This window comes from Bidens hawaiensis, unplaced genomic scaffold, assembly GCF_021521415.1.
Source record: "Bidens hawaiensis isolate Kalapana, Puna unplaced genomic scaffold, B.hawaiensis_p1.1 tig00024430_1, whole genome shotgun sequence".
Lineage (NCBI taxonomy): Eukaryota > Viridiplantae > Streptophyta > Magnoliopsida > Asterales > Asteraceae > Bidens > Bidens hawaiensis.
The window spans coordinates 56,316-128,404 of NW_027493850.1; the positions used below are offsets into that span (position 1 = coordinate 56,316).

General features: G+C 40.2%; 2 protein-coding genes across 2 annotated transcripts; both read right to left on the minus strand.

Annotated features, from left to right (window-relative positions):
• Positions 1–37,602: 37,602 nt before the first annotated feature.
• Positions 37,603–47,718, minus strand: LOC143569240 (transcription factor bHLH95-like). Its single transcript, XM_077055207.1, has 3 exons — positions 47,374–47,718; positions 37,862–38,245; positions 37,603–37,695 (listed from the first exon to the last, which is right to left on the minus strand). The coding sequence occupies exons 1-3, from the start codon at positions 47,701–47,703 to the stop codon at positions 37,603–37,605; spliced, it is 807 nt and encodes a 268-aa protein (XP_076911322.1). The 5' UTR covers positions 47,704–47,718.
• A 12,288-nt stretch (positions 47,719–60,006) lies between these two features.
• On the minus strand, positions 60,007–60,399 carry LOC143569242 (uncharacterized). The gene has a single exon (XM_077055209.1). The coding sequence runs from the start codon at positions 60,397–60,399 to the stop codon at positions 60,007–60,009; it is 393 nt and encodes a 130-aa protein (XP_076911324.1).
• Positions 60,400–72,089: the final 11,690 nt, after the last annotated feature.

Consider the following 72,089-nt stretch of genomic DNA (forward strand, 5'->3'; position numbering starts at 1 on the left):
TCTAGCAGTTTTATACTTTCGGAAGGTGTGGAGTATCTCTTGTGGAAGAGCCATTGTAATTGCTGCATGAGCTTTGCTTTCTGCCTCATACATTTTCTTCTCCTCTTCTTCCATCTCTTTGTATTTCTTGATTTGATCACGACCCTCATACTCAGCAGTAGGTGGAATGTAACCATCTTGTATGCACACCCACATCTTGGCATCTTGATACTTGACATATTGTTCAAAACGATCTTTCCACGCTACATAATCAGTTTTCTTAAGCATCTTAGGTGCCTTTGTAGCCGAACCTGCTTCTACTTCCATCTTTACTAGTTCAGTAATGTTTATCGAAGACATCTTTCTCAAAACTCAAAGAAATCCGAAAATCAAAAATTTTATTTTCAAACAGCTCTGTAGGCAAAGTTGTGGATAACTTCGCTTAAAACTTTACTTCGCGTAAATTTGAAACTTCGCTCACTTTCTTAAATTCGCCTGATTGGCGAACTTGAGAATAACTTCGCTTAAGTTGAGCGAACTTGGGAGGTAGGCGAAGTTGTGGGTAACTTCGCTTGAGGTAAGCGAACTTGAAGAGGTAGGCGAAGTTGTGGATAACTTCGCTTAACCTTATATCTTCGCCGAAACCCTACTAACAGTGACGGCAACTTCGCCTGATGAACACGAACTTTCTGCAGATTAGATTTCTGGGTTTTTCGAGGTTTGTGAAGGTGTTATGGGTTGTTTAAGATTGTAGGAGGAGAGTATAGCACAAAAGCTCAGAAAACTCGTCCCGCGAATAGTCGAACGGAGCGATTTCTATACCCGCGTGATAATCCCGAACCACACAATCGAGCAAAAGCTCTGATACCAATTGTAGGTTCCCAGCCGGATCTACACGAGATATCGCGTACTACGCAGGTGCGGAATCCCTACGTAAGACGTTACGAGTATAGAAAACAATACGAGCTAACACACGATACGATAACCAAACACACGTTGTATTCCAACCGTAAACACGTGATACAATGATCACCGGAAACAAAACTCTCTGACTCGAATACACAAACTGTTAATCTTTTTTCTATCTAAGCCGTAACCTAGTATATATAATCACGACAACTTCGCCTGGCATGTTCAGGCGAAGTTGTCACTAACTTCGCTTGTCTAACAAGTTCGCCTATATCAGCGAACTTGTTAGCAACTTCGCTTACATACAAACTCAAAACCAAACGACACGATTACAGACACTCGACACTGAACTACTGACATCATGCACCAACACACTTAAAATTAATAATAATTATTATTTTTACAAAGCATAAAAAAGCTTAACTTAAATGAATTTCTTGATGTACACTTCTTCCCAAAGGTTATGTGTTAAATCTAACCTATCATTCAAGTCTAAATACAAGCTTTGTTAGTTTAGCTTAACATAATTTAAATATATTAGCTCTGCCCAAAGGTGATTTGTTACATTTATATCAATCAAAAATAAGTTGTGCATAATTAAAATGGTTATCCAACTTCTGCCCAAAGGTGATGAGTTACAATTGTTTGCGCGTATATTTAAATAAATTTTAATTCTGCCTAAAGGTGATTTAAATTTGTAAGTGAAACTATTAATTAAGGTAGTCTATTAGTTTGATATTAATAATAGACATATCACATCTACCTATATTATTAAAGCAACACAATCTTTCCACATGTCATTCAACTGGACCATTCACATAGACTGCCAAGTGTATAAGTTTTTATTTTTACAATTTCCACTTTATGAATGATAAAATGAAAAATATGTTGTTGGTGGAATTGAACTCATTACCTTGCTTTTAAAATGTTTGTGGCTTACCAACTCAAACACTTTTTCTTAATTGGTAAAGATTCACAACCTTTCATTTTTTTTCTAATACAAATACAAATTATTCTTACTAATCCATGTATTTTAGAAAATTATTTATATCTTATGAATTCATAAGGTATGCTATTATACATATTCTTCGGTTTAACTTTTTTGTTATATTTTTTTAACCACCCGTGTATCACACGGGCTATATCCTAGTTTTCAATAAAATATAATAATTCTCACATTAATGATCCTTCACTAATTACGAACATATATTTGCCTTACTTTAATTTTCTTCCTCGAAATTACTATCCCATTCAAATGATCCACTCTAACCTCAAACCCAATATGTTTTTGCTTCATAAAGAGTTTCATTAACTTTTAGCTCTTTTTTTTAATTATACCTAAGACATGACTATCTTACTGTTCTTTCTAATAACAATTATTCTATTGAAAACTAGAGCATAACATATGGAATGAGTCAAACATAATGTCTCTTATGGTAATCAAGAACTTATTTAAATAAACGCTATCATAAAATTTATTCCAGATTAAGTCTTTTCTAAGACTAATCTATTTTCTGTGAAATAATCAAAATAACTTCTAAGATACATACACTCCTTAAAATTCTACCTATAAGGTAAAATAGCAATACTGAATACATCATAATTTACAGTATCATGATCCATAAAATTAAGGGCTCACACATAAAAATAAGTACAATTTTCCAGTATATTGCATACTAAATGTTTTCAATAGTACAATTTTATGCCTTAAGAATCAACTATAACACTCAGAACTACCAAAGGAAGATGAGTGTGTTGATTAGCAACATATGTACAGGAAAATAAATCTCTGGTACTAGAAAATAAGATGTTTCACTACCATTAAATAAAACCTAGAGGATAATTTTAAGGTTCATGGACAAAATACAAATATTACTTTCAGCTTTAAGTTCTCTAAGGAGAAGCCTCACTTCAAATAAATGCCATTATACTACGCATAAGCAATGAGGCTATCCATAATTTAAACGAACAACTGGCTGAAACAGGTAGTCACATATTCTTGATATTTAAGTCAGCTAATTCTAATATTCCAATTAACACATGATAGGTTGATTTTAGTTCTGCATATTTTTCGTTACCAAAAGTCAACGAATAACTAACATGAGTGTTAGTAACAAAATTAAATGTTCAGCTTTGTCACACCCTAACCTACGGCGGAATGCCAGGACGCGACATATCATAGCTCAAAAGAAACTAAAGTAAATACACGTGTCATTATCTAAATTATCCATTTCATATTATTCAAGTACGCAAAAACACAAACATTGTCTCATGAAAATAAACATTACAATTAAATAAAAAGAAATAATGTAAGGCCCCGAACCCCGGGAACCCCACAGTTGGTAATCATTCAAACACTTGTAAAATTAAATAAACTCAAAAACCATTTCTTCCATTAAAACAAGCGTATCAGAGTGTAAATTTTGCGGAAAACATGAAAAATGAAATAAGTTCCCGAAACCCGGGAATTTTGCCCAAGAACCAAAATAAGTATAACTGTTATAAGTTTCCTTGAAATAAAATATTCATAAACAATTCTTCCTTCCAGTATGCCCTTCACCATCTAAGTAGCTCCGTGCACGTCCAAGCGATAAGGCATCCTCTTCCAAACCTGAAACTTACACTAACATGCACAAAAAGTCAGCTTGAGCTGAGTGAGTTCAAGTTTTAAGTAAAAAATATCAGTAGTAAAATCATGATAGCCATACCAAAGGTCTTAAAAGTAAAAGGGTACATCCATCTAATCATCGTTATCGAACTTAAACATCCTAATACATACATATACAAAGGTATATGTAAACATCCATTCAATAACATCCCTATATACATAACAGTATATATATATAACATCCACGTATAACATCAGGGTCGAGCAAACGTACAACCCAAACACGTAACATTAGTGCATGCAAACACGAAGTAGGCATACACAACATCAGTAGTCGAAACGACTACAACATCGCCAAATAGAGGCCAAGAAATAATGTATATACACATATATATATATTTAACATCCCAAGGCTTACCATAAACTAGCAAGCCTATATAAAATCATTTTAAAAACATTTCATCAAGTAAGAAAACATTTAGGTGCGCATGCTAGCCCAAAAGTAAAATGAGTAAAAAGGACATCATGAACTCACCTGAGATCGATCGAATACTTGCAACGAGCTAGGAAGTTCTTAAGGGCAAAATCACAAGCAAGGGCCTGTAGATTATACATAACGCGTTACTAAACTAGACTGTATGAACACTCTAGCCTAATAGGCTGTACAAGCCCAACACTTTGGCCCAAGGCCCAACACTTTGGCCCAAGGCCCAACAACTTGGCCCAAGGCCCAACACTTGGCCCAAGGCCGAAAACTTGGCCTAAGGCCCAACACTTGGCCCAAGGCCCAACAACTTGGCCCAAGGCCCAACACTTGGCCCAAGGCCCAACAACTTGGCCCAAGGCCCAACACTTGGCCCAAGGCCCAACAATTTGGCCCAAGGCCCAAAGATAGTCAAATCGGGTCGAATGCGCGTGAAATAATTCTTAAAACCATTTGTTAACCGAATCAGCCCCGAATGGACCAAATTCCGTCTTAACTCTTTTCATTCATCATAATTATGTCACCCGAGTTGATAGGGTTGACGGTTCCTTTTTACAACTCTTACTTTTACGTTTAAACGAAAATTCGCGTATCGCCGACTCGATTGACGAAACACTAACCACAACAACCCCGAGCATCAAAAAAGTAATTTTCCCACAGCCCTTAGACTCCCCTAGGGCCATGCAAACTGATTCGGTGGTCATCCAACCGATTAACGCATCAAACTCAACAATTCTAGACAACCGAACATAACAATCAAACTACAACTAGTTGATCAACTTAACGAACACCTAAGAACATGATCTTTGAGTATGATATACGGGACATACCTAGGAAGATTTTGGTGCAAAAACTCACTTCAAACAGCCCCGACATGAACACAATTGAACATCCACCGGTTAAGCTTAAAACGAACTTATCGATCAATAACGAGTAAAACGTGTAGATTTTAGCATGCGAAGATGCATTTAATTACATAGGATAACCTTTGAAATAAATTATTAAATTTTTACCAGACTTTAATAAATGTATTAGATTTATAAAAATATTTTTATTATATTTTTATATTGGACACAAAAGTCATAATAATTCCTCCAACACAGAAAGGTATGTGCAGCTATTTCAGCGCGCAACAAAATGGTTTTATTTTTATAAAATTCATTACCAAACCAAATTAAACGATTCCAATTGGGTTTGGTTCCTAACTCAAAATACAAACTTCCAGAAGTGGAACCAACCAATTTGGACCTGTCGAAAAAAGGTTATGACGTCGGGAAGACAGACCAGAATCCGTCATCCCGCATCAGCTTTGACACTCGATTTTATAAATTCATAAAAACCATTCAAATCTCGTCCAAAAATTACGTATTATACCTTTCTGGAAACTAGACTCAAAGTAGAACATCATGGAATCAACAATCGATCAAAAACAGTGGATTAACATCGCGTTACGGACCCTACAATAAAGGTATACTAATCTGTCAGCAAGCTGTTATCATCAAAACTCAATCTTAACGACCAATAAACGCGTTAATATGATCAATTAAGGTGTAAAAGACATGGGGAATCATAAAACCGACCTTGAATTGAAGTTTTCACGGCTGAAACATGGCGGGGCAGAAGAAAAACGAGCAGGGGGGGGGGGGTTCTTAGCTGCGATCGGCTGCACCTAGGGTTATGAGTTAGGGTTTTTCATTCTTTTATGATATAAAATAAGAAGTTTCATTCTAGCCCCTCAAGTATAAAGTGTGTAGCAACTTGGGTGGAAAGTTACATAATTTTAACGTACCGGGATGACGTAAAGCCTCCGAGGAAAGTCGGATAAATCCCGAGAGATGTACATACTTTACATGCTTTAAATCACTTATCTGAAATTAACGGGCGTTACAAATAAATAAGTTTTAATTCATCATGCAACCTAAGGTCAGCTATTCCTTAGCTTGTTTCTTCATCCCAAAAAGCTAGGTGCGCCATGCGTGAAAATACATAGTTTGTCAACATAAAGTTGAGCAAGTAATCACGGTTTTTGAATACATATAATATTAAAAATGAAAATTCCTTACAATAATATGAAATACTACAACTAGCATAACAATAATATAACAATAACATAAAAGTTGTCTTTTCACTCGAATCCCATTGATTACGAGCTACTCCGATGGCGTATGGTCATACTAATGAGGATGAGGATGAGGATGAGATACCAACCACCAAAGCATAAAATAAACATATGGTCACATTTACACGTATAACTAATTGAGGAATATCATATAACGCAAATAGTGGAATTGTAGTGAAAAATGATTAACGCATAACGCCCCCAAAATATAAAACGGTAAAAAGGGGGATGTGAATTACTTACATTATAGGTTGTTTACTAACGATGGGATAATAATAAAAAGTGAGGATGAACAAGTTCAAGCCTTCGAGATACGTCAACAAAGATGTCCTAATTGTTAACGATAGCGTTAATTAATTATAATGAACTAATTATAATGATAATATAATTAATAAATGAGGAAAAAAATTAGTAAGACATAACGATTTGAGTTTGATGGGATATTATTAGTCTCAACATCATTATTGTGATTTAATCGGTTTGAAAGATTTGGGGTCTTTTAAGGTTTTAAATTATTATTATAATTGTTAGTTATTATTTAATATTATCATTACAATTATTATAATTAATATTATTATTATTATCATATTTATTATTATTATTATTATCTATTATTATTAATAATAAATTTTAGTGGAATATTGATAAATGACAAATATAGCGAACCTATATATAAAAAAAATATATAGTTGGTTTAGAAGGAATCATATTTTGTTATATATATTGTGAACTCATATATAATCATATATACATATATTATATATATGCACATATGTTATCAATAAATCAATAAATGAAGGTTCACAAAAAGAAACATGTGACTTTGAGGTTCGGTTTCGTTAAAATAATGTTTATTTATTGTTATACATAGCAAATATTGATTTATAGGCTTCATATAATAAACTAAAAAGAAATCGGGTCCAGGGGGTTCGAACACGATCCCTGGACCGTTCAAAGCCTTATGTACTTATGCACCAGCCATCAGTCTGGTGCTTCAATTTGCGATTAAGAGTAGATCAAAAGAAATAAATACAGAATCATAATACCATCCCCAAAGCAACCATAGACCCTAGATCTTGAATTCGATTATTTGTTTTTGGTTTGATTAAATCAAGTTAGGGTAATTGATTAGCAGAGAAAGACGAAATAGATACACATTTCAATTACCGTTTGGGTGTCGAATTAAGGAAAACGGTGGCTAGGCTTTCGGTTCTGAACTCGGTCGCGAACAGGCTTTAGGTGGCTGGATATGCTACAATTAATTTAGGGTTTGTTGGTGCATTTTGTGACCGTCGCTATGCAATTCTGACCAGCGGAACGCCACAGGCGAAGTTAGCACAACTTCGCCTTAGGCGAAGTTAGAACAACTTCGCCATAGGCGAAGTTAGCACAACTTCGCCTACTGAAGCCCAGGCCCGAGAATGTTTTATATATATATACGTGTGTCTTGTTTAGGTTTAGTTTGATCCAGAGAAATTAGAGTGTGTTTTGAGCAGTTTGTTTGTTTAGAGAGAGTAAGAGACAAGGAGAGTCGTGTGAGACGACCCGAGGTAGAGCTCACCTCGGGTCAGTCGTGTTTTCTGTTTGGTTACGGTATGTAACGTGTTTTGATTATTATATAAGAATCTGCAGATTTGATTATCCCGTTCTTGTATTTTGTTCGTGTATTTGTTCGTGTACGTGTTTGTGTTATTCGTCTTCTACACCATAAACGAGTCTAGGAGGATTCCGCACTCCTAGACCTCGTGCGGATCTCGTATCGATCGGCGACGCCCCCGGGGGACTTACAGGGTTTATGGTCGGAATATTGGGAGGATTGTGTGTGCAAGTTTAATTGTAAATTGGTCATGCATTTATACTGTTTCAATACCTAGGTCAGCCGCAGGTTTATAATTGCAATTAGCTGTGATTTTGATTTGTTTTCCACAATTAAAACGTCAGTGTGAGGCGATTTTTGGTAATTAACGATTCTATGAGATCAATTTCTTGATTACGACCGAAAATTGAGGTCCAAGAAATGGTTTTGAGTGTAGGCCGAAAGAGAAGGAGGGAAGAAGAAGAAATAGATTTTTTTATTATTATAATTTTTGAATAATATTTGCAGATTGGTCCTTGAGCTTTAGAGATGGGTGCAAAAGGGGATTAAAGTTAGTTTAGGTGTTGTTTTTGCAATTCTTTGATAGTTTAATAATAAATATATAAAAAGAAATAATTATTTAAAAGTAATAATTTATTGATAATTCACCCGAACATGAATCGAGTCGGGTACAAAACATGAAATACAAAACCCAAAAATGTTATAGCATTCCCTACTTTTGGAAATTTCGTCCCGAAATTAGAAATTAAGCCGTAACGAAGAGGTGTGAGTACTTGGCTTCTATTTGGTCTTCTCGTTCCCAAGTGAACTCGGAACCACGCTTGGATTCCCAACGAACTTTGACAAGTGGAATGCGGCTACGCTTAGTTTCTTTGTGCATACAATCCCTGATCTCAACAGGTTTCTCGATTGCACGCATAGATTCATCAACTTGTACTTCATCGAGGGGTATGTGGAGGTTCCCCTCGGCCAAGCACTTCTTGAGATTGGAAACGTGAAAAGTCGGATGAACATTGGAGAGCTCTTCGGGGAGATCGAGACGATAAGCAACTCGACCAACCCTTTCAACGATTTCAAATGGGCTAACAAAACGAGGAGATAACTTGTTTTTTTTACCAAAACGAACTACTCCCTTCCAAGGAGATACTTTGAGGAGAACCCGATCACCAACATTAAACTCGAGGGGTTTACGACGCTTATCGGCGTAGCTCTTTTGACGACTACAAGCGGCAATAAGATAAGAGCAATCCGGTCGGAAGTTTCATGAACAAGCTCGGGACCTGTGATTTGCGATTCACCAATCTCGTTCCAACAAATCGGGGAACGGCATTTTCGACCATAGAGAGCTTCAAAGGGTGCCACGCCAATACTAGTGCAAAAACTATTATTGTAGGAAAACTCTACGAGTGGTAAGTGAGTATCCCAATTTCCACCGAAGTCTAGCACACAAGAGCGGAGCATATCTTCGAGCGTTTGAATTGTTCGCTCGGATTGACCATCGTTTTGTGGGTGATAAGCGGTGCTTAGATCAATACCGGTACCCAAGGCGGTTTGCAACGAATTCCAAAAATGAGAGGTAAACCGACCATCACGATCAGAGATAATGGTTAACGGTGTTCCATGGCGACAAATGATGTTCTTGACATAGAGTTGAGCTAGTTGACTCACGGAGAACTTTTCTCGAATAGGTATGAAATGTGCCGACTTGGTCAATCGATCAATAGTTACCCAAATACTATCATTGCGGCTATGATTAGTGGGGAGTTTTGTGACAAAATCCATGGTTATGTCCTCCCATTTCCAAACGGGGATCAGTGGTTTCTCGAGCAAGACAGACGGCTTTTGATGCTCGGCTTTGACCTTAGAACAAGTGAGGCATTTAGATACATATACCGCGATATCTTTCTTCATTCCCAGCCACCGAAACATGGGACAAAGATCGGCATACATCTTATCCGCACCAGGATGAATTGAGTATCGTGACTTATGAGCTTCATCGAGGATGAACGTGTGAAGATCGTCACGGTCGAGAACCCATAAACGGTTCAAATAATAAAGTAAACTGTTACGTTTGGTTTCAAGTTGGAGCTCGGCGCCACACAATATCTCGTCGTATAAACTTACTTCGGTGACGGAGACGTGTTGAGCGTCGAAAATACGGTATTAAAAGTCGGATTGTACAGTGACACAATTGAGCAAGACGGATTTAATGTGGCTCTTACGACTAAGAGCATCGGCCACGAAATTTGCTTTCCCGGGGTGGTAGCGAATCTCGCAATCGTAATCGCTTAACAATTCGGCCCATCGTCTTTGTCTCATGTTGAGATCCTTTTGGTCAATATGTGTTGCAAACTCTTATGATCAGTGAAGACCACAAATTTCGTGCCATAAAGATAGTGTTTCTAAATTTTTAAGGCAAACACGACCGCACCAAGTTCGAGATTTACATAGTGTAATTTTTCTCGTGAACCTTGAGTTGACGCGAAGCGTAAGCAATGATCTTGTCTAGTTGCATTTGAAAACAACCAAGACCTTGGATAGAAGCATCGCAAAACACAAAAAAATCATTGTTGCCTCGGGAAGAGCAAGGATAGGAGCATTGCAAACATGTACTTTAGGGTTTAAACGCTTTTTCTTGTTCAGGACCCCATTCATAAACTTTCCCCTCGTGGGTTAGTGCAGTAAGGGGTGAAGCAATCTTCGAAAAGTTGCGGATGAAGCGACGGTAATATCCTGCTAAACCAAGAAATGAGCGAACCTCCGTTGGAGAGAACGAGTTTTTCCAATTTTTAACAGCCTCGATTTTAGCGGGGTCAACGTGAATACCCTTATCGTTAATGATGTGGCCCAAGAATTGAACTTGCTTTAGCCAAAATTCGCATTTGGATAATTTAGCATAAAGTTTTTCTTTTCGCAACAAATCAAGAATAGCGCACAAATGATCTTTGTGTTCGTCCTTGGATTTAGAATATATCAAGATGTCGTCGATGAAAACAATCACGAAGTTGTCGAGGTAGGGTTTACAAATGCTATTCATAAGATCCATGAAAATGGCGGGAGCATTGGTCAACCTAAAAGGCATAACTCGGAATTCAAAGTGCCCATAGCGAGTACGGAAGGCGGTCTAGGGTAAGTCATCCTCGTAGACATGAAGTTGGTGATAACCCGAACATAGATCAATCTTGGAGAAACAAGCAGATCCTTGGAGTTGATCGAATAGATCATCGATGCGCGGAAGGGGATAACGGTTCTTGATAGTAAGCTTATTGAGCTCACGGTAATCGATACACATACGAAGAGTATTGTCTTGCTTCTTGACAAACAAAACGGGTGCGCCCCATGGAGACGAACTAGGGTGAATGAAACCCTTGTCCGTGAGTTCTTAGATTTGGTTGGAGAGTTCTTGCATCTTGGAGGGTGCAAGACGGTAAGGTGCTTTGTCTACGAGGTTTACTCCAGGTGTAAGGTCAATACGGAACTCCACTTGACATATGGGAGGGAGTCTGGAAACGTCTTCGGGGAAATCACGAACAATCGGGATGTCGAAAAGTTGCTTTTCTTAGTGGGCCTTAGTGGTGACATGGGCTAAGAAAGCGACATACTTCTTGCACAAATAACGTTGGGCTTCAAGGCATGGCATGAGGTTTAGCTTTGAGAATGGTCTTTCTCCTGCGACATTTAGAATGACTCCACCTTCGATAGGGATACGAATAATCTTCACGAAACATAGAATTTCGGCTCGGTGTAGAGAGAGCCAATCCATACCAACGATGATGTCGAAGCTACCCATTTGCATCGGAATGAGATCAATGGAGAACTTTTGCCCATTAAGGGTGAGCGTGCAATTACGGACAACGGAGGCAATAACGATCGAACTACCGTTAGCTATCTCTACCGTGAAGGGTTTAGACAAATTAGTACGAGGCACGTCAAGTATGCATTCAAAATCAAAGGAAATGAAACTCCTATCGGCTCCGGAATTAAATAATACCGGTGCATGATGCTTGTTAACTAGAAATGTACCGTTCACCACATCGTTCGAGTTTCGGGCTTGATGAGCATTGATGGTGAAAGCTCGCCCTTGAGTTCCTTGAGGTGCTTGGGTTTGAGATGTTGAAGCTTGAGGGGTTGGAGCTTGGTAGGCTTGCATGAGCATGGGTTGAGCTTGAGGATTTGGAGGAGGCATGAGTTGGGGTAATTGAGGTTGGTAAGTTTGAACTTGGTTGGCTTGGGAGGTGTAGTAGGGTTGTGAGGCAACATAGGCTTGATGGGCTAGAGGGAGTCGAGGACACGCGTTACGGAGGTGGTTTGATTCTACACAATTATAGCAAGCCCTAACGGGATTAATGATTGGAGCACGAGGGATGGCTCGGTTGGGTTGGTTTGATCGTGCAAACCGTGGTGGAATGTCTTGCATACGGGGTGCTTCTCGGCAGTATTGGGTGAGGTGGCTGAATCGGTGGCAATTTGTGCACACTCGGCAAGTAGATTGGGCCGGATGGTGACGTTGGCAAGTGTTTCAATATGGGTGTGATCCAGTGTATGGTTTCTTGGTTGGAGGGGCTTGTGGTTGGGCTATGACATAGTTTTGTGAATTGGGCTTTCGTTTGTTATCGCGGTAATGAGATGAGTTCTAATTGTGGTTGTGTTTGGAGGATTCGGGCTTTGAGGATTCGAGCTTTGAGGATGCGGGCTTGGACTCTTTAACGGGCTCGGATGCGGGCTTATCATTGGGCTTTTTAGAACTTTTCCACGTCAAGGTCCTGGCCTTAACGTGGTTTTCAGTGAGGGTACAAGTTAGGGTGATGGCATCATGAAGTTCCTTCGGGTCACGACTAAGGACGGAATCTTGGATTTGCATCGGCAAACCCGTGATGTACTTATCAATGGCACGCTCCAAAGGAGTAACCATGTGCGGGATGAGGACGCTCAATTCGTGGAACCAATCATTGTAAGCAGTATTATCACCTCCCTCTTGCTTCAAATTCCAAAACTCTTCTTCCAACTTCCGGAGTTCATATTACGGGCAAAACTTGTCTAGCATAAGCTTCTTAAGGTCATCCCATGGCAAGGCCATGGCAACCTCAACCCCAAGGTCTTTCTTCTTGCTATTCCACCAAGTAAGGGCACCCGATTTAAAAACACTTGATGCATACATGGTCTTCTTGTCATCCAGACATGCACAGTGGAGGAACACGCTTTCCATGCGCTCAACCATTGAAGAAGGGTGGTAGCACCCTCAGTCCCAAAGTAGTTGGTTGGGTTAGCGTTGGTGAATTGCTTGATAGAGAAAACATTAGGGTTCGCGGGAATATTAGCGACATTCACAGCTTGAAGTTGAGAGATGACTATTGGGAGGGCTTCCATGATTCCCTTCGTAATGCGAGATGACATGCGATGGCCAGAGTTGCTGACGCGGTGTTTACGGTTGATGAGACTAGAAGACATACTGCAAGGATAAAATTTGTAAAATTTATGAGACTTAGGTAAATGTTGTAAATGTATGAGTTTGTGTAAATTGATACTTGTGAATTCTATTTAACAATTTGAGGTTGGGTTTGTGGTTGAGGCTGAGAATGAACTCATCTATGAGACGTGATTTTATTAGCGTTGATGTTATGAGGAATAAATAAATAAATAAAAATAAATAATAATTATAACATAACTTAAAATTGAAACATAGGGGTTTCATTTGTTGGTTAGGATTTCATAAACCACCATGGTTCTTTCCAACGAAATGAAAATATCGAAAACCAAATAAAATTGATTAAAATTGAGTTGTGAGGGGTGTTGAGATAGATGCTTGAAGTACTTGGGGAACCACCCCGTATTTGTGTACTTCACCCAACTATTCAACTAAAACACAATACGGAAAACCGAGTTGTGATCGTCACATGACCACGATTGATACAATGAGGGTAGTAGATTTGTGAACGTTTGGTGTGATACACTTTGGCTTAACAAGTTTCACACTTACACCTCACCCTCCAGGAATGCAACCAGGTCTCACGGTTGATTTAGATGTATGCGCATTGCACTTCCTTAGTCTCGCAAGCCTTGGTGTCAAGGGGTCGGTGTACAGGTGTATCCCTCTTACAGTTACTACGTATCCGTTACACGAATCATCCTCAACGAGAGGGGAAGTAAAAGGTGGGAATTCTTAAGGAATTTTCCGATTAAAAATCATCCTAAAAATTTGAAAAATGATTTTGAGGCATAGCCTCGGAATAAGTATGTGATTTCGTGTACAATTGCATATGATAAACAATTTAAATAAATTAAGCTATGTACAAAAAAAAATTTAAACAAATAGGGTGCACGTATAGGGACCCTAAACATGCCACTAGGCCATTACGTCTAACCACCTATCTTATAGCCTTCGGCTTTGATACCAATCTGTCACACCCCAACCTACAGCGAAATATGTCAGGGTGCGACATAATTGTATCATAGCTCAAAAGACACTAAAGTAAATACACATGTCATTATCTAAATTATTCATTTCATATTATTCAAGTACGCAAAAACACAAACATTATCTCATGGAAATAAACATTACAATAAAATAAAAAGAAATAAATAAGAATTTAATTTATCATGCAACCTAAGGCCAACAATTCCTTAGCTTATTTCTTCATCCCAAAAAGCTACATGCGCCATGCGTGAAAATACATAGTTTGTCAACATAAAGTTAAGAAAGTAATCACAGTTTTTTAATACATATAATATTAAAATGAAAATTCCTTACAATAATATGAATACTACAACTAGCATAACAATAATATAACAACATAAAAGTTGTCTTTTCACTCGAATCCCATGGATAACGAGCTACTCCGATGGCGTATGATCATACTAATGAGGATGAGGATGAGATACCAACCACCAAAGCATAAAATAAACATATAGTCACATTTACACGTATAACTAATTGAGCAATATCATATAACGCAAATAGTGGAATTGTAGTGAAAAATGATTAACGCATAATGCCCCAAAATATAAAACGGTAAAAAGGGGGATGTGAATTACTTACATTATAGGTGGTTTAATGAGGATGAGATAATAATAAAAAGTGAGGATGAACAAGTTCAAGCCTTCGAGATACGTCAACAAAGATGCCATAATTGTTAACGATAGCGTTAATTAATTATAATGAACTAATTATAGCGATAGTATAATTAATAATTGAGGAAAAGAATTAATAAGACATAACGATTTGAGTTTGATGGGATATTATTAGTTTCAACATCATTATTGTGATTTAATCGGTTTGAAAGATTTGGGGTCTTTTAAGGTTTTAAAATATTATTATAATTGTTATTTATTATTTAATATTATCATTACTATTATTATTATTAATATTATTATTATTATTGTCATATTTATTATTATTATCTATTATTATTATTATTATTATAAATTTTAGTGGAATATTGATAAATGACAAATATAGTGAACCTATATATAAAAAAAATATATGGTTGGTTTAGATGGAATCATATTTTGTTATATATGTTGTGAACTCATATATAATTATATATATATTATATACGTATATGTTATCAATAAATCAATAAATGAAGGTTCACGATAAGAAAAATGTGACTTTGAGGTTGGGTTTCGTTAAAATAATGTTTATTTATTGTTATACATAGCAAATATTGATTTATAGGATTCATATTATAAACTAAAAAGAAATCAGGTCCAGAGGGTTTGAACCCGCGCCGTGGACTGTTCAGAGCCTTATGTACTTATGCACTAGCCACTAGTCTGGTGCTTCAATTTGTGATTAAGAGCAGATCAAAAGAAATAAATACAGAATCATAATACCATCCCCAAATCAACCATAAACCCTAGATCTTGAATTCGATTATTTGTTTGTTGTTTGATTAAATCAAGTTAGGATTATTGATTAGCAGATAGAGATGAACTAGATACAAATTTCAATTACCGTTTTGGGTGCCGAATTAAGGGAGAACGGTGGCCAGGGTTTCGGTTCTGAACTCGATCGTGAATAGGCTTTAGGTGGCTGGATATGCTACAATTAAGTTAGGGTTTATGGTCGGAATATTGGGAGGATTGTGTGTGCGAGTTTAATTGTAAATTGGTCATGCATTTATACTGTTTCAATACCTAGGTCAGCCGCGGGTTTATAAACGCAATTAGCTGTGATTTTGATTCATTTTCCATAATAAAAACGTCGTTGTGAGGTGATTTTTGGTAATTAACGATTCTATGAGATCAATTTATTGATTATGTCCAAAAATTGAGGTCCAAGAAATGGTTTTGAGTGTCGGCCAAAAGAGAAGGAGGGAAGAAGAATAAATAGATTTTTTTTATTATTATAATTTTTGAATAATATTTGCAGATTGGTCCTTGAGCTTTAGAGATGGGTGCAAAAGGGGATTAAAGTTAGTTTAGGGGTTGTTTTTGCAATTCTTTGATAGTTTAATAATAAATATATAAAAGAAATAATTAACTAAAAGTAATATTTTATTGATAATTTACCCGAACACGAATCGGGTCGGGTACAAAACATGAAACGGAAAACCCGAAATGTTACAAGCTTATTAAAAAGAACCATAATAAACTGTTGTAGTTATGCTTTAGCATACCTTATAAATTCTGGTGTTTAATCGGAATTTAGTATCAATACTTAAGCTACTTTATGACAGTTGTAAGGTTTGCATAGCCAACATAAAGTCACTATTACATTAAATTCTCATCTTATTTGTTATTAATCTCCGGATAGAAACATTCGAGCATGCATTTTATTCTGATTTTCTTATCTATTTCGAGTATACTTTGAAAGTGACGAGCACACTTTGCTTATCAAGCATACTGACTATTTTTCTAAACAAATTTTCTTCAACTGTTTGATAGTTTCATGTAAAGTCTCTTCTACGAGCAAACTTAAAAACTTATGTGTTCGAGTAGGATTTGATATTTAAAAATTTTTCGAAGTCACTTTTATCAAGCACTTCTTGAGTATGGGTAGTGTGCTTGAGTGTTTTTAGATGGTTAAATGCATTGTGATTTATTTCTCAAGCAACCTTGTGCAGTCGAGAATGCTAGCTTACATTCTATACTTAGTTTATTTTCTAAGTCTTTATTTTGATTTAGTATGCTTGTAACTTGTTTCCGAGCATACTTGAGCATCACTTTGCTTAGCAGTTTGCTCAAGCACAGTTATTGTTTGTATTTGAATAATTTTAAAAGAAGTTTCGCGTCCTGTGGGTGTAAAACAACAAAAGTCTTTAGAAATTCACTATCAGACAACCAATTTCTGTAAAAAGGGGATTTCTATACACTTTCCCCTCTCCTTATCAGAATTATTGTCTCCTCGTGCCCTAAATACACCCGTGCTCACTATCAATAAAAATATATGATAATCTACTTTTCAATTCCAACTTGGTAAGTGTTTGATTATTGATATCCGACACCAAATAACTTGGTTTAGGGTTTCAATTTTTACTTTTTACTCACCGGTTTGCTTTGCGTGTAGGTTAACAGATTGTCTAAGAATAGGTTTCTAAAGACACATCTCTTCCTTGATTATCATTTCAATATAGTTTGATTATATCTTAAAATTACTAATCTCTATTTGAATATGTCTATTGTTTTGCAGATATAATGGCGTACAAATTTGCACTGAAGCATAATAGGTGCGCTCTGCTCGAAATAGCTGACGAAAATCAAGAGCTTGTATTGATGATAAACTGGCGAATCAATCGAATCTCCGATTTGCTCTAATAGAAAATCCAATTATTACAGAAGTCATGTTCAAGATTTCTAGGAGTCAGCAGAATATGTTGAAGATGTCAATGAAAAAAGAATTGAAGCCACTGTGCTTGGCAGAGAGATTGAGATTACCGAACAAACTATTAGAGCACGTTTACAATTGAATGACAACTTTGAAGAACAAGTGTCATATTCTCAGATGTGATTACTGAGAATCTTTCAGGAGGGCATGTTCCAAGGAGGGCATGTTCCCATTGATATACATATTCCTAATCCATCATGTTATACAAAGCTTGTCCTTGAGGAGAGGAACGTGAAAATTGCTCATGAAGAGGTATGTACCCGCCTCAACATCGAGCGGGGCGGGTCAACCCACAAGATATATACAAGACATTAGAAATAAAAGATATTATCAAGGCACAAAGCCAAAACTTATGCGCACAGCGCATATCGCATATGCTCAAGCATCACATGCTTGCACATATCACATATGCTCAAGCATCACATATGCTCACGCATCACATATGCTCATGCATCACATATGCTCGCGCGTATCACGTGCTCACGCATCATATATGCTTATGCATATCACATCGTGCGTGGCGCATCCGCGCGCGGCGCATATCACATGCTCGCGCATCATACATGCCCACCCATATCACAGTTGCGCATGGCGCAGCTGCGCGTGGGGCATCCGCGCGTGACGCGTATTACATGCTTGTGCGTATCACATCTGCGCATGAAATATCTGCGCGTGAGAATAAAGAGAAGACCTCGCGCATCCTCAGGATGGGCGCATATCACACATGCACATAATCAACCTCGTCCTTATCCAAATCAGGATTAGGGCAACCTTGATTGTGCACATCAGACAACCTTCCAGAAGGCATCTTTTTAAGGAATAAGGATATGCTGATGTTGACAGCTGCTAAATGAAAGGTGGACAGCTCAGCATGACTCATGGGTTACCACGTGATTATAACCAATGAAAAAGCACCAGGTGTCTCCAAGGACACGTGGCGCAAATCGATTGGAGGAGGCCAACAAAACCCTAATTTGGCCTCAGCTCAATCAGAGGAAACCCTAGCACTATATATACAGCATCAACTCCACAAGGAAAGATACACAGAAACACAATCACATAATCATACAGAGTAACATACAGTATTCAGCTATTAAGCAATACTCTCCAAATTCCCTTACTCTCACATTATTATCTTCTCCTACATATACTTATTCTCACGCCGGAGGGTTACCCCCCCCCCCCCTCTGTCCCTTTCTGAGGGGTAAGATAACGGCGCTGTTCATTTTATAGGTGGAAGAACACTGATCCAGAAGAACCATCGGTGAAATAGTATAATCACACCCGAGGAAAGTAGATCTGCTACCAGTGAGTAGATCCACGTTTCTTCAGTGATGAAGAAGTGCATAGCATGAGGAAGACGCGGGATACTCATGCAGGAGGCTCACAGCTCCGCGCGCCTGTGAACATGGCGCCTGGAGCCAGAGCCGATCTGGATCTGCACATGCCGTACAGCCCACCGGTCAGAGGGCAAGTGGACGTAACCACACCCTACAGACCAGCCATCTTGGTGAAACACTCAAAGTTCACTGCGCACATCGCGCAGGCTCCCATCCAGCACAAGACCAAGATGCCAAGTGGTTTGGGTAAATATGACGGCACGACAGATCCAGACGATTTCTTGCAAGGTTTTTACAACACGGGAAACCTAGAGAGCTGGACGATGCCAACATGGTGTCATATGTTTGCTCGCTGCCTCACGGGCGCGGCGCGGGTATGGTTCGAGAGCTTGCCGACTGGGCAAATTGATGGGTTCGAGGAACTATTAGAAAAGTTCCAAGCCCACTTCGTACAGCAGCGCAGGCACACGCGCGATCCTGATGACATCATGCACTGCGTACGCAGGAATGATGAAACGATTGAAGATTACATCACTCGGTTCAATCAGGAGTCTCTGGCAATCGGAGGTATAACCGAACAACTCCTGCGCGTGGCCTTTAACAAGGCGCGCGCAGTGATCAACTCCGCCGAGCTCTCGTAAGCAAAGATGGCATGCCCACAACGTGGGCCAAGTTAATGGAGGCATCGCGAGTTTTCGCGAGAAATGAGAAACAGATTGCCCAAGATAGGGCAAGAGAAAGAACGCATCAGGCTGAATCACCGCGCAGCAAAGAGAAGAGGGCCAAATAGAACTCTGTATGGTCCAGGTTGCAACCAACAAGTTTTTCTTCCGCAGAAAAGCAAGCGCAACCAAGCTCACCCCAGCCCCAAAAAGATGTTCGTAATCGCGGGGAGGGTGACAAGAGGGAGGGCGGCAGAGATCCTAGCAGACCTCTGCCAAGAATATGGACTTCCCTCACTAAAACACCTTCACAGGTGTTAAGTACTGAGAATGTCCAATTCAAGCCCCCCAAGCAACTACACTACAAGGGACCGCAAAACAGTGGCAAATATTGTGAATTTCACAGGTCCCCGGGCCACAACACCGACTCATGCCATCATTTAAATGATGCGATCGAGAAGGATGTAAAATCAGGCAGGCTGGCTCACTTGGTGAAAAACCCAAGAATAGAAGATGAGCAACCGGAAGGAGCCTCTGCCAGCAAGAAATACAAAAGAATCTGTGTGGCTGAGGGGGGACGACAAGGGCAGACGTCAAAAAAGAGAAGCGCGCAAATCCACGGAGATTGGCACGAGCAGCAAGTTATCTTCCCAAGAATCAGGGGAGGCCCTTCAATCAGCAGTCCTCTCGTCATCACCACACACATTGCTCATTACGAAGTGTCAAAAGTCCTGGTGGACACTGGAAGCGAATCTGACATTATGTATGAGCAATGTTTCAGAAAGTTAGACCCGGCAGACCAAGCGCGGCTCGAAATTGTGAACGCACCAATCTGTGGTGTTTCAAATGAAATCATCCATCCCCTAGGTCAAATTCAGTTTGAACTAACTATGGGGGATGATGAGCACAAGCGAGCCGAAGTTGTCAACTTCTTGGTCTTGCCCACCACGTCATGCCACAATATGATCCTGGGTAGGGGAACGATTGCCCAATTTAATGCTATACCGTCGCCAGCGCACGGCGCATTGGGGTTCCCTACACCAACAGGCGTAACATTTGTTTACCGCGATCATTTGTGCGCAGTGACAAGTACGCCGCGGGAAGGGAGAATGAAACTTCCAATGGCGGACAATGCGCCAGAGAAGTGGATTTTAAACCCAAAATTCCCAGAGCAAACGGTCACAATTGGCGCTACCATTTCAGACGAAACGAGATTGAGAATGAAAAGGTTGCTCACAAAATACACGTCGGTCTTCGCGTGGCAACACTCCGATATGACTGGGGTCCCGCGAGACTTGGCGCAACATTCTCTTAACACGTTCAAGTCGGTGGAGCCAATTGCTCAGAAAAAGAGAATCATGGGGGATGAAAAGGCGAAGGCCATGAATGAGCAAGTTGAGGACCTGTTGCGCGCAAACATCATCCGCCCGATCCGATACCAGACGTGGGTAGCCAATCCTGTGATGGTAAAGAAAAGCAACGGGTCATGGAGGATGTGTATTGACTTCAAGGACCTCAACAAAGCATGTCCGAAAGACTGTTACCCCCTCCCAAACATCGACGCAAAGGTGGACTCCGTGGCGCCATTCAAGCTCAAATGTTTCCTGGATGCCTACAAAGGCTATCACCAGATTCAAATGGCACCACAAGACGAAGACAAGACTGCCTTCAGAACTGACAAGGGTGTTTTTTGTTACACAAAAATGCCCTTTGGTTTAAAGAATGCGGGCGCCACCTATCAGAGACTTATGGATTCGGTTTTCAGTGAACAAATCGGAAGAAATCTAGAAGTCTACGTTGATGATTTGGTGATCAAGAGCAGGGAGGAGAGACAAATGCTCAAAGACATCGAGGAAACTCTTCAGCGCCTAACGGAAGTTAACATGAAGCTCAACCCGAGCAAATGTACTTTCGGCGCGGAAGAGGGGAAATTTCTTGGTGTAATGGTCACTAAGGATGGTTTCAAGGTGAACCCTGAAAAGGTGGAAGCCATCCTTGACATGCCTTCACCATCCACCATGAAAGAGGTTCAGAAGCTGAATGGTAGATTGGTGTCAATCAACAGGTTCCTAGCGAACCACGCCAGCAAATCTACTCCATTCGTTAACACTTTGAGGAACTGCTTGAAGAAGAGCCAATTCAAGTGGACGCCTGAGGCTGAGCAAGCTTTCAGTGAGATAAAAGAATGTCTCATAAAGCTGCCCGCGCTAACAGCTCCACTTCCTGGCGAAACCCTTACATTGTACTTGTCAGCTGGAGACCGCGCCATCGGCGCAGTATTATTGGTGGATCGCAAGGGGATCCAAACGCCAATATACTATGTGAGTCGGGTGCTGACAGACCCTGAGACGCGCTATTCCATCATGGAAAAGTTAGTTTTGTCACTAACACACGCGTCGCGCAAGCTTCATAGATACTTCAATGGTCATCCTATTGAAGTTCTGACTGGTTACAACATCCAGCAAGTCTTGCGACGCCCCGCACTCTCCGGAAGGCTGACAAAGTGGGCGCTGGAATTAGGTGAACACACGATCACCTATAAGCCCCGTCCAGCAATAAAGGGTCAAGTTTTAGCGGATTTCATCACGGAAATCCCAGAGGGAAAGATTGAAGAAGCTCAGCACGAGGTAGACCCTCCGCGAGCAAATGATGAAGAAGATGTTTGGAGGCTATTCACTGATGGAGCCTCCAACAGCGAAGGATCCGGCGCAGGCCTCAAACTGGTGGACCCTGATAATCATGAATATACTTATGCTATTAGGTTGGACTTCAAGAGTACCAACAATGAGGCTGAGTATGAAGCCCTGCTGGCTGGTCTGCGCATTGCGCGCAAGTTTGGAGTTAAAAGGCTAGAGGCCCATGTTGATTCTTACTTGGTAGCTGCTCAGGTCAACGGCCTTTATGACGCCAAGGAGAACACAATGCCTCTATATCTAGAGCAGGCAAAAAAGCTCGTTGAGCAGTTTGACTTCTTCAGAATCATACACATCCCGCGCAGCGAAAATAAGTCTGCTGACGTGTTGAGTAAGATGGCATCAACTAATTTTGATCACTTTGGCAAAGATGTCAGGGTGGAAGTGATGAGCAACCCGTCAGTGCAAATGCAATCTGTCCTTGTAATTCATACAACCCCTTCATCCTGGATAACTCCAATAATGGAATTCCTGAAGGAGGGGAAGTTACCGGACGATCGCGCACAGGCGAGGAAGATAAGACACAAGGCGCAGAACTATGAACTACTTGATGGTACATTATATCGACGCTCTTATCTTGGACCGCTCATGAAATGCCTGGATGCTGAAGAAGCAAGCTATGTGATTAGGGAGATTCACGAAGTAATCTGCGGAATACACGCTGGCCCGCGCATGATGGTTGCCAAGGCAATGAGCGCAGGCTACTATTGGCCAGGCATGTACTTGGATGCGCTAAAAGAAATCCAAAAATGCAAGGCATGTCAGAGCTACGCGCCAAACACCATGCGGCCAAAGAACAACTTGATTCCAGTGACCTCCGCATGGCCTTTCCACAAATGGGCCATTGATATTGTGGGGCCCCTGCCGCAAGCGCAAGGGCGAGTGAAATTTTTGGTAGTGGCAGTAGACTATTTCACAAAATGGGTTGAAGCCAAGCCACTAGCAAAAATCACAGCTGAGGCGATGAAGCAATTTATCTGGAGCCACATCATTTGCCGTTTTGGCCTTCCTATGGAAATTGTGAGCGACAATGGCAAACAATTCACCGACAGGAAGATATCTAGCTGGCTCAAAGAATTGCACATCAACCAAATTTTCACTTCGGTCTACCACCCTCAGGGGAATGGCCAAGTGGAGCGCGCAAATCAAAGTTTGTTAAATGGGCTGAAGAAAAGGTTGGAGGGAGAATCCCATTCTTGGGTCGAAGAGTTACCTAATGTCCTGTGGGCGCACAGAACACTAAGCAAAACTAGCAATGGCGAATCTCCGTTCAGCCTAACCTATGGGACAGAGGCTGTGATCCCAGCAGAGATTGGATGCCCATCCCATAGGGTGCTCATGATGAGCAAGACTGATAACGAGCGCGAAAGAAGGTTAGATCTCAACTTGCTTGAAGGGCGCAGAGAAGCGGCTATCATCAGTGAAGCCAAATACAAGAAAAAGCTGGAAAAATATTATAATCAGCGCGTTAAAGAATGCCACTTCAAGAAAAATGATTTTGTCATTCGAAACAATGAAGCTAGCCGCGCTATACCCCCAGGAAAAATGTCCCCCAATTGGGAGGGACCTTATCAAATCTCAGAAGAATTGGGGAAAGGCGCGTATGCTTTAAAAGATTTGAATGGAAAAAAGATACCGCGCGCATGGAATGCAGCACAGCTTAGAAAATGCTTCATGTAAAAATTCAAATATGTAATCAAGGCTTTTAAGCCATCATGAATGATGATTCGCGCTATCTTTCAATATTTGTTCTATTACCTTTGCATACATGTTTCACACTTCCTTTATTAATTTGGAGCAATATGACAACACTATATTGACTTCAAAACAAAATAAAACGAAGTAAAACATACATGCGCGAGCCTTAGCTCAAACACGTTAACGAGTCTTAACTCTAAAAACGTCAGGGCCTTAGCCCAAAACAAAGAGCCTTAGCTCAAAACACTCACAAACATCCATCTTACATCCCGCGCAGCCTGATCATAAAAATCCCTAAACACAACTAAGGCAAAGTACATGCCAAATCATAGTTGTTGAGGTCTCAGGTCGAGGTCGCGCGCGGAATCATAAGGGATATCTGAGTAACACATGCTGACATGTAATGGCTAAAACTCATAATTCCATATAAAAAAACGCGCGACAACGACGCACAAAAAAGGAATAGTGAAAAGTCATCGCGCGTGTCAGCATAAACAAGATACTGCGAAACCACTTACAAAATAGGACTATGGTTAAGTGAATAATTTCCTTACAACCTTGTTCTTATTTTAACGTGCAAGCATATCTCATATCTATACAAGCAAACATGAAGAGATGAATGGAAATGCGTAAGATGTGAAAAAGGGAAAACAAATTTCATTCCATAGCATTGAAATTTACAAGTGTGATGAGTTACAAATTACAAGTATAACAAAAAACAAAAAAAAAATTAAAAAGATGAAGGGCTTCTCAAGTCTCCACGTCGACGTCAGCCACTTCATCACCCTCATCATCTCCCGCAGCATCTGGCGTGGCCCGCTCCTCATCTCCAAACTCACCATAGTCAAGTTCTTCCTCCTCAATGGAGTCTTCTATCACGACGGTGTCAGGAGCAGATTCTTTCGCCACGCCAGAGCCGCTGGCAGGGGCAACATCCCCCGCGCCACCATCATCGCCACCAGCCCGCTCGCATTCATCGAGCAACTTCTTTAGCGCGCCGAGGTCGGGCTGGTCAGCAAGCGCAGCTATCTGCAAATCATTAGAAAAATATTGAGTACAAAACACTTGGAAAATTAATCAAGAAAAACTCATTAAGGTCAAGGTACCTGCTCAAGGATGGGGATGGGAGTATTCATATACTTCTCCCCCACCGCGGCCATGTCCGCGCAGGCCGCGTCGCTCTTGTAAGGGTACTCGGATGGGTTCTTCTTCAACATGCCATATTCATAGCCATCCGTAAACCCTTCAGCTCGACCCACCAAGCGCGCGGCAGCATTGCAGTCCATCACAAGGGCCTGAAACTCGCCAGAATATTTCATCGCCAAAGCGCAACGAGTCATGCCCTGTGACACCAGCCATTGGCGATCCTGCGCAAGGCCGGCAACAGACGTCTCGAGGGCAGGAACCTGGGAGTTTAATAACTCAACAGTTTCCTTGGTCTTTTTTAGCTCCTCTTTATCAGACGCTGCTGCCGCCAAAATTTTTTCTTTCTCCGCCTGCGCAGCATCAAGTGCTTCCTGGCTAGACGCTGCCGTCGCCAAGGCCTCATCTCTATCGGCCTGCGCGGCCGCCAACTCCTTCTTCAGGCGCGCAACCTCACTCTCCAGAGATGATTTCTCAGTGATACTCTGGACGATAGCTTGGTCACGCGCCTCCGCCTCCAGTTCCAAGTCACGCACTCTCCGAGCGTACTTGGCAACTTCGGCCTCCGCCACCTGCTGCTTCTCCCACGCAGCTTGGAGCTCATGCCCACGCTTAATAAAGGCAGTGTTGGCACTTGCTCGGTTTTCGCTGAGCTCCGCCTGGAGTTTCTCAGCTCGCGCGCGAGCATCAGAAAGGTTCCAGGCAGCCACCTTAGCCTCTTGCTGGGCTTCCATAAGAGCATCGCGTACTTTAATATAATCACGATGAAGCTCTTGGGAGGCAGCAAAGAAAGCCGACCCAGCGAAAATGTGATCGTTGAGCAAGTCAGCGCGGGTGCGCCCCTCCTGATACCTCCTTTCAGTAGGAGGCACGGCATGAGCCCAGAAGTCCTCGCATACACCCATGGATTGGAAGGAACTGTCTTCGTTAATATTCCATCTCGGGCGGTAAACGTGGTCACCTTCCTGCAAAACACAAGAAATGTTCTAAGTCATAAAAACATACTTATATGGAAGTACGCGCAGCGGAGCAACAAATTAAAACATACCAGCGGGGATGAAGCAGAAAAGTCAGCGCCACGGACTCCGAAGGAGTCTTCAGCTTGAGCTCCCTCATCCTCCTCATCTTCTTCAATCGGCCTCTTCACCTGCGACCTGGAGGGCTCCAAACCAGTCTCGCGGAGAGGGCTGCGCGTAGGAGGAGGCGAGGGAGGTCTCGACGCCACCAGTTCGGCGCGCAATACAGCTTCCTGCTCCTTTGTAATCCCAATAAGGGGAGACTCAGCACTAGCAGGAGCAGGAGCAGAACCAGCGGCGCCGGCAACGGCGCCAGGAGTGTCACCAGCAGCTTGTACGCCAGCTACAACTCCTATGAACAAATCAACAACAAATAATGGTTTATGACTTGATCAAAACAAAAAATTCAGAAGACAAATGCGCAAAACATACCTTGGCGCAATTTTGTTCGCGCGGCGAACATCGCCATAAAGTTCATTCTACCCTTTTCTGAGGGTAGAACAGGGGACTTCGAAGCAGCCCCCGGCGCAGCCTCAGCACCTTGTTGCGCCTGCGGCTGATCTGCTACCGTCGCCGGTCCTGCAAACATTCAAAGGCGAAAAGATTTAATAATAATTCAATCAGAATCGCCCTCACTGAACCATTATGGGTAAGCAAAGTATACCTGTCGCAGGCGCGGCACTGCTTCTCTCTTCAGCCGCGCGAAGGGAGGAGGTCACGCCACCATACCTCAAGTGGACAGGAGGTCTGCCCACTCTCACGGGCAGGGAAGCTAAAGAAACCTTGGTGGTAAACACCTTGGTTTCCTCAGGTCCCTTCGTTTGAGCATGGGATGAGCGACAGGGGTGTCATCTTTCTTCTGTTTCTTACTGGCCCCTGCGCCAGATTTCCCCTTAGCTTTGCGTTTTAGTAGGGGCGCCTCCTCTTCCTCCTCCTCCTCTTCCGCGAGCTCCAGCTCGTAGTTTTCGAGCGCATCTGCAAATGCAAGCAACAGAACTGTTAATAAACTTTGGTATTCTAAAGGAATAAGCATAAGTGCGAAGGCTTACCAGGCGCGTCGCTATCAAAGTCAAATTCCAGATCCACAGGGATGAACATGTCATCGAAGCGATCTGGGAAGCCCACCTCCCCAGCGCCCAGCGGGATGGAGCCACCCTCCACTTGATCGTCGTAGGCGGCGTGGAAAAACTCCTTGGTTACTGCGCAAAAACAAGACAAATAATATCATCAAGGGCAAATTCTATTAGCGCGGAAATAAAGCAATGCGATAACTTACGCAAGCCGTCCACTTGGATGACAGGCTCCGCCGCGCTGTCGGCCCACAGCTTACTCATGCCGACCCCCACCAGCGCCTCCTCGCGAATTTTCTTGGCGGGGGATGGTTCGGCGGTCAGTTTCTTAACCCAGGCGCCGGTTGGGTTCTTAATAACAACCGCATCCACGGGCGCAGAATCGATCGCGCGCATCGTCATGCGGATGGGGATTACACAGCCCTGATGTAGAAGAACCTCTCAGACCAGTCATGAAGGCTCTTGAATGACACGGTGCTGCACTTAACCTTCTGACTGCGAGGAATAAAGGAGATCCAAGAATCTTGGATCTTGGGCTTGTAAAAAAATTGAAAGCGCCGAGGGGTGGGCTCCTCGCGCTGTGATTTGCACATGACCTCGAAATGAGTCATGCGCACAAGTCCAAAAGGATGGACTTGGGATATATGAATCCCGAAAAACCGTAACACCGCGCCTACAAACCTTGTCATCGGAAGACGAAGGTTGCAGTGGGTGAAAAAATGGGTGTACAGTGAAATATAGCCGGGAGGCGGGTCCGCCGCCGTTTGCCCGGCCACAGGCAACATGCAGCCAAACACAGGGAGAAAACCCTGTGACGAGATGAGGCTGTCGAGATCGGCCTGCCTCAATTTGCAGGGGATTTCATTCCACCTTTTCGTGGCCTTGGTCCTCCCTACTTCCTCCGATGTGGTCTCAACAACCCTCTTCCCCTTGCCCTTTTGCTTCAGTGTCGACATCACCACAGATTTCACACGGCGTCTTCGAGAGGCAATAGAGGTGATTGAGGGGTTAGAGGAGTCTGAGCTATCAGACATACAATAACAACAGCAACAGATAACAGGGTATTTGGAAGCAATAACCCGAAAATCGGAAAGATAGAAGCTTTGGAGTACACAACAATGAAGATGAAGATAAAATTTTTTCCTAAGGGCCTGCTTTTATAGGCCCAGGAGAGAGAAAATTGGCAACTGATCGGATATCACGCGCCCCCACTCGCAGGTGTAAGCTAACACGGGCGCGGCACGTGTCCCTAACACTGTTGAGGGGACATAAAAACGTCACGGAACTGCCACGGAGCAGAGACGCGCCCCCACTCGCAGGTGCAAATCAATGCGAGCGCGACACGTGTTCCAGACAGCTGTGCGAGGGGACATGAAAGGCAACTGTAGCACCTCGAGCACACGAAACGTCTGACACGTTTCCGGCGCACGTCACCACCAACCAACCACGTGTTTGGACCCTTCGTTTCAACCAAATGGATAGAACTTCGCGCAACGATGGAAACAACCAAGAAAACGACAAAACCCCATTAAAAGACCAAATCAGCAAGTCTAATATCTATCTTACCGCGCTCGCGCGAGATAAGACACACATTAGACTGGGGGGGCTTGAAGAGGTATGTACCCGCCTCAACATCGAGCGGGGCGGGTCAACCCACAAGATATATACAAGACATTAGAAATCAAAGATATTATCAAGGCACAAAGCCAAAACTTATGCGCACAGCGCATATCGCATATGCTCAAGCATCACATGCTTGCACATATCACATATGCTCAAGCATCACATATGCTCACGCATCACATATGCTCATGCATCACATATGCTCGCGCGTATCACGTGCTCACGCATCATATATGCTTATGCATATCACATCGTGCGCGGCGCATATCACATGCTCGCGCATCATACATGCCCACCCATATCACAGTTGCGCATGGCGCAGCTGCGCGTGGGGCATCCGCGCGTGACGCGTATTACATGCTTGTGCGTATCACATCTGCGCATGAAATATCTGCGCGTGAGAATAAAGAGAAGACCTCGCGCATCCTCAGGATGGGCGCATATCACACATGCACATAATCAACCTCGTCCTTATCCAAATCAGGATTAGGGCAACCTTGATTGTGCACGTCAGACAACCTTCCAGAAGGCATCTTTTTAAGGAATAAGGATATGCTGATGTTGACAGCTGCTAAATGAAAGGTGGACAGCTCAGCATGACTCATGGGTTACCACGTGATTATAACCAATGAAAAAGCACCAGGTGTCTCCAAGGACACGTGGCGCAAATCGATTGGAGGAGGCCAACAAAACCCTAATTTGGCCTCAGCTCAATCAGTGGAAACCCTAGCACTATATATATAGCATCAACTCCACAAGGAAAGATACACAGAAACACAATCACATAATCATACAGAGTAACATACAGTATTCAGCTATTAAGCAATACTCTCCAAATTCCCTTACTCTCACATTATTATCTTCTCCTACATATACTTATTCTCACGCCGGAGGGTTACCCCAAAGAGGACCCCTCTGTCCCTTTCTGAGGGGTAAGATAACGGCGCTGTTCATTTTGTAGGTGGAAGAACACTGATCCAGAAGAACCATCGGTGAAATAGTATAATCACACCCGAGGAAAGTAGATCTGCTACCAGTGAGTAGATCCACGTTTCTTCAGCTCAGTAGAGAGCTTGCCTATGCTACTGTAGCTATTCTCTACAGGCAACCCTTCAACTTTTCAAAAATGATATTTCAATGGTTGGTCATAAATGCACAGAGGAATCAAAGAGACAAATTTTTTATGTATCCAGGTTCCTACAAATCATTATTAATGCTGAACTTCATGATTTGGCAAGGACTGGTGCAACCTTGAATCTGCAAAATCCTAATGTTTACAAGAGAATAAGCAGACATGCTTCTACAAGCCAATTCAATCCACAAATTGAATTTGATATATTGCCCTGGTTATTAAATGAACAGATGGAGATAATGGATGTTTTAGCATCTGCAGAACTTGAAGTGGAGGAAGGGATGATGATGAAGAGAGTGAAAGAAGTAGTGATGATAGTGACAATGATGAGGGTGATAGTAATGTCAATGTTGATGAACCTAAACCAGAACCAGAATTTGAACCTACCCTAGATTCACCAACTCAATCTCATTCAAACTTATCAGACCCATCTGATGCTTATACAGCCTTACTCTCAAGAAACTTTGATCTAGTAATGGAGAATTCTGACTTGAGAATAAGAAACCAAGCTCTTGAAAAAGCCTTAAATGCAGTAGTAAAAAGGATTCAAACCTTGGAGCAACTTGAGGTTGAGAAGACCTCAGATGCACCAAAATAAGAGGAGAACATTGATGAAGCTTTGAAGTTAATTGGGTTAATTTATGAATAGAGCGAAGATGAGCCAGCACAATCCAATGCCTTAAACTTGATTGAAAACATTTATGACATGTCTGATGATGAGATTGTGGCTGAAAATTTAGAAAAGGAGACTATTGGTTCTAAAACTGAGAATGTAGAAAAGGTTACTGATGAAGAATAGAACAATTAATTGAAGATGCTGAAAATTTTCCTCCACAAACACAAACTGAAAATATTCCAGAACCTGAGTGTTCTGATGATGTGGAGAGGAGAAAGAGCAAAGGGAAAGCTATGGTTGAAAGTGAGAAAGATTTGCAACCATTAAATGTTCCAAAACCAACCTTTGGAGATCAATTCATATACACTGATGATTCATCCACAAGAGCCAGGGTTGAGTATGAAAATAGATTGAAAATGAGACTTGATAGGGAAATTTTAAACTTTATGCTCTCAGAGAAAGAGTTGGATGGGCAAAGGATACTTTTGGAACAATTTGAGATTAAGAAGAAGATGATGGAAGAAGCCGAAAAAGAAGATGATGAAGAAGAAATCTCTCAGGAGATCCTTGAATCACTGATTGAATTAAAAAGAAGTGATGATGTTGAGAAAGCTGCAAAGGAAAACTTGGAACAAGTACTTGAAAAGGTGGTCAAGGCTTTTTAAAACAAAATTGAAGCTGATATAGATGAAACTCCATGCAAAGAGATGATAATTTTTGAAAAAAATGAATAGGAGTAAGTCAACAATGACCAACAAATAGTACCAGATGTGGATGCCCAGGAAATAACCAAACCATTTGTCATTGAAGTATTTAATAGGGCATGGCTAGAGGATATGTTAAAGCAGTATGCTAGAAAGATAAAGAGATCTACTTCTCAACAACCTATTCATGAAAAGAGAAGATCCTAGAATTAAGGCTCTATTGAGATATGGGATGAATTATGAAGAAATTAAAGAGTTGGATGATGTTGGTCTTGATTATTAGTTAAACAAGAAAAGTGATGAAGAGAAAGCTGAAAATTCAGAAAGGAACAAAAGGATTGAAGATCAAATAGAGTTCTTGAAATCTTGTAATTATGACCCAAAATATTTGGAAAAAAGGTCAACAAAAGAGATTGAGAAACTTTACAAAGCTCTGAATATTAGAGAAGGGCAGAGAAACTACCTAATAAGGTGCAAATATGATCCAGCTTATTTGAATAGACTAACATTTGAAGAATTTGACAATCTATTCAGTGCTGCATCTGACAAGCAAGTAGAATAAGAAAGATTAAGAAATATAAGAAATAAGGCTAAGCAAGAAAAGGAATAATAAATAAAGAAAAGAGAGAAAGTCTGAAAGAAATATGGAGGGAAAACCAGGTTCTTGGTGGAATATGGCTACCCTTTTAATATTATTGAACTGATGTCAAAGAAGGAAGTTGAAGCAAAATTTCAACTGGTCTCAAAAAGAATTATCACTGAAGAAAAGGTCACCGCCCAACAGATTAAAGAAAGAAAAGAAAAAGAAGAAAAAGAGAGATTGGAAGCAGAAAGGGCACACTCATCAAATATTCTTGAAACCAAAAAGAACACTGAACAGAAACAAGAGATTGGTGAATCATTCTTATCTGATGATAGAATTTAATCTTGAAATGTTTATTAAATGCAAGACGGATGAAGGATGAAGAATTTGATAAACGGACAAAAGAACAACTGAAGGAAATATATGAGAAAGAACTGAAGTTATATAATGAAGAGCTCAAGAAAGTAAAAGTGACTGTACCTGAGCCTGTTATGGTAAAACAAGAGCCTGAAGATTTTCAACCAACATTTGATAATGAAACAGTAAGCATGATCAGTACTTTGTGTAAGAAAGGAGGAAATTATCTGTCACTAATAATGAAATCAAAAGAAGAGATCAAGAAGTTCTATGAAGATGATCAAGAAAAACACAAATCAAGTGATACTCAAAGACATCATGCATCATCCTCTCACAGAAGAGCATCAACTTCTAAAGCATCGAGCTCAAGAACACGAATTCCCACTACCAGATCTGAGAGACAAAGAGAACAACGTCCACCAACATATGTGGACTTACCAAAGGATCTATTTTATGATCCCAAGAGTACGTTGAAGGTGATAATGACCGGTGGTGCCTTGAGAACAATCATCTTCTATGATGATTTCAGAGATTTCAACATTGAGCAACTTACTGAGCAACTCTTAAACTGTATGACTACCAGCGGAGGAATAGGTATGCTGCATCCCAGTACACCAAACTATCCAAATACTTAAAAGGCCAACATAGGTCTAGATTTCCTATGTTCAACAAGGAAAGGAAGTTTGAATACTTTAAGGATGAGAAGAAAAGAAAACAAAAGAGATTAAGTGAGATCAGGTTGTGAAGCTACTCATTAAACCAACCAATCAGACCTAGCAAGCCCAGAGAGACTATGAAAGATTGTATCAACATGAAGAGGGTTATGCAAATTCCAAATGCTAAGGTGCAGAGAAATGGTAGTACATATATTAAATTGTGTATAGAGGATCTCATGAGGGGTCTTCAGTGCTACAATAACATGCAAGACACCCAAAAACCTTTAAACCTTCATAATCGGGTTTTTGTCCATAGAGGATCTCATAAGGGGTCTTATTTTCAATAACTTATGAAGAAGTTGGCTAATAATGTAGGTTGCTGTCATAATGAATTATCTCTAAAAACGTGTGGGCAACTTAGCTTCAAATTTTAAAGCCCTTTCCGTTTCAAGGAGATGACGATGTTTTTGCTCCACCAATCTGTTTTGTTGTGGAGTATGTGGGCATGCGGTCTCCAGAAGAATACCATGCTCTATGTAAAAGTGTGCATTCTGTTTGAGGTAAATTCACCTCCATTGTTACTTCTAATTCTCTTGACAATTTTATTAAATTATGTATTAATCATTTTGTAAAAATCAATTAAACAATCGCCCGCTTCAGACTTATGTTTTAAAAGAATCATCCACACAGACCGACTAAAATCATCAACTATGGTTAGAAAATAATTGGCACCTATGAGTGATGGAGTTCTATACCTTCCCCAAATATCACAATGTGGGAGCTCGAAACAACTTTGGGTTTTTATTAAACTTACTGGAAAAGGTAATCTAGTAAATTTAGCTCTAGTACAAGAATCACAACACGTACAATTTGTTCTTAAAGAGTCATTCTTAGAAAAGTCCAAAAAATGAAGATTTCCATGCAAAGCATGTCCAAGTTGCTTATGCCATAAATCACTAACAATTGTCATCGCTTTTCTCTCGCTTCCCACCATGCTCATCTGATAGAGTCCTTGCTTGCATTTCCCCACCCCAATCAATTTCCTCGAGTTCAAGGCATGTATTAAACAAAATTTAGGGAAAAACGTGGTAGCACACTGCAAATCATTCGTTAAACGACCGGCAGATAAGAGATTAAAAGTAAAAGTTGGGAAGTGTAAAACATTCTTATTTCGAATTTCATTGGGTAGGATGCATTACCCTCTTCCTTCCACTGGAATGGATAAACCGTTGGGCATAGTAACGGGCAACTCACATGTATTTTTAATATCATTATAAACCAAGCAAGCCTGTGAGTTATATAATTAGTAGCACCCGAATCCACAACCCAATTTTTATAGATGTCGAATTTGCCTTCCATGTTGGCCATGGGTGAGACCTTGCGTTTAATTGAAGCGCCTTCAGGAGCAAATATTATGAGGAATTGTTGGTATTATTTGTTGTTTAAACCGGGTAGGGTTGCTCTCTGCTTCCACACAAGGCACTTTCGTCTTAGGTTGTTCTATCTTTATTGACATACTTTCTTCTTGCTTCTTATTATATTTCTAACGGTATTTTGTGATTGAGCCAAGGCTGAAATCAACTGCTTCACAAAATAAGGACAAACCCTATAAATTTTATTTTTCTTACGTTTTTGTCAACCAAGAAACAGTGGCATATCCATTATTCAAACCACTACAATCATTCCACGATACTATATATGCACTATCTGAGAACAACAAGTCAATCCAATACAATTGGTAATAATAAAATATTTGGTATAGCTATAATTAAGTTGTAGATGAAGGTGGGATCCTTTATTTTTATGTGGTGGCGGCCCATGATGTTCAACTGTGGTTGCTGCTATGTTGTTTAGGGTTTAAGTTGGTTCGAGTTGGAGGATACCTGCTCTGATACGATAAAAGATTCGATAGGTTTTTATATCTACCTATTCTAATAAAAGAAAAATAACTGAGGACACAATTCATTTTGACATTAATTCATAGCCTAAATTTCTAACTCAAACTATTCTTTTTTTTAATGAAAACATATTTATGCCAGTTTAATCAAAAGCTTATCAATGCTTCCATTAATCAAACAATTAACTATTAAATTATAGGAATTAAAAATATATGGGTATTTATGTCAATCTAATCAAAATATTTATATATTTAATGAAATCAGATCTACTTTTTTTTAATTAAATCAATTTATATACACTTTTGAGTGTAGGAGATGAATGTGATAAAATTCAATTAATGATATTTATAGGTCAAAGATGATAAAGACAAGAGGAAGTTATGAAGATAACAATTTTATTATGACATATTCATGCTAATTTTATATATGATAATTTTTATTTCATTAATAATAAGACATCTTATCATCTTTTGTTAAAATTCACCATTCTATTAAAAAATATAATTATAAATTATAAAACCATTAGGCCGTCTTGTTCTTGATTATGAAGAAATTGTTTGAGAATACACCACGTATTCGTATGAATATTCTATTGGAAAATACAATTTGAACTTGTAAAACCATTTAATTTAATTTGATAAACTAAAGGTTTTTTTAAAAATTTATCATTTAATATCTATAGCTTAATTGTATTTATTTTAAGCATTCTTTGCATTATATAGGTTCTAAAGCTAGTTTTTATAATATATCATCAATGTATAAATACAAACACAATTAATAAATAAGGAAAACATCACAAATTAATATCTTTTCTATATGGCTTTTGTTTTCATCATATACATTATTCAACTACCAATCCAATATTATTTCACCATTAATGAACATTAGCAATTAATCATTAGCTACAATAATATGTGACTATTTTCCCACTTGATACATATCAACACCAACAATATCAGTGAGATCAATCAACGAAACACACCTTAACTTCTTAATTTATACAACAACCACGTGAATAAAGTTTACACAAAAAGCACCTATTATACGTGCTTGGCTGACATACTCTTCACCATATACGATAAGAAGAAGATCGAAATAGATGATATGGAGATGATGAAGCTTTTGAACCAATTTGATTATGCTTTATTCTAATAATCGGTGATGGTATGTGATTTTATGAAGGATGTTCGATGATTTAGAATGAAAAAAAACAGTGGCGTAACCCTAATACCATGAGTGATGTTTGTGTAAAACGAGAAATGAGGGAGAGGTTTTGGTAAAGAGGGAGTGGGAAGGTAAGTATAGGAGCATATGAGAGTGTATAACCTCCCAAAACTGCGGCTTCTAAAAGAAAAAAGAAATTTTGGGTATTTGATGTTTGAGAACAAAATTTTAAGACTTTAAAGGGCCATGATCGTCCTAAAAGTTGATTACTTTATTCCACGTGAACATAATAATATATAATTAGATGCAATTGTTTATGGCCTACAGCCCATACATAATAAACATGTGATCCAACATATTGTGTTACGACTTAGACCCGAGGAACATGTAATGCATTAGTGAGTTAATTTATGTTCAAATTGTTGGGTTTCAATGGTGATAAGTCAAAATTTTACTTGTTAAAATCGGTTTAATAAATGTGACAAATAATAATTAATCTCATTAATTAATAAATGCAAAAACGAAAACAAAATAGAACCCAACAAGATCCGGTTACAAAACATACGAGCACAGTTACAACAAAACCAATTAAATATACATAAATGTAAACCGACAATATATATATATATATATATATATATATATATATATATAATTTTACCTCGGTTAATAAATAACCGATCGAGACACCGAGAGTTAACAAGAAACACAAGGCGACAAACGAGACCCGACGGTGGCGGTGCACAAGGCAGCGACAGCGGCGCTGGGGCGGCGGTGGCGGACAGCAGCGACAATGGTGTGATGGTGGTGCTGGTTATTCAGGCAGCGGCGGCTGCGGAAGTGTAGTGTAGCGGCAGTAGCGGCACGGGGGGGAGCGGTGGTGGTGTACAGTAGCAACAACGGCAGCAAGGCGGAGGGCGGTGGCGGCCGGTGAGGTGGTGACCTTGGTGGTGGCGGCCGGAGGAGAGGGAGAGAAGAGATTGAGGTTTTGGTGGCTAGGGTTAGATTATAATGATAGGTTAACTAGTTTATAAATAAACTAATTAAGCTAATACGGGCCACCAAGCTCATCTTTTGTTTCAAAAGTCCGTACCATAATATCTCATTAGTTTATGTCATATCCGGTTAACTAACTTAAGTGGGTTTCACGCTCGTCACCCACGGTGTAACTCTAACGGGTCAAAACTCGGTTAGCCGCTTTACCGAATCGGTCCATAAAATCCAACACAAATATCACCGTATACAGCTTTTAAGAAAAAGTACGATAGGTAGGGGCGGAAACCAAAAAAAAAAAAAAACTTCCTGGGATATTAAAAAGAGGTTCGGGGTTTCAAATCTCACCTAGGATATTGATGATGAGTGTATGTGAGTGGCTGTTCAAAACAAAGTGTTAGCAAACACCGTGTCGCTTTGCCTGCAAGCCAAGGCAGAAATGCGTAATGCTACGACGAATTTGCATTTGGTAATATGATTTAAAAGCATGAGAGTGAAATATCTACTTAATTTCTTAAAGATTTGTTTGCAATGTAAGCAGAAACAGAAATTCATTACTGACAATACATTTACTCAAGGTCTCATTTCAAGAAAAGAAAAACCATCACCATGAAAATGTAACGGGGAACAAATTCATCTCATCAACATGTATGGTGATCCGCAAAATCATATCTTTTCAGCGAGCGTGCGCTTTCAAAGACCACCAAAGAACCTTTTCAAGAATTATGCTGATTAAGAGTTAACCCAGTGGGTTATCTCTGATGCAGCCTGCTTGTATATCTCATCATAATGAAAAGTCTTCATAAATTTGTCACAAGCATTTGCCTAATTAACATCTCGAAAAAAAGGAAACAAAATTAGTTATATGTATATGATAAGACATATTAAACATACACACCACTTTGCAAGTTCCAAGTAACACAACCCTGTCAACTATAAACATTTGAGATTAATTTGAAAAAAAAGGAGAGAGAAGTGAAACATTGCTTACTTGGGCATGAATCATAAACAAGCTCTTAAATTCATCAGAAGAGATCTCAGCTGAAACAATCTCTAGCTTGTACTTCTCCAACACGAAGCAAATTGCGGTAAGTAGCCCAGGTTTACGGACTGAGCAAATGGCAATTTGCGCATCTTTGCCACACACGTTTAATGTGACATTTGAAGAAATCCATGTTTGAAAAACTTTTGGTGAATTTAATGGGAAGGATAATGAGGTTGAGCCAGACGCAGACATTTTCCCAATGTTACCGGATGAGGAACCCTGATCAGCTAAAAACGACTCCCTAGTGATTTTGGTGGATGGATTTTGAAGGGTTTGCTCCAGGGTTTTGATGTAGTTTATAGCCTCATCAACTACTGTAGCTTTGTCCGCCTGAAATAAGAGAGTAATTTAAATTGAGTATGAAAACTAAGTCATATTATCTATGGAGTCATAATAGGTTGCTTTAAAAATCCCTTAGAAATTACAATTCTTGAATTGCTTAATTGTTATGTACAGAAAAATTATGAATCTATCCTCAGTTATCCAACAAATTAAATTTGTGAAGTAAATACTGAAGCTTAAATGAGAAAGTGGGTTGAGTTAATATTTTTTTAACGCTTGAGACAATTGGTATCGGAGCTTTGACAAAACCGCTCTATGTCCCTCATTAACAAATCATCAAGTTGTTATAACATTGTCTTTTCCATATGGGATTATAGGTATAGTTTGTTTATAAAAGTTGATGGATGGAACAAGATGGTAACATGGTATCTTGTGTTTACTGGTTTTTCAAATATGGAATGCAATGAAATTATTGACCCCAACTACAAGATTACAAATGCTAGACAAATTGATTCTGTAATTGATTTTATGCACATTACAATAGTTGTATCAGCTAATAATTAAATATATTATTATTTTTGTCTAACCAAGCAATCAGTGAAAGGTGTATATAGCTATATAAAGGCATCATGGATTCTGTTAGATATAATACTAATTTTGGAAACATTGTTATATTTAATTTACATATTGTTGTCACATGCTTTCGGTACGTTGAACGTGAAGATTGATTAGCTTTTAGTAAAAAGTTTTTACTTTTCTAGTTTCCTCAAGCAAGCTAATTGTAAAGTTTTTATCATCAACATATTGTAATATCGTAAATCTTGGTTCTTTTCTTTTCAAATAATATGGGTTTTGTCTTTTTGTATAATTAGTTTGTCTATATATTTTGAGATACATGTCCCACCAATTTTGTTTTATTTGGAGGCAAAGGCCAAAGAGTAGTCCTTACAATTTTAGCCTTGGTTTTAAAATCATCCACGTTAGCTAGGTGTAGTGAGACGGCACGGCACGATCACAGGAAGCGGTTTGGAGACATGGCTCAACAGCTCATATATATCCGAAAATGATATGTTGTGAGTTCTCTAGCTAAGATGTTGACCACTCCCTGTTCTCTTTTGTTTTGAGTGGCAATGATAAAATAACAATTGATGATATAATATAAGTCTATAACTTATAAATTTTGATATTAACTATATACTGGATCACTTGTCTGGATCATTAGTCCAGAACTGCTTTCGTAACGGAAGTTAATAATTACCTATGATATTCAAGAAAAAAAATTGTTATAACGAACATTCAGACAATAACAATCTCAAACTTTAGAAAGGTGAAATAAAAAATTGGGTATCGAAGAAAATCAAAGATTTGCATCCATCATTAGATTCAAACCGAACCCCCCAGTTTGGACTTGAAACCGATTCGTAGGGTTCAAACGGGTTTGCCACTATATACTGTGTAACTGGCTCGAAATCGGTCAAATTGGAACCTAACCGGCTAAAACTTGGCTCAATCAATAATCTTGTTTCAACATGATACAATATGAACAAAAACCTAATTTGACAATCTTTGATCCAGCCTGAACCGGTTTGAACACACAACCCGATATGAAACCAATCAAACCCAAACTGAAATAGCTAAAACCCAATTTTAAACTGATCACACCCGACCCCCTAAAACACCGGTTTCAACCAGGACTAATCTGGACCCATAACCTAATGTGTGCCCCTCTATCTAGTTAGAGGTGTAAATCCTAGCCGGTTAGCAGATCCAAAAGCAGTTAACGACCGGCATAGTACGAACCATTTTGTAGCCCATATTATCCATAGGCTAGTGATCGGTTATGATTTTTCACATAGAAACTGGTTCACCAAAACAAATTAACCGGTAATAGATTAATAAGGTCATTGTTATATTAATTTCAATAGGTTAATAAGGTTATAAACCATGCTCACCTAGTTACAAATGTTAGGATTTTCCACTCAAAGAACCTGTTAGGAACCGTAACCATTTATTGGCAATAATAAGCCTTAACCGTTTGACCAATAACCAGTTACAATACTGAATAACTAATATTCCAAAAAAACCGGCTAACATACATTCGCACCTCTACCTTGTAAGTCTATTTGTTGTAGGTGTGAAGAAGGGGGCAGCATGGTGATGTGGCCGGGCTTTACCTCCCCAAACATCAAAACGAGACTGCATGGAAGGGGCTTCACATATATAATCTCTCTCTCTCTCTCTCTCTCTCTCTCTCTCTCTCTCGTACACACACACATATAATATGGTAAGGGGCTTTAAAACCGCACAGAGCTTTAAGCTGAAAGGCTTTAAAGCCCCGACTGACTACGTGACAATGACGTGGAGGCAACACATAATAACATGTCTCAAAGCGGGGCCTTAGAGAGTCTTTGGCAGATCATTGGCGGACCTAACCTAGCTCTGGGCTATAATTTTATAAATATAAGACAATGCAAAATGGTGGGAGGAACCTTCTTCTCCACTGGTCCTTCAAAGTTATGGCCTCACTACCGTGCAAAACAAACGTTGTCTACACAACAAACTTAGAAAGTGGGGGAGATCAGGTCACTTGGAATTTTTGTGGATCAAGAATCGGTTAGGGTAGGGTAGTTTATCGTAGGAGGATTGGCGGGGCTTTAATTTGTAATCGTGTATGTATAATGTACCGGTGTTTTGTGTGATCTGGTTGCTGTAAATATTTTGGTTGTGTTTGCCTATTCTTTTTAATATATACCTTTTAGTTGGCTGTTTAAAAAAAATAACTTATTGTGTTTATAAATACAGAATAAGATGTATGATGAATGTTTATCAATGAGAAGAAAATTAATTTATTTAATTGTTTTATATTAAATAATAATACTTTTATGTTTAAGGATGTCCATTACATCTGGTTGGAGGGATGACAGATTGGACTATATAACATTACATCTGGTTGGAGGGATGACAGATTGGACTATATAACCTGAATATGATTCATGTATTAATTCGTTTAAAAAACATCAACCTAACTCACACACACTTAAAAAACGTGTAATTAACCGGAAAACTATTAGTTTAGCTCATTTATATGAACATATACTCTAACTTATATTTTTGTCAGTTTCGTAATGAGTTTTTAGTAACTTATATTTATACCAACAACATCAGCATTTTTTTAACGGTAAGACATCAAGACATGGTAATCTTAAAAACTTCCAACAAATATAAAGCACCCATAATACTAATTTTATAACTTTAATCAGATTACAGGCACCGATTTTAGCTTGAGAGGACAAGCAAAAGCTTTGTAATATTAATTTTCTATTGCTTTTCATAATTTGTATTAGGCATTTTGGCAAGAAAATTATAAAAAGAATATATATATTTTTAAATGCAGATATAATTTTTGCTTTGAATCGATCTAAAAAATATTTGATTACTTGATCAAAAGATCATTTGCATGTGATACTAAATGCAGTCTACATTTTTTTTCTAAATGTTGTAATTCTAAAACATATTTAAGGTGCTTAATGATCTTTTTAATTATTAATTAAAGTCATGTAACATGCTACATTTTTAAATAAAATAAAAAATACTTGATGTGTTGATAGGAGAGTAATTAAAAATATATAAATGAAAATTTATAATTTTTATAATTATATTATTATAGCCAATATTTCTAACTTTATTATATAATTAACAGTTACAAAATTAAGTGAACAAATAACATACGCTGTGCATCATCTCTCATGTGAAAAAAAAATAACAACAAAAGAACAAAAAACTAAAACCAAATACAAGCATATATAACATATAAAAACACAAAAAGTCACTTTAATAGAATCTGTAGCGTTAAATATCGGATTTATGTTATTCCGACGAGGCAGTTTCATATAATATATAATAGTAACTAAATTTTAAAAATTATTCTAATTAGATCACTTAATTTTAAAAAATGTTCCAATTAAGTCACTCAACTTTCTTGTTTGATTAAATTAAAGGTTTTTTTTTGTTTCACATAGGAAATCTTTTTATCTTTTTTTTGAAGTTGATACTGAGTGGCGACGTGAATTTTATTTTTTATTTTTAAATTTTAATATAATTAATGTTTTTTAATTTTTTTAAAATTTAAATACATATATTGCAAATTCCGACCCTCACATCTTATCCTCCATTTTTTTCTTTAAGCACAAAAAAATTGGTGAGACTTGATTTGAAGATTTAGTGACCCGATTTGGAAAAAATATATATCAGTGACCTAATTTGAACACTTTTGAAAGTTGGTTACTATTATATGAGATTTTCCCTATATGACTTCTTTCTGAAACAACTTTGAATCCGAGGTTTTAAATAACGGATTTGCAACTTCGAGAAAAACTGAATCCGGTAAATACACTTTATAAGAAAACAGTAGATTAGTTTAATTTATGGGAAAATTCTGAAAATAGCCCTTTTTAGAGAGAGAAGTCCCATTTTAGCCTTTTTTTCTTCAAAATCTTTTATAATTTGGACTGGCAAGACGCTTTGGGAAAAGATAAAAATAAAGACGAGATTTCGAAAGAAAGTCAGGTAAAAGACGAGTTTTGGGGAAATAATGTCGGTAAAGTTCAAATTATTTGTAATCTTGTAGCAAAAGTTCAAATTTTTCAAAAACTTTTTTACTCAAAAAAACGTCTTGAGAGACTGTTTTTTTATGTTTCCTACATTTCCCGTCAATATTTTCAAATTCTTGGAAAAATATATTTTTTACAATTATACCCTCTTGAATCACCACCGCCGCCACCACCACCTTGAACCACCACCATCACCAGCGCCGTCGGTCCCACCCCATCACCACCACCGTCAGCCGCCACCACCATTTCATGGTTACTGTCACTCCGATCAATCATCATCGATTCATAAAAAGGTTTTGACGTCCAGATCTGATGAAATTCTCCTGCGACAATGAGCCATGTTGGCGGTGGGCGGTGGAGCAGTGGCGGCAGATGGTGGAACGACGATGGTTGGGTTTTTGAGACATATCTGGATGGACGAATGCTGTTGAAGATGGCGGGATGGTGGAGATCCATGAATTTCAATAATGAACAAAAAAAAACAAGTCACTTGATTGAAAGATTCCATCTTCGTAACATAAGAAGAAAACTACAGCATAAAAGCAAAGCCATAGAAAAATAGAATCTGGAAGCTAAACACCATCATGGTGGCGGTTGACGGTGGTGGTGATTGGAGCGACAGTAACCATGAAATGGTGGCGGCGGTTGATGGTGGTGGTGATGGGGTGGGGCTGACGGCGTCGGTGATGGTGGTTGTTCAAGGTGGTGGTTCAAGGTGGTGGTGGTGGTTCAGGGGTATAATTGTAAAAAATATAATTTTCCAAGAATTTGTAAATTTGGACGGGAAAGGTAGAAAACAAAAAAAAATAGTTTTTCAAGACGGTTTTGTTGAGTAAAAAAGTTTTTGAAAAATTTGAAACTTGAAGATTACAAATAATTTGAACATTATCAACATTATTTCCCCAAATCTTGTCTCTTACGTTTTTTGGGACGCTTCTGTTTTTGTGCATCCCTTTCCATCCTCCATCGGTAACCTCTGCCCACGTTGGATCCATATTTTCTCCGTCGTGGGGCTGGTTAGAGACATATAACATTTGTAATTCTCCATATCATTCCTTTCGATCATCTTCCATAATTTCCAACAAACATAGGTGGCCGCGATGTCGATGTCAATGCGATTAGCAGTTCTGGTGCCGCTGCAACTCATGCTGTTTCTCCTGCTAATTCTGGCTCGATTCTAACCAGAGATCTTAATGTAAGCAATATAAATTTTATTCATTCAATTCCTTGGTAAAGCCATTGGGCTGATCATTCTCTTTCGTCGCCGTTACAGACTTCGTCTTCTTGGTTTGAGCCCTAATTCTTTATTTTTTTTTATTTTGTTAAATTGTTTACTTTTTGGAGTTTCTCTCTCTCTGTTCATGCATTAAAGTTGCAGAGCGAAAAAGCTAATTTGTCTAATTGTGCTAGGTGAAGATCTGATCGAAACCCCCAAAAATGTCTGATCCTATATATACAAGTTTGTTTTAGGTGTATGTCTATGCTCAACTTAGAATTCAACGATATACAAGCTTAATTAAGTTGATTTACTGCAATGGTACTTTAATTTAGATACTCTATTTTGAATTGATTAGGATAAATCAAATCAAGTTTCCATTAGATTTGAGTTATAGTACTATGGCTAATATGGATTCGTATTTTGTTATTACATGTAGCTGGAGAATACGTGTGTTGTTCATATATGTAAATCGACTTACTCATAACTACAGCCCCAAAGGCAGTCAAACCAGGGGCTAATCATCAACAAGATGCTCACAAAGGGGTTGCTGCATAAGGCATAAGTAAGTGTGTTTGGATTTTTGTTTCACATATGATTGTTGTATTTTTATAATTTATAATACTGGGAGAATTGGTGCAATAGAGGTTGCACCTTGAGTTTCTATCGTATGTACATGGGTGACATCATTTGACATGTTTAGTTATTTGCCGAGTGTCCACTGAGTGTTGTACGTGTCCATTTTTGGTGTAGGCTATCGCTTATCTGGTTACTCAAAATTCTCCAGATCATCAGGTGAAGGAAACCCTATCCTTTTTCCACCACGTGAGGTAGCTTTTGCACCACCCACTGTTGCCGGGTTCGTCTGGACTCTTGGCGGCGGTGGTGTGGTGTTGGCGATGGTTATGGCAGTTGATGGTCATTGTTTACGGCGGCGGTGTTGTGGCAGATGGCGGCTGTTGACGATTTTTTGTACCATGTGGATGAAGGTGTTGTACGTGGGTTTTACAGCTCTGATAAATGCTTCACCATTTACACGTATGAATTACCTGTCTTCTTTTTGTTCTGCATAATCATCGTTTCCTTGCTTCCGTATGCGGATGTTGCAGGTTAGACAATCACTTCTTTCAATCGAAATTGTTTTTCATATTTCCGTCATCAATTTTGTTGTCCATTATCTGTATCCAGACATGACATTGCGATGTTGGTGTTCGACATATAAGAAACTGAGATTAAATCTTTGTCTTTATTGTTTCTATATGAAATGGGTGTTTCCTACAATTGTGTTTTCCTTTACCTGTTTGGGATTGTTTCATGAAATGCTTGAAATTATACTTTACTTTTGATGGTTGGCATGCACTTAACCTGCTTGATTAAATGCTTGCTATAGTTTATTGTCTTTTCGGTATGAATTCTTTATCACTGATGAAATGCTTTGGTTGTCGGACATGCATGTCAGGTGTTTGATGAAATGCTTGAGAGAGATTTATTTTTAGCTTAGTCAGCATGTTGATGATACGCAAAAGATGATTGTCGTCTTCTTCTTTTTGACAAGCAGACTAATTGTTTGTTTCTTTGAGGAGGTTTTGCCTAGCTAGCAAATGGGTTTTTCGTTTTGTTTTGATAGTTTGTGGTAATTTGATTGGTAAATTGATATCTTTTGGTTGATTAATTTCTTTGAGGCGGTGTGCTGTTTTGTTGACATTTAGTGTGTCATACAAATTAGGTGTCCTGCATGTTTCCATGTCTTTTGTGTTTTGGATACGGTATCTTATATTTGATGGCATCTAATTAAGTAATATATATGTGTGTCCATTTGTTAATATGTGTCCAAAAGGAAACAGACGCATATGAATGAAGAAGGTAAACGAACATAAATTAACGAACGAGACATGTATTCATGTTTGCTTTGTTTAACTAAATAAAAAAATTGTTCATGTTCCTTTGTTTATTAATTAAAGAATATAAACGAACCGCTAGCTAGCCGAACGGTTCATGGAGATTCAGTTCTTTTACAGGCCTTATTTCAACCTATAATAACATAGGATAAAGTTTGAAGAATGAATATCACAGTTTGAAATACCTGCACTTATTCTTTGAGTATGCATAGTGACTTACGCAACCTATTTGTCAAACTTTACTGAATCATATTATACCAAAACATATATTAACATTTAGAAATAGCCTTTCTAATTAGATACCTTTTCTATAAGTCCAAATAAGTGTTAAAACCATGGCACTAAGAGATTCTTCCATATTATTAATTGTGCATAGCACACCACAATTTTTGTACACAACATGCATGTGACTTGAGAATTTTGTTTGTGTTCAGGCACTGAACAAGCAGCAAAAAAGCAGATGTAGAACATGATGAACCATCAGAGACATTTTGGCAACAATTAATATCAGGTAACCTACTATTCATGCACAAAGACATTTTCAAAACACCAACAAGTGCTGACATGCAACACACTGAAACAGGTTCCACACACATTATGGCAGCAGACAACTTTTGGCAGAACAAGAATCTACAAGACATAACTAACATCTACAAAGACCCTCTTATATGATGTAAAGGACTAGATAGATAAGATGTAAACCATAAGTATTGTCATTGCAAGCCACATACATGTAACAATGTTCCTTAATCGTCACTCAAAACGGGCATCTCTTGGTTACCATAGTTGATATATACGTGTACAAATCGGTTAATGGGCCCAAATTGGTTCAGGAACCGATTAGTCAACCGTTTTGGTCCAAACTGGTTCACGTTAGAATCCGGTTTGGTCAAAAGCATGCTTACTTTGATACGGGTTAAATATACGCCATTCCGTCCTTTTTGGGTCTTACACCCTGCCTGCCGCAACGCACCCTGGTCCGCCGCAACGTGGCAGGCCAAAATACTAGTTATTCTATAAATGTGGAAGGGGGATTAATCGTCGATCAGTTATATACCTTGTCTAGATACGAGCTTAAATAACACTTGCTCAATATCAAATAAAATTGATGTAGGTTATATATATTTCCTTATATATCCACACCAAGATTTGAAATTTTGATAGTACCTTTTTTTTAACGGCCGTTAGATTACTGATGGGTCAGTTACCGAATCATCTAATGTTACCCTTAGGATGAAACCCACCAAAGGTGAATTTTGATGGTACTTACAAATTAAAAAATGTTTTGTGGTTTTATTTCTTATTAAGACATGGTAAAAATAGATAAAAAGTTATTTGATTTATGACAGACTTCATATAGAACATATATTAAAGATATCAAATGTGACAACTTGTGAACATATAATGAAAGAAGAAATAATAGACACGAAGATTCTGAATTAAAATTGATACCTTATGTGGGAGTTGAGGCAATAAGGCATGAAGCTGATGGAACATATTTCTCATTTTCTTTCTCCTTTCTCTCTCGGTCCAGATATGCAAGTCATGGTCACTTGGCACAAGCTCTCCTTTTGCCTTATCAGGACTCACCTCGGTGTCATCCTCGGTTTTGATCTCTTTTTTTATCTCTAAGGTATCGCCATTTTGTTTGTTACCACCACCAACGGCTGTTGCAGCCACTTCTTGCCCACCACCACTTGAACGGCCACTAGAGTTGCCAGACATGACGACCCAAGGATAAGTGTCCCAAAAATACCCTTCTTGGCCTACCCCTTCAACCATGTTTGATTGATCTATATATGCAATGGAGAGAGAGAGAGAGAGAGAGAGAGATATTAAGGAGCTAGGAAATAAAGGCGTGTTAAAGACGATGCTGAGTAGAAAAAAATGGCTTTTTTTAGGTACCAGTTACCCGACACTCTATCTCGTGTTTTGTTAATTAACTAAAGTTTGTGAAATTGACGAAATGAGAAATATGAATGTATGGACAGATTCCTTTAGTAGAGCCCAAAATGCCTTAAGACATGGCCGTTTTCTAATTTTCAAGTAGTAATTAGTTATTATTAAAAGACTTGTGGCCTAGTGATATCAATGTGTAACTTATTATAAGATAGAGGGCTCATATTAAACAAAGGCATAGGTTTTAGAGTATGATTAGAAAGATGTAATAATAATAATAATAATAATAATAATAATAATAATAATAATAATAATAATAATAATAATAATATAAAGCAATATAGATATTCTATGCTAAGTGGTTTGGTTATTCTCCCATACATAATTACTTAAACCGGCTAGAAACATAAAATTTGTGTATATAAAAAACACCACACAGTTGTGCTTAGAGAATCCACAATGCGGGGTTTGTGGATGCTCGTTTGTTGATATGGTAGGCGACAAACGAGGAGATGGCAAACGAGGGCATTGTGGGGGTTGTTTGTGAGGAAAGTACACGTGTAGGGTTTGTGGTGGTTTTGTGTTGTAGAAAAAATAAAGGTTTTTGAAAAAAGTTTGGAATCCGATGCGTCGTTGATACAATAATTTGTATAGATTTGACATTGTGGAATGCTCTTATCGCTAGATGGGAGGCCGGTGCTATTGGTACACTAAATCGATAATTTTGTTATATATGTTAAAAGTTATGTTTATTAAGAAAATAGTGATTTGCATTATTTTTTTATATTTTACTAGGTTTTATCTCCCGTATTATGGAGGTTGTTTTCATTTTTGTTTCTAATATTTATATATTTTTTGGATTTTAATTTTATTGAAAATAAGTTAATAATACATCAAGGGATTGATAATGAAAGGGTTTATAAATAAATGAGATGTTATAACACGTCTAAAAGCTATCTGGGTTTTGTGAGACCCATAACCTGTTTATTTTTTTTACTATAAAATAGTTTTTTAATTAAAAATAATATTTTTTTTAAAGTTATTAATTTGTAGTATATCCTATTTTATAGGGTTTTCATATCAAATATTTGGTGAGGTTAATTTTTAATATAATGAGATGTTATAACCCGTTTAGGGGTTATCTGGGTTTGGTGAGATTCATACCCGTAAATTTGGGTCAAATACATAAGAAGGCTCAATTACAAATAAAATAATCTGGTGGCTTGAGAGAATATATGAAGCAACCAGAGTTTTTAAATGTTTCATTTATATATATTTAAGATAAGATTTAAGATAAGATATATATCATTTATACTTTGAATTAATATGTTTCTGGTATAACTTAATCGTACCATTCTGTTTCTTTTTATTGTATTTTTATAGTATTTTCCTTACAATTATTACCATAAATATATAAAAACATGATTGCCCGGCATTATTATCGTTATAATTATTACAATTGTAATAAATATCTATAGTATTAAATATTGCTGTAGTTATCAAAAAAATAAAAAAATAAAATAAAGTTAAAAAAAATGCATTCGTTCACATGATCCGTGTACGTAAAAATAATATTCATTGTCATCTATTTTTCTTAATTATGTTTTTAGACAGCTAATAATGTGATCATCACAACTGTGAGAAACGAGCGTTACACATTGATATGCAATGACTACAAGTATTTACAAGAATATGTAATGATGGATTAGAGATGCCATAAAACCATTCTTTACAATAAAACTCCTGAATTTAGTGTTTTTTTATAAAGATAAAGTTCATGTGATGATCTTAAGTTGGGAATATTAACGTAAATATATTTTATATTTTTAATGGAATACGAAAATAACTATAAATTATAATTATTTATAAAAGTTGGGTTGGGTTGGCATGCTAACGGGAGTGAGAGTTTGAGTTTAGCTTGGTTGTGTTGGTTGAAGCGATTGAATTTAGTTTTTAATTTAAAAGATTGGGTTGGTTATTTAAGAAACGCTAGATCAAACTGGATAGTCCGATCGGGTATTTTCCCAGATGTGGGATTCTGAATTTCCAAGCTGATGCCTGCAAAACAGAACACCGTTGAGTCTTGTTACGGGAAGGATAGAGTGGGGGTCTTCCCGTAACCACCATCCGGCGTGAGAATCAGTACTGTATCTTAATCGGAAATAATATGAGTACCGGTATATTGTGTAAGGCTTGAGAGTGTGAATGAATACCTTGAAGGGATGATCTTCGTATTTATAGCCGAAGGTGGAGGGAAGGTGATTGGTAGAGTTGTCGCTATCAAGTTATTCCCTTTCTAGCTGAATAGACACGTGTCGAGCCTTTATTGGATGTGATAGCTTGGACCCGTTTGTGGTATAGCCATTAACTGTGCACGTCGTGGGATGGCCATTACGTGTCCAGGTGTCCTCTTTCCACTGGCCGATGTAGCTATCAGGAGGTTTTGAGGGAATCTTCTAAAAGTAGTTTGTTACAACTGCTCTTCCATATCACGTGGAGATCATACGTGTGATGAGTCCCTTGAGTTGTTTTGTGGATTCCTTCCGCGGATGCTCGTCCGCGGGTTATAATGGAGATCCACAAAGCGTGTCTTGGATTATGGATGGCTTTACCAGTCCACGTGTTCCTCGCGCGGATGCCTTTTGGCGATCCGCGGGTTGGGTAATGGATCCGTGGGTAGCGGATGTCTTTTGACGATCCGCGGGTCGGATAAGGGATCCGTGGGTAGCTATGCGACCCTCCCTCTATAAGTCCCCCCAGTCCATTGTTGCTTCAGTGAGTCGATGTCGCAGGTGGAATTATGACTTTTATCTTTTGTCACGGGTTGCAACTACTGGCCCTTGGGATTCCTGCTGTTTGGATAGGGGTATTGTTTAGTCGTCTGAGATGTGACGTCTCCTGTCTGGATCTTGTCAGGAGTGGTGCTCGAGGTTGGTGCACGAGATTTTAGGCGGCTGATTCAAAATTATTTTGTTCTGTCAGTTCCCGCCTAACGTGTCATTTTCTGAGTGGACGGTTTCAGCGTGTGAGCTGGATCCCTTTCTCTTCACATTAATTGCGATGTGTATATATAGGGAAGGACGTTCCACTTTCTGATTTACTTGCAAAAATTTTCTCGTCATATTCCTTCTCTCTTCATCTTCTGAGTTTATTGTTACTCCGATCAACCATGGCTGGTGGTAAGAAGGGAGGTCATGTTAAAGAAAGTAAGAGGGATTCGTTGAAGGGGCTGGTAGAGAATGTCTGCATCAACTGGAAACGTTTTGATTTCCAGGACATCGTCAACCTCTATGGGTTGTGTAACGTCCAACTTTTGTTAAGCATTTAATAACAGAAAGTTTTGTTAATAGTTATGTGTCGTTAAATTAATCGTGTGTTACATATTTGAGAGTTGGAAATGGGAGTGAGTGGTGGGACCCATGAAACCCCTATATATATAGACCAACCACTTCTTTTCTTTCTTCCCTTTCCTCTGAAAACACACAAACACCCACACACTCAAGAAACACACACCCACTCTCTCTCAAGACCCGAATCCATTCTGAGATTAAATTAAGGAAGAGTTTGGTGATTCAAGTGCCTTCAACTGACAAGAATCACGTCCATATCCTCGAGTTATCAAGATTTGAACTCGAACCCGCAAGCAAAAGGTGGCTTTTAGTTTAAAATGGTTAAGTTTTATGGTTAGAATCGGCATGCGAACAAATATAATGATAGATCGGGTTGTGAAATGTAAGAAAAATATAAACTTGGTAAGTTATAACCTCTCAGGTGCACTTTGTGATAAAAAGGTGGTGTTTAGACTTTGAGAGATTGGTTCAGGATCAGGTGCATGGGGTCAGAATGTGTCAAAAGTTGGGAAAGAGTAAAATCAGGTCCTGAGGAAGAGCCATGAAGTAAAATGGCTTTAAAATGGTAAAAAACGAAGAAAGGAAGGCATTTCGCTTCGCTCAGCCTTGAGAAGCGAAACAGGCATTTCGCTTCGCTCAGCCATGCGAAGCGAAACGCTTCCATGCGAAGCGAAACGGTTTCATGCGAAGCGAAACGCTTCCATGCGAAGCGAAGCAGTTTCATGCGAAGCGAAACGCTTCCATGCGAAGCGAGACAGTTTCATGCGAAGCGAAATTCTTCCATGCGAAATTTTATAAAATTCAACCCCAGCCAGGGGCGCTGCGCCTTGGACCCTACTAGGGGCTGCCGCCCCTAGACCCCGCTACCAGGGGCGCTGCCCCCGGACCCCCGTTAGTTGAGGGTGTCATTGACTTAGATGTAAGAAGTAGTAGTAATGGATATTTGACACTCGTAATGCGTTATACAGTTATCCGTGCACAGCTAAAGAAGGGCATTACTATTAACGGCGAGAGAAACCGACTTCAGGTGAGTTTCTAGCCCCCTTTATCCGTTATGTTTTTGGGGCTGTGTGCATACTCCTTTGTGATAGTTGTTAATACACTTAACATAAGTGGTAAGTGTATGATATGTGTATGTTATATGTATGACTAAGTATTGAATGTTATTATGGAATGTTTATACAAATGAATATGTCATAAGTATGACTAAATATTGAATGTTATTATGGAATGTTTATACGAATGAATATGTATATATACGTATATACATTACCAGAAGATATGTAAAGTATGCATGAACGAAAATGAATGGGTGATTGAGTGACGTGACAGGTATAGTTATTGGAGACAAAGGGACCAGACCCTAAAAATATCTGAGACAGAAGGGACCAGACCCTGAAAATATTTGAGACAGAAGGGACCAGACCCTAATAATATCTGAGACAGAAGGGACCAGACCCTAATAATATATGTGATGGTAGAGATAGAATAGCCTATGGTAAATTACAAGGCCTTATGAAAGAAAGTATGTAAGCGTGTGTGCATGTATATAAAGTTTGTATAAAAGAAGTAAGAGTAAATAACGTATGAATACGTATCTTCGGATGCGTATGAGTAAAGATATGAATGTATAGTGTGTTAAATGATTAACTAGAACTCACTCAGCGTAGCTGACTTTTAGTATGCACGCAGGCAAATAGATTGAGGCAGCTGGCTTGAAGAAGGACACATGGCATGGACGGAAGAGATTGGCATCTACGAAGAAGTGTCATGACTGTTTTAATTAATGTTAATGGAAAGACAATTTGTATGTTAAGACAAAAATGAATGTTTGTAATGTGATGTTTGAAGTTTTAAATTATTTCATGAAAGTTTAAATTAACTCTGATTTTAGAACTGTGTTTATGAGTAAATCCAACACCAAAGTAGGGTTACCGAGAACGGGGCCTTACAAGTTGGCGCCGTAGTGGGGACCGAAGCTCCCTTCTCCTGGTTCTATGGCTGATCAGCTGCCGGTCGGAAAAATTGCTTTAAATGGTGACTCTTTCACCACAGGCAATTTCCGGTTGCCGATCACCAAGTTTTTTGGTGATTTCTTGGTTGCTTCTGGGATCCATATTTCCCAGTTGCATCCGTTTGGGATTATGAGGCTTCGCCAATTTGAGTTTTGATGCAAGGCCCTTAAGATGGAGCCTATAGTGGATCGCTTTCTTGCGATCTACAAGATTCAAACCCGCGGAAGCTGGTTTAGTTTCGCCGTCCAGGGGAAGGCTATCGGGACTGAGCCTCCGAGGAGTGCTCACGAGTGGAAGAACAAGTTTTTGTGGGTCAACGCGGACGTTATTCCGCTATCCATGACCCGCCGCTCGCTGACTACCAAATTCTCCTTTCCTGCTGCCGACTCGGAGGGTCAGGAGTGGTTCCAGAAGTTAACGCGGACTCCTACCCCGATGGGTCTGATCCCTGAGTCCGCGTTGGTCCAGGTGGGGATGAGCCGCCTATGGCCATATCCTGCAGAGCAGCCATACTTCTCTCGGGATGACGGACGTAAGCTTTCCCTCTATTGTGTCTGTTGGTGTTTTTTATGCTTTCCTTATGTGTGTTTTCTCTCTTTTTTCTTTTCTTACAGGGGATTGTTCGTTGATTGAAATTCTTGTTCCCACCGTCGTAGGAGATATGTTCAGGATGCCCTTGGAGATGTATCAAGAGCCTGTTCTTGATCACTTCAAGGGTAATTTCCTTTTTCCCACTCGTGGCCGCACAGAGCCGGTAGTCACCGAGTCTGTGGTGACTCAAGGTGTGTACATTCTTAACCTCTTACCGTTATGCATCCGGACGGGACGATAGTCCTTTCTTCTAGTGATGAATCCTCTAGTTAGGATTCATCTAGTGAAGGTTCCCCGCCCGGTACTCCGGAGAGTTTTCATGCTAGCGTGTTGCGTGCTATTGCAGATATTATCAGCCACAGGAAGAGGGCGGATATTTCCAGTTTATCCGGCCTGAATAAAGATTCTGACGCCGATGAACCCGCTGGTGGTGAGGCTACTGTGGGCACCGAGGATCCCGCTGGTGGGGAAATGACCTAGACTTCTGACCCTACTGGTGAAGGGGCGACCGGAGGTGCCGAGGGACCCACTGGTGGTGAGGCAGCCAAAGGTGCCGATGACCTTGCCAGTGGGGAGGTTACCAAGGTTGGGGGGAAGCCCCCCCCCCCCCCCCATTAAGAAGATCAGGTTGACCCAGCTCCAGGATCGGGTCTAAAGTAGGACTTCTGTGTGGCAACTTGCAGTTAACTGGATGCATAATATTCATGGACTCACGTACACTTCTAACTTTTGTCTCTAGATCAACAGCTGTCGCTACGCCGCATCTGCCTTCTCCGCCTCCGGAGGTTTTGCAGGTGAGAGCTGGCAAGGATGTTCCTTCCAAGGATGCCGATATGCCGCCACCTGAGGTTGTGGTGGAAACTGAGGATGTGTCTCCTAAGGATAAAATTGAGACTCCTCCGGTTTCCACGGGTGAAAAGGGGGAATCTTCCAATCCTCTATCTCGGGATCAGGGGGATTCTCCTTTTCGTCCTTCATGGAATCTTGGCCCAGACACACTCTTTACAGATCTGGGTGTGTGTCAAGAATTCTTTGAACATTGCCTCCCCCCCTGAGTGTAACAGGATACACTCCCAAACTCAAGCTAGTTTGGCGCAAGAACTTAGCTATCATCTGGCTAATGTGTTGTCAACTAGTCGGGAGGTATTCAAGGGTTCGGTGGTTGGGCAAACTGACCTTGAGCGCGCCGTTCAACGCATGGTCGAAGCTGAAGCGGCGAGGGATGCTGCCCAGGCGGAGGCTAGGGAGAAAGGAGCTGCCCTCCTGACTGTTCAGGGGGAGAATAAGCGTTTGAAGGAGCGGGTAGCCGCTCAGGTCGAGTTTATCGCCGCCCGGGATGAGGAGGTCCGGAGGCTTGCATCCGAGGTACAGGAGAAGGACAACCGCCTTGCCTTTGTTACTGAAGAGAAGGCGAGTCTAGAGAAGGCCTTCACTGATGCCTCGGATGAATGACACTGGCTTATGAAATTTGGCATCCCCTAGGTAAATACTACGATTATTTGTTTGTCCTATGAGAATATCATGCTGACTCTTCCTTGGTCCAGATTGTCAGGCTCATCAAGGAAGGGCCTGAGCTTGGGGATTGCTTAGCTGATTTGTTGGTCAGCTCGTCACGGGTGGGTCACCAAGCTGGTTTCCAGGAAGGGTACACCATGGCTCGCGAGGGACGTCCGCCTACAGAGTTTAAACTTCAAGGCCTTGTCAAAAGAAATATGACGCGCGAATGGATTCCTTTGATAATATTTCCTTTGACATCCTGAGGTACATAGAGGAGAACCGTCGCGAGCCCACTACTATTGGTGAACTGCGCCTTCATGTTAATAAACTGCCTACGGAGGCTGAGGACAAGGAGGCCCTTCGCGACGAATAGATTGATAGTTTTGATTTATCAATGTATTTCCTTTCTTGATTTGTAATCTTCGTGTACATATGAAATTAAATGAACTATATTTTTCACTTGTGTTGAACTTTCCATCTTTATTCATTGTTTTTATCGGGAGGGTTATTCGGATCGCTGACGACTTTCTTGTCGATGACCCGTCCGCCTACAGTTATGACTTGTCTTTTTCTTGTTCGCTTTTGTAACTTGCATTCCGATAATGTCTGACGTGTCAGCCAAAGCATTCAGTTTGTCTAGTTACTCTAGAACTAGTAATTCACCGATTATATCTGAGATTTGACAGATGTGACAGGTCCGCACTGCGCAGAAAAAGTTCTGACAGCTGGCTCGCGCCGTATCTTGGGATTTTAAATTTCGATTTTTGGTTTTCCCGCCCGACGTGTCACAATCTAATTGGTAGACAGTTGTGTTGCAGTATTTCACGCATTAAATGTTGCCACTATATATATGCATCGATTCTCTTTCGTCTTCTTTATTTTGTGTTGAAGAGTCAAATTAACCTTTGCCGGAATTCCTAAAGTAATTCTCTTCTCCTTTACGAAATTTCTGTTGTCTGATTTCTTAGTAACCATAGCTCGGTGTAATCAATATTTGGCCGATTATATGGCGTTGACGAAACCTGATTATCAAGCCATTGACTCTGTCACCATTGATTGGGACGTCAAAGGGTTTCAAGACGTCGTCAATGCTTATGGTATAGCTCCAGAATGGGAGCCGGAATTTCCAGCTCCTGGTTCGATGGCGAACCGACCTCCGGTGGGGAAGATGGATGTGTTTACCGAGTTCTTCAGTGCTGGGAATCTCCGATTTTCAGTTACCCGGTTTCTGGGTAAGCTGATAACTGGGAATATGATTCATATTTCCCAGCTTCATGCATCGGCGGTGATGCGTATGCGCCACTTTGAATTTTGTTGCCGGGCTCATGGCATTGTGCCTACCATTGACAAGTTTGGTGTGTTCTACCGTTTGCATGGTAGGGGTGGCCGGTATGTTTGCCTTCTGACTGATCGGAAGGTTATTGCTGTGGATACCCCTCTCCTGGACCTTCACTGGGCCAGGAAATTCTTTTGGATTCGGGAGTACGTGGTTCCGTCATCCATGTATTGGCATTCGGCGGACCAGCCATTGCTTGCCCTTCCATTCGTTGATCGTCCGGAAAGGCATGGGTGATACTAATAGTTGACCCACACCCCTACTCCCATGCGTCCCATCCCTGAGTCCACCCTTGTGAGGGCTGGGATGAGCCGCCTGTAGCCTTATCCGGACGAGGTGCCGTACTTCCGGAAGCCAGATGGATGTAAGTAAGTTGGTAATATCTTGTAGGCTTATCCCGGTTTCTAAGCTTGGTTTATTGTGCAGCTGAGGGTCTTCTGCTATCTGTTTTTCTCGTGGGTGTGCCTGGGGTTATGCATGTGGCTGCCCGCGATAAGAAGGAGCTCTCTATCCTTGAAAAGACCAAGGATAGTTTTTTGTTTCCTCAACGAACCCGCCAGGAGCCTGTAGTTTCTGAGGGCTTGTTTGTGACAAGTAACTTGTCGTTGGTAAGACCAAGGATAATTTTCTGCATCCTCTAATCAATTAATGAATGTATTTGTGATATAGCCTTTGGTCGCAAGGGGAAGGAATCAACCTCCAGCAACATTCCGCTGGCCGTGGCTGGTGGAAAGCAAGAAATGGACCTTCCTCCTCCTCCTCCGAAAGCGAAGAGGATTCGTCTGTGCGATCGTGTTGCAGTTCGCACTAAAGGTATCGCATGTACTTTTCTATGGATTTGTTTTCTGTTTCGCTGCTTACTGGGCGGTTTGTTTTTGTGTAGCCCCTGTTATCCTCTTGGACTCTCCTCCCACTAAGAGTGACCCCAGCCGGCTGTCCTCTGCTAGGAAGGGGCAGTCCAAGGAGGGTTCAACCTCCTCTGGTGTCCGGAGGTTGGATTCACCGCCGTCGCCTCCTACTCATGAAGTTGAGGAGCCTTCCGAGCGGGTGGTGGTACCTCCTCCGCCTCCTCATGAATCCGAGATGGGGAGGGGGGCCACATTTTGTAGGGCGGGATTGTTTGGCACGTCCCTGAATGGAATCTGACTCCTTCCTCATGATTTTCTGAGGGGAGGTGTGTTTTGGTTTCCTTCATGAGGGTGTGCCCCCTGCGGAGCGTGAGTATTAGTAGAACCGGTCCCAGGTATCTATTGGCAATTTGTATATATACCATCTGGCAAACCTGGTTTCCACAACCCAAGAGATAAACCAGGACTGGAATTACATGGGGCGGAACTGGGGTTCTCAGAAGAACCTGTTGGAAGAGCTCTGGGTAGAAAGGGAAAAATATCATCTCATGGCTAACACCAAAAGGTGGAAGTTGAGAGATTCCGAACGGGCTCTTTAGCAAGAGAGGGAGCGGTGAGCTGCTGCTGCTAGGGATTGGGAAGAGGCATGTCGGCGGCAGAATGCCACACTCGAGGCCGCACGTGCTCTGACCCGTGCTCGTGAAGCTGAGCTTGCTAATGTAGAGGAAGCCAAGCATGACGTTAAAGCTCGTCTTGCAGCTTAGGAAGAGACCTTCAGTACCCTTCGTGCTGCCGCTACTTAAAGGGATCAACTGATTGAAGACCTGAACAAGGAAAATACCAAGTACATTGGTGAGCAGGGCGTTCTGAAGTTACGTGTCGAGGTAGCTTCTTTTGACTGTGCTTGGTTGATGAGGGAAAGTTTCCCCAAGGTATGGGTTCCCCTGTCGTTACCATAACTTGTAAATTTGGTTTACTGATTCTTGAATCACTTCCGTAGGTTATCACCCATATCCACAAAGGAGATGAGTTAGGAAACTGCCTTACCGACCTTCTATGTGCATCAAGTGATTCGAGGCGTAAGGCAGGCTTCCAGGAAGGGATAACCTTTGCTCGGGAGGGGCGTCCCTTGGAGGAGTTTGACCTTCAAGGAGTGGATGTGGATGGGAAATATGATGCGCAAATGGATGCTTTTGACCAACTGCATTTTCCCATCCAGGACGCTATCAAAGCTTTGCTGAGGCGGCGGATGGCGTTTGCCAGTTCCGCGACTATCTTCGTGAAGAATAATTTTGTTGTATATTTTCTTTCTTTCTTTTTGTCTGTTCCTGTAATCCCTTTTTTGAATGTATATATGACATGGATTTTACATTTTGTCTTGTAAGAGTATAATATAAATATGCGTGAGCTAAATCTGTCATGTATCCAAAATATAGGATTAGGATAAGTATTGGCACACAGGCCTATCCGTACAGGAACTAATATTCTACGAAATTTTAAATTGGGTAATCGCACAACTATATTCGTATTAACATCATTTTGAATAATGAAATTTGGTACGCAAACCGAAATAATAGGCACGCAGGCCAGCGGAGAGGCACACAAGCCTAGAAGAAAATTTCCATGACTTAGATATAACACCTCCGCAGTTGTGCAACGTTCCAAGTCCTGGGAATAGGGTTGCCATCCATTCTTTTCAGTTTGTATGCACCCTTTCCCAGTACTTCGTCGATTTAATAGGGGCCTTCCCAGGTTGGTGCTAACTTCCCTGGTGATTCCGTATTTGATGCTTCGTTGCTTTGAAACACGTAATCGCCTTGGTTGTACTCTCATAACTTGACTCGTGCGTCATAGTATTTTTGGAGTTGGCATTTGTATTTGCTTTCGCGTATAGCAGCCAACTCTCTACTTTCTTCTAAGAGATCCAGGTTTAACCAGAGTTCTTTTTCATTATCGGCGACCATAAGCATTCGTGCGGATGGGACACCAACTTCAGCCGGAATCATTGCTTCCGTCCCATAGGTCAAACTGAACGGGGTTTCTGAGTTACTTATTTTCTTGCTGGTTTTATGTGCCCATAGAACATGAGGAAATTCGTCAACCCAGCCTGTTCGTTTGGTTCCCAACCGTGCTTTTATGCCTTCCTTGATACTCCTGTTTGCTCACTCCACCTGCCCATTGGCTTGCGGATGGGCTACCGATGTGAACACTTAGTTTATGTGGAGCTCCGACAACCACTCTTGCAGGGTTTTGTCAGCAAACTGGGTACCGTTATCACTTACTATCCTCCGAGGAAGACCAAAGTGACAGATTATGTATTCCCAAAGGAATTTTTTGGTGTTTGCCACCGTGATGTGAGCAAGTGGTTTGGCTTCTACCCACTTGGTGAAGTAATCAATTGCTACGAGCAAGAGTTTGACCCGCCCTGGCGCCTCAGGGAATGGTCCCATGATATCGATGGCCCACTTCTGGAAAGGCCAAGCTAAGGTTACTAGCACCAGATGAATCTGTGGTCTCAAGGTTTGAGGCGCATGCCTTTGACAAGCGTCTCACTTCTGGATTTCCTTGACTACATCCATGTGCATTCCTGGCCAGTAATACCCAACGTTCATTATTTTTGCTACCACCATCCTTGGGCCCGCGTGTAGGCCACAAATGCCTTCGTGGATTTCTCGTATTACGTAGTTGGATTCTTCCTTGTCTATGCATCTGAGCAGTGGGCTAAGGAATGATTTTCTGAACAGAACCCCATCATATATTTGATACCACAACGCCTTATGGTGGATCTTTCGTGCCTCCGCTTTATCTTTTGGGAGAATGCCAGAGGACAAATAGGTCCTGATGGGTTCCATCCAGGACGTTGCTCCAGTCTGGATGACCAGAACTTGGCGTTGTGGGACGGATGGAGCGTCCAGAATCTTGATTCTAACATCCCTGCCCATGTGTTCAAAACTAGTGGATGCCAACTTGCTTAAGGCATCCGCGGGTCGATTTTCACTTCATTTAATGTGGACCGCATTGCACGAAGCGAATTGTTGCATGAGTTCTTTAGCTTGGGATAGGTATGAGGCCATAACATTATTTTTTGCCTCATAGGTTCCCGACATTTGTCCTGCAATGGGCAAAGAATCGACCCGTGCCTCTAAGAATTTCACACCGAGCTTTCTCGCGATCCGCAACCCGGCCAAGAATGCCTCGTATTCGGCTTCATTATTCGTGCTTTTGAAGTTTAATTTGATGGCATAAGTGAATTCTTGGCCGTCCGGGTGGATCAGTTTCAATCCGGTGCCCGTTCCTTCCCCACTTGATGCTCCGTCTCGTAAACAGAGTCCATTGCTGGCTTTCGTCAGAAGGGATCGGGGGTTGTTGTTCAACCAAACATTCCTGAACTTTACATGTTGGTACTTCCGTGACGAAGTCTGCCAAAATTTGACCTTTGATTGTGGGTCTGGGTTTATACTCGATTGAGTGTTCACCCAGTTCGATCGCCCACTTGGCTAGTCTTCCGGACAGCTTGGGCTTTTTCAGCACATTCTTCAACTTGTAATCGGTTAAAACATGTATCGGGTGACCTTGGAAGTACCTTTTTAGCCTCCGCGCCGCATACACTAGCGCCAGAACTAGCTTTTCGAGCATCGAATACCAAGTTTCGGCATTTGTTAATGTTCTGCTGATATAGTATATTGGCGTTTGGACGGTATTTCGATCCGTCAGGAGGAGTGCCCCGATTGCAATATCCGAAGCGGATAAGTATAATGTCAGAGGCTCTCCGTCTCGAGGTGCGGTCAACATAGGAAGCTCCATTAGGCACTTTTTTACTTCCAAGAACGCCTTTTCTGCCTCGGGAGTCCATCTCGAGGTGCGGTCAACATATTTCGCAATGTTGAGATGAACGGATAAGACTTAGCCGCGTGATTTGCTAAGAATTTGTTTAATGCAACTAATCTTCCATTCAATGTTTGGACTTCTTTCAACGAGGATGGGGAAGGCATCCGGGCGATAGTTTGCACCTTTTCTGGGTTCGCTTTGAACCCTTCCCCGGTTACTATTACTCCACGGAATTTACCCTCCTCCATGCCAAAGGAGCATTTTGAAGGATTAAGTTTCATGTTTATCTTTCTCAGGGTGGAGAAAACGTCTTCCATGTCCCAAAGCATCTGATCCTCTTCCACACTCTTGATGACCAGGTCATCCATATATACTTCAAAATTCTTCCCGATCTGATCTCGAAAGGTATTGTCCATTAGACACTGATACGTGGCGCCCGCGTTCTTTAGACCAAACGGCATCATCTTGTAACAGAATGTGCCTTGGTCTGTACGGAAAGCGGTTTTGTCTTCGTCGCGGGCTGCCATCCGTATCTGGTGGTACCCTTTGCAAGCGTCTAAGAAGCACTTGTATTTAGGGGTGTTCAAAACTATCCGAATTAGAATCCGCATCCGAACTATCCGACTATCCGTATCCGAACTATCCGAATCCCGGATATCCGAAAATTCGGATTCGGATTTGGATACCATTTTTCAGAGTTTTTGGATAATTCGGATATCCGAATTATCCGATATTATAATTTTAATATTTTTTAATTTTATTTTATATTACAAAATACAAACCCTAGATCTATTTCTATCATCCGCCTCTTTTCTTTCTTTCTTTCTATCATCCGATACAAACCCTCACGGCCTCACGCCCTCACCCTCCTCCGGCCGTCTACCGTCCTCCAGCTGTCCACCATCCTCCAGCCGTCCACCGTCCTCCAGCCGTCCAACCTCCAACGGCCCTCCACCGTCCTCAGCCGCTCCACCCAGTGACCAGTAGTCTAGTAACCACGGCTCAAACCTCTTTGTTGGACATTCTTTCACACCTTTCTGGTACTAATTCATTAAGTATTATAGACTGTTACTTGTTATTTGTTTCAAATATTTTTACTTATTTCAGATTTTGGTACTGTTTCGTTAGATTGCATATTTATTTATTGTTAATAGTGTTAATTAATACTTGTTTCAAAGGTATTTTTACCTAACAAAGTATTACAGAATGTTACTTTGTTAGATTATTAATTGTTAGTTATGGTATGCATTAGATTGTTAGTTTTGTTAGACATTAAATTTGTTATAGATTGTTATTTGAAACTAGATTTGTTTCTTGACAGATTAAGTTATGAAATGGAGGACAATACTAAAGCAAATGCCTCGAAAGGAAAATGACTTTGATGTGTCATCATCTACATCAATGGCCAACGAAGATTCTAGTAATGCAATGAACATTGAAGAACTAATGACAAAGCGATTCGAAATGGCTATGGGAAGTTCGAATACATCTTTGAAAAAAAGTGAATTAGAGAAGTATCTTTCGGAAGATATAGAATCAAAGGACCCATGGTTTGACGTCTTACAATGGTGGAAAGTTCAACAATGTCGATATCCTATTCTTGCTAAGATGGCTCGAGATATTCTTGCCATTCCAGTTTCGACGGTTGCTTCCGAGTCAGCATTTAGCACCGGGGGCGGGTGCTTGATAGTTTTCGAACTTCCTTAACTCCAAAAGTGGTGGAAGCGTTGTTATGTGCACAAGATTGGTTGCGTTCTTCTAAAAGTAAAATTATGATTGAAGATACCATTCTTGACATCGAGAGCTTGGAAGAAGGTTGTAATATATTATTATTTTACGTTTCAATTATATATTTTTTTTCATTATATGCATTATTAATTTGGTTGATTTCTTTTTATTTCGTAGGTATGAAGGACTTGTCCACGGAACAACCCACTATCATCATTGATGAGACGGTTGATGAAACGTGCGAAGCCGCATAAGGTATCTTTTAATTTTTAGATATAAAACTGTGGCGTTTTTAAACTAGTAGCTTGTTGATAGTGGTATTGGGCTTTTGGCAGGTTTTATACGTTGACATGGAAGCTGGAAGCTTGGAAGTAAGGAAATTGTGTTATTTGGTTGTTTTTGTTGTTTTACGCTTGTTTTGTTGGATTGTTTTAGTTGGTTTATGTTTGATTTGTTGGATTATGGGGTGAATTGTGTGTTATTTGGTTGTATTGTGTTTGGTTTGTTGGATTTGTAAACTTGAATTTATGAAATGATGTATGTTTTTAATATTAAAGCAGAGTTTTTTTTTTCTGGATATTCAGATATCCGGGGTTCGGATATCCGAAATTTCGGATATCCGATCCCCGGATATCTGAAATTTCGTATTCGGATTCGGATAGTGATTTTCACTATCCGAAAGGACCGGATATCCGAAGTTCGGATATCCGAAACTTCGGATATCCGGTTTTGAACAGCCCTACTTGTATTTTAAAGGTGCCACCACATCTACCTTGAGGTCGATTTCTGGGAGAGGGTAACAGTCTTTGGGGCATGCTCTATTCAAATCTTTGAAATCGATACACATTTGCCATGAACCGTTGCTCTTAGGCACCATCACCGGGTTTGCAACCCAATTTTGATATTGAATTTCGCGGATGATGCAGCGTGCAATAAATCCCGCACTTGTTCATTCATGGCTTTTGTCTGTTCAGGCTCCGTCTTTCTTCTTTTCTGAACGATCGGTGTATACGCCGGGTTGACCTGTAGCCGATGTTCTGAAATATCCCTCGGGACGTTTGTCATGTCTGAGGGCTTCCAGGCAAAGATATCCGCGTTCTTGATTAGTAACTGTTTCAGAAAGACGCGCAATGTTTCCGAGATAGTTGCCCCGATTGTGACAGTTTGTTCCGGATATTCCGGGTTAACAACAGATTTCTTAGGCTCTGTCCGTAGTGCTTTCTTGGGTACCTTCGCAGGCTTCGATCCCTCTGTTGCGTAGCAATGTTTGTTGACTCGGATAATTGCTATCCCTGTTCGCGTGGGTACACCCTCTGCACCGTGTGCTATGGAAGGATTGGCATTGAAGTAACCAATTGCTTCTCGCCCTAAGATTATGTCGTGTTTGGATCTCGAGGGTAGGACGAGGAACTCGACATCCTCGGTCCTTGTGTGGATCCCGTCACTCAGTGTGACTTGGAATGTTATGACCCCCTTAGGGGCATAACCTCGTACCCAAACCTGGAGACTGGGGCGTGCACAGGCTTCAACTTGGCCTTATCTTCATCATCTAACTACTCGAAACATTGTTCGTACATAATGTCAGATGTACTCTCACTATCGAAGAAGACATATTGAGACCGATAGTGACTGAACAGAGCTGTGATAATTAAAGGTTGCTTCATGCATGGGCCTCCTTTCACTCTTGAAAAAACTATGGATTCGCTTTTCCATTCATCTCCGTCTGCCTCCATCCGCTTGAACTTCCGAGGGGGCCCCCCTTGGATCATATGCACATTTAAGTCTTTGATCTGCTTCCGCGGGGGGCCTTTGTCTGTGTGAGTTGCGTTCTTCCGTGGACCCTGTCGCACATTTTTGAGCAGATAGTCAAGTTTCCCGGACTTTATGGTGGACTCGACCTCATTCTTTAGGCTTATGCACTCATTTGTGTCATGTCCAATATCTTCATGGAACATGCAGTGCTTGTTCGGATTCACGTTCACCCGCTTGACCAGCGGTTGAGGCTTTCTAATTTCGATGTTCTCCATTGCTTAGATTTCGGACGGAGTTTTCTTCAAGGGTGTCCAATGTTGTCGATCAGACTTGCCCGTTGTTCTATCTTTTTGTTTCTGCCCGATCAGTGATTTGGAATCAAACTTCTTGGAGGAGCTTTCTGGGGGTTGTATCCTTGACCAGATTGAACCCCTTTCCCCCTTCTTTGTCTGAGTGTTCTGCGGTTCAGATTTCGTGTGTTGTTTTGGTGCCTCTCGCCCTAACAATTTTTCTTTAGCTACGAAAACTTTGGCCGCGGACATAATCGCGTCCCAAGTCTGGGGCATGCCATCCCGGCCTGTCAAACATCTGACCATCTCAGGGCTCCTTGCGTTTACTCAGAACGCTCCTCGTAGCATGTCTTCACTGATTCCACCAATATTCAAGCTCTCGTTGTTGAACCTGGTGATGAAGTTTTCCAATGATTCGTTGTCTCGACGGACAACACTCAGGATCTCCGATGCATCCCTGGTATGTTTACGCTGCTGACTGAAATGTTGCGAAAATTTTGCTACCAGGTCGTCCCAGCTTCTAATTTGACCGTCTGGTAGTTTCTCAAACCATTCTCTGGCTGCTCCTGTTAGTGTCAATCCGAACATATGACACCAATAGGGCAGCGTCCATCCGCTCACTCCCCCAACTGCTGTGAAGTTCAGCAAATGATCGCTCGGATCAGTCATCTCATTGTATTTTCCCAAATTACTCGGGATTTTGATATTTGTTGGGAAAGGGGCGGTGGCTATCCGCGGAATGAACTTCGACTTTTCCGCGAATGCCGCGGGGCGGTATGGTTTGGTGAAGTCTTCTTCTGCATCGCTGAAGTATTCAGCATGCTTTAACGGCTTGGGGCGACTGGAGGTTCTCTTGCCATAGTCCCAGCCGCCATCACTCGCGTAATCGTGTAATTGAAACGTTTCTTTTTGTCGAGTATCTCGTATGGTTCTGTGAGATAGAGTACGCTGAGTGTGGTGACTTCTTTCGCGGCTTTTTGCAAGCGACCGACTAGCTGATCTAGAGTTGTCTTCCAACTCTAGGTCTTGGGTGCGCCGGGGTGCTGGTGGCGGGGACGGAGATGGTGAGTCGCACGTCAGCGTTTTGGCTTGAACCTGATCTCGCCTTGCTCTTCGCTCATACTCCTCTTTTAGCCGATGTTTCTCTTGTTGGTACCACTCTTCTGGGGTGAGAATGTTTTTACCAGATCTGGCCTGATAAGTTCTCGTTTCGTCCCCATCGTATCTGGGAAATTCTCCGGCTCCGTCTTCCAGAGCCGGAGTTTGAGTGGTCCGATGGATCTCGGTGACTTTGTGCCTTGGGAACTCTCCGGCCCAGTCTTCCCGGACCGGGGTTTTGGTGTTCCTGCGTGGTGCAAAGTCTTCAAACCTTGGAACTTCTCCAGTCCTGTTTTCGAAGACCGGAGTTCTGGTGCTCTGGCAAGGTTTCTCCGACACCTGTCCTTCATGGACTGATTCGTCCAGAATTTCAATACGACGGGGTCTTGCGAGAGCAGCAGAAGGCTGTTGGTTCTGACTCATCTTAAGGTCACAGCGAATCGAAAAAACCGTACGAAACCGTAAATCTAGCTAAAACCGGATGGCGCCAATGAAGAAACACTAGATCAAACTAGATAGTCCGACCGGTATTTCCCCAGAAGTGAGTATTCTGAAGTGTTATGAGAACAGATCCAAGTTGATGCCTGCAAAACAGAACACCGTTGAGTCTCGTTACGGGAAGGACAGAGTGGGGGGTCTTCCCGTAACCACCCTCCGGCGTGAGAATCAAGACTGTATCTTAATCGGAAATAATACGAGTACCGGTATATTGCGTAAGGCTTGAGAGTGTGAATGAATACCATGAAGGGATGATCTTCATGGTATCTTAATGAAGGGATGATCTTCCCGTAAGGCTTGAGAGTGTGAATGAATACCATGAAGGGATGATCTTCATGGTATCTTAATGAAGGGATGATCTTCATGAAGGGATGATCTTCATGAATACCAAGAGTGGGGGGTCTTCCCGTAACCACCCTCCGGCGTGAGAATCAAGACTGTATCTTAATCGGAAATAATACGAGTACCGGTATATTGCGTAAGGCTTGAGAGTGTGAATGAATACCATGAAGGGATGATCTTCGTATTTATAGCCGAAGGTGGAGGGAAGGTGATTGGTGGAGTTGTCACTATCAAGTTATTCCCTTTCTGCTTGAATGGACCCGGGTCTAGCCTTTATTAGATGTGACAGCCTGGACCCATTTGTGGTGTAGCCATTAACTGTGCACGTCGTGGGATGGCCATTACGTGTCCAGGTGTCCTCTTTCCACTGGCCGATGTCGCTATCAGGAGGTTTTGAGGGAATCTTCTAGAAGTAGTTTGTTACAACTGCTCTTCCATATCACGTGGGGATCATACGTGTGATGAGTCCCTTGAGTTGTTTTGTTGATTCCTTCCGCGGATACTCGTCCGCGGGTTATAATGGAGATCCACAAAGCGTGTCTTGGATTGTGGATGGCTTTACCAGTCCACGTGTTCCTCGCGCGGATGCCTTTTGGCGATCCGCGGGTTGGGTAATGGATCCGTGGGTGGCGGATGTCTTTTGACGATCCGCGGGTCGGGTAAGGGATCAGTGGGTAGCTTTGTTACCCTCCCTCTATGGTTATGCTATGAATGTGAACGGTTTAAGAACGCTTGCATACGCATAAATAGAAAGACTTGTCCACACCCACACATTTATTATTATGGTAAGTATAGAGTAAACTTTCTTTTAAATTGTTTATAAACTAGGGGTGAGCAAAAAACTGAAATAACCGAATCGAAACCGAATTAACCGCATCGAAAAAACTGAACCGAAACATTTACCGACGGTTAATTTTTTGTTTTTTTGAAAAACCGAAATTTCGGTTTCGATTGGGTTATCCGTTTCTAAAAAACCGAAAAAAACTGAACCGAACCAATCGATGATGATAAAGATTATCAAGATGATGAGGAATGGACTAAAATTTTAAGATAAATAAATAAGATGATGATGAAGATTGGGACTAAACTTTTAATGATTTTTAATTTTTAAATTAATTTTATTTAGCAACTTTGTATTCGTATAGTTCCACGTAACGCAAGCCTATTTTTGTTTTTTAAATTCAATACATTGTGGACTGTGGTACTCTAACACGTTCTTATACAAGCTTGAAATGCGTATTTTTATTTTTAATTTTTTTTTGCAATGTCAACACATAATTGAAAAACACCGAAAATAACCCAACCGAAACCGAAATTAAACGAAAAACCAAAATACCGAAAACCAAATGGTTTGCATATTCAAATAACCGATTACTTCGGTTTCGGTTTGTGTTTTGCCTAATAACCGAACCGAACCGAATCAAACCGTGCTCAACCCTATTATAAACTAGGGGTTTCTCCGTCTCGTTGTGCCTTGGGTTTTCATTCATTTTGGATAGATATCATATAGCGCCTAAATCTAGTGTTAAACGACGTTTTTACATGTTATGTAGTTTATTGTTTATGTATTAGTGGTTTGATATAGAATTATATGAGCATTTAAATCATGTTGTACATTCTCTAATTAAGAAAGCTGTGTTTAGTAGTGGTAACTTTTAGTTACGTAAGGTAATATGTGGGTTTGGTAAGAACTCAGTCTTGTTTGGTAAGACAAAATTTTGACAACAAAAAAGAGTTGGTCGCCCCGTCCAACAAAACCACCATTATATAGATAACTGCTCCTCCCCTTCTCCGTCTTTAAGGGTTTATTTTTGTTCCTTTTTTGTGTGTATAGGTGTCATATAGGTAATTATGTGTTATCTAGTTTTATTGGTCCAAGTTGCGGTCCGTGATTGGGCCACATCAAGTTATGGTTTTTTAATTACAGTACCATAATGAACGTAATTGAATTCGTGTCGACTCACCGTCACAATACTCGAGACCGACAACGCTCGGGTTTTACCCTCACCACCGCAACACCCAGGTTTTGCCGAACTTTATGTTTTAGTTCCGGTATCGTAACGAACGTAACTGAGACCGACCGAATTTGCATCGACTCATCGCTGCAATGCCCAGAACCTACAACGCTCAGTTTTACCGACGGTCGAGTTTTACCGATGCCCCGGTTTTACTGACTCACTGTCGCCATGCCCGGGCCGACAACGCACAGGTTTTACAAGACCAAATAAATGTTGTTTTAAATACTTTTATTATTTTTTATATTTTAATCACTTTACAAGTTAATTTAAATAATTTCTTTTATGGGTTTTAACACTTAGATTTTACCAATGTTGTATATACCGTACCATAACAAGCATAACCGAAACCGTTCGAATTTGCATTAACTCATCACCACAACGTCGAAATTACCTACAATGCTCGGTTTTTACCTGCGCCCGAGTTTTAACGACCGAATATATGCCATTTTAAATATTTTATGTGTTTATATGCTAGCATTTTTATATGTGATTTGATGAATTTATTTTTTAGGTTTTAACGTTTGGGTTTCACCAACGTTGTTAAGACCGTAACGAATGTAATAGATACAAACCGAATTTGCGTCAACTCGCCATCATAATGCTAAGTTTTTACCTGCCAGGGTTTCGTCAGGGCTTGGGTTTACGGTGACATCTCGGATTTTTTCATATTCGTATTTGTTTACCCGACTCGGGAATGTAATTCTAACCTTTTGTATTAATAAAAACTTGAATTTTATTTGGTTTTACCTATGCTATATTCTCACAACTTTCAAACTCGTCAAACTATATTTAAAACCCCTTAAAATCGCTTAAAACGGCTAAAAATCGCATTTATAGAAGTACGAGAACTATTTTTTCCAAAAAACTAAAGAAACTTAAGCCTCAAGATAAGTCATATGATATTATAACATGTCCATATTCATACCTCTAATATCAAAAATGAATTTTGATTATTAAAAGCTTGATTTAGTCAGTTATTGTTCGATTTACTTCCTAAACGAGCTTATTTACCAAATTAGCTTTCCATAAACGAATTTTGACTCTTATTATTATAACCTATCATAAAACCCTAAACACATCTGCAAACCTTATCCTCCATCACCAATTTCGTGACTTGGTGCTTCCATCGATGAATTCTTTCAAGTTCTTCAATCTTCGGTTGACTTTGGTGCTTCAAGACCCTTTGACTCGTGTTTTTCTCATTGTTCCGTTCATCTTCCATGTAAGTTGTCTCCTGAGTTCTCATAGGTTTTTATCTAACTAACAAAAGTCCTCAATCAATTTCTTTAGATTGATGGGGTCTTGTTGGTCAATTGCTTTCGGGCCCATTTAAGGGTATAAAAGTCAATATTAATGATTTTTTAATTACTCTATTTTCTGTTCGGAATTAGTGTTCGGGCCAGAAGACTTTTAGTTCTATCTTGAAATTTTGAGTATAGTGACGAAAACCTGACTTCCAACTCGCTATTCGGATTCTGGTCAGTACCAGCTCGCTTATTTGCTGAAAATCTCATAACTGGAGTTCTAGACATCTGTTTGGATTGATTCCAATGGATATGTTCTCGGTTTTAATTGTAGTTTTTTATATCTTAGTTTCAGGTCTGTTCAGATTAATTCAGTCAACGCATTAAAGGATGGTTCACTCGTTTAATCGTATTTTATTCTTATTATATCGCAAACTAACTTAAATAATAAAGGTGAGAGATCATTCCCCTCATAATTTACCGCTTTTCATTGATTTTAGGGCCATATGCGTATTATCTCATATTTTTATATTATATATACTCAACTAGCACACGTAAATCTTGTGTGTTATCAATTAAATGATAATTGTTATATGCTTAACTGTTTACTTTATCGCATTCGGAGAGGTGCATCACAATCACATTAAAGTATGATCATATGCCGTCTTAGTAGCCAAAGCCATATTCGCATGGCGATGGTCAACCGACACCCACATTTGTATATGCTAGTCATAGTAGCCAATGTCCGATTCGCAAAGCAACAGTCAACTGACACAATTATTTGCTCATGGTTTGATTGATTTATACTCAAATTATTTGTTTGCTCATTTATTATATATTATTATTAGTGTCAAAACTGATGACTATCTGTTAAGTCAGAAAATTTCTAAGGAAGATTGGAATCTTCTCAACTCCTCGGAAAATGGCTAAGTATGAACTTCGAGCAAGCTTGGACCTTCGAGCATGAAAATTACTACCTCAAGCATGATCTCTTATGCTTGTAAGATTATTTTCTAGAATTCTTCTAAGTGTTGAAAGCTTCGAGCAAGCTACACTTCGTCAAGCAAGGATGTTCTTCATCAAGCATAGTTTGCTATCCGAGCAAACACTTGATCTATCCAGCTTAAACCAAGTTATACGAGCATCTTGGTGGGTCGAGCATGGATACTATAAAGGAAGACCTCAAGATGTTCAAAGTAAAAGCTTCGAGCATGGTTTAATCTCGAGCAAGTTTCAGTACCTGAGTATGTTGGAGTTGTTCACAATAAATCCTAAGGAAAGATTGAAGAGATCAAGAAGAACATGTTTGCTTGTGGGATCTATTCAAGCAAAGTTTGAATATGTTATGAAGATTGAAGTCTGCTGGAGTAGAATATTTTCTAAGTAAAGTTTGCTCGAAGACATGTTTCAAGCATACTCTGTATTACAAGGTCTGCTCGACAAGGATATATCTTACTCGAAGACCTGTTTTACACTTGTATTTATTTGTCAATCATTATGTAACTAGATTTTATCCCCCGTATTACGGGGTTGTTTTACATTATTCGTTTTTAATATTTATATATTTATATTTGGATTTTAGTTTTATTTATTGTAAGAAAGTTAATAATTAATATACTTGAGGTTTGAGATAAAATGGTTTCACAAATAAATGATATGTGATAATCCGGTTTAAAAGCTATCTGGGTTTGGTGATACCCATTACCCGTTTATTTTTTTATTATAAAATTGTTTCTTAATTATAAATATTTCCTTTTTTTTAAATAAAATAGGATATTAATTTTTAGTATATTCCTATTTTATAGGATTTTCATATCAAATATTTGATGAGATT

Coding starts and splice junctions, on each gene's coding strand:
- LOC143569240 (XM_077055207.1), bottom strand. CDS start 47,703: ATGGTTGAAGGGGTAGGCCAAGAAGGGTATTTTTGGGACACTTATCCT. Junction 38,246..47,373: donor TGCCTCAACTCCCACATAAG/GTATCAATTTTA, acceptor CTCTTATTTCAG/GCGGACAAAGCTACAGTAGT. Junction 37,696..37,861: donor TGTTTATGATTCATGCCCAA/GTAAGCAATGTT, acceptor GATGTTAATTAG/GCAAATGCTTGTGACAAATT.
- LOC143569242 (XM_077055209.1), bottom strand. CDS start 60,399: ATGGGCAGGGATGTTAGAATCAAGATTCTGGACGCTCCATCCGTCCCA.